This window comes from Haliotis cracherodii, unplaced genomic scaffold (assembly GCF_022045235.1).
Source record: "Haliotis cracherodii isolate W230 unplaced genomic scaffold, xgHalCrac1.p SCAF_11, whole genome shotgun sequence".
NCBI classification, from domain to species: domain Eukaryota; kingdom Metazoa; phylum Mollusca; class Gastropoda; order Lepetellida; family Haliotidae; genus Haliotis; species Haliotis cracherodii.
The window spans coordinates 11,182,642-11,248,035 of NW_027266266.1; the positions used below are offsets into that span (position 1 = coordinate 11,182,642).

General features: G+C 39.9%; 3 protein-coding genes across 4 annotated transcripts; 1 reads left to right on the forward strand and 2 right to left on the reverse strand.

The window, feature by feature from the left end:
* Window positions 1-15,349: 15,349 nt before the first annotated feature.
* LOC139454833 (uncharacterized) lies at window positions 15,350-18,437 on the reverse strand. The gene is made up of 3 exons (XM_071236454.1): window positions 18,413-18,437; window positions 16,867-16,869; window positions 15,350-15,807 (listed from the first exon to the last, which is right to left on the reverse strand). The coding sequence occupies exons 1-3, from the start codon at window positions 18,435-18,437 to the stop codon at window positions 15,350-15,352; spliced, it is 486 nt and encodes a 161-aa protein (XP_071092555.1).
* A 9,506-nt stretch (window positions 18,438-27,943) lies between these two features.
* LOC139454834 (beta-1,3-galactosyltransferase 5-like) lies at window positions 27,944-28,963 on the forward strand. Its single transcript, XM_071236455.1, has one exon. It carries the CDS (start codon window positions 27,944-27,946, stop codon window positions 28,961-28,963), a length of 1,020 nt encoding a protein of 339 aa, XP_071092556.1.
* Window positions 28,964-37,936: 8,973 nt separating this feature from the next.
* On the reverse strand, window positions 37,937-60,030 carry LOC139455379 (p53 apoptosis effector related to PMP-22-like). Of its 2 annotated transcripts, none has more exons than XM_071236939.1 (4): window positions 59,899-60,030; window positions 42,717-42,888; window positions 40,796-40,933; window positions 37,937-39,624 (listed from the first exon to the last, which is right to left on the reverse strand). In XM_071236939.1, exons 1-4 carry the CDS (start codon window positions 59,935-59,937, stop codon window positions 39,392-39,394), a joined length of 582 nt encoding a protein of 193 aa, XP_071093040.1. In that variant the 5' UTR covers window positions 59,938-60,030; the 3' UTR covers window positions 37,937-39,391. The 2 variants fall into 2 exon arrangements, with proteins under 2 accessions (XP_071093040.1, XP_071093039.1); XM_071236938.1 differs by lacking the exon at window positions 59,899-60,030 and adding an exon at window positions 47,923-48,005.
* Window positions 60,031-65,394: the final 5,364 nt, after the last annotated feature.

A 65,394-nucleotide genomic window follows, 5' to 3' on the forward strand; every position in this document is an offset into this window, starting at 1 on the left:
CTTTAGTCTGAGTAATCTATAGTCTATGTTTTGGAAGAACCTTTACTCTGTATGATCTGTGGATATTTCTCTGCATGAGAAATGAATACAGAAAACGAAAACGGATCCTGTTGTTTAAGTGTGGGATTATTATTCAAGTGTTGCCATTGCCTTCGATGTTCTATACGACGAGTAGTTCGGATGTTTCATACATGTAAGGTACTAAGATTATTGATTATTGATTATCGATCTTGAATTTGAAAAATATGTTGATAAACGTTAGTGAGTGATTTGGAACTTAAACGTCATTTTGAATTATATGTCTGTTCTAATACGGTCGTATCATCAGGGATACAGACAGCGGGATACTGTGCCTTACATGCGTCGCCAAGAAGAACAGAAAAGTGATAAAACTGTTTGCAGAGACTGTTGTACGACTCCGTCTATAACATAAGCATGTGTTTATGAATACCTACCAAATGGTGATGGCACCAGCTGTTCGCGAAAAGGGGGACTACTTTGTATAGGAGGAGACATGAGAGTTCAAAGTGATGTGAGTGACTGACTGTATTACAAACCATTGAGTGAATGCATGAGGAGAAAACCCTCACAGGTCCTGACCATCCTATATCGTGTAGCCAAGCATCAGATTGCAGGAACATAGATCCGAAATCCCCACGGGGCTGTTATTGATGACAAATCTGAATGGTAGTCGACGTTGTGTTACATGCCTACTTCAGCATCAGCATCTGATGACAATCAACAAGTGAGTGAGTGAGTTAGTGGGTGTGAATATGGTTTTATGCCGGCGATAACATCCTTACAGCAATATCAAGAATGAGAGACATAAACAACAGGTTTGTTTTGGGATAAGTAGTCGTAGTAGTAGTAGTTGTTTGTTTGTTGTTGAATGCCACACTCAGCAATATTCCTGCTTTATGACCGTGGTCTGTAAATAATCGCGTATGGACCAGACAATCCAGTTATTGACATCATGAGCATCGATATATGAACTTTGGACCGATGACACACGTCAGCGAGCCTGACTACCCGATTCTGTTAGTCACCTCCTACGACAAGCCTTTTATGGAAAGTATGGGTTGCTGAAGACCTATTCTACACCGGATCATAGTGGTAGTAGTAGTAGTAGTAGTAGTAGTAGTAGTAGTAGTAGTAGTAGTAAATAACTGTAGCAGTAGTAGGAATTGATTGGCTTAGACAATTGTGGTCATTTAGGGAATAGTAGTAGTAGTAGTAGTATAAGTAGTATAGTAGTAGTAGTAGTAGTAGTAGTAGTAGGAATTGATTGGATTTGTGTTTATGTGACGGCAATCTGATTGATAACTTCCCACACTGTCTGGTAAGATAACACAATCCGCAAGCCTGACAACCCGGTCCATTAATCACCTCTTACGACCAACATAGGCTGCTGAGGACCTGTTCCAACTAGGAATCCCACGGGACCGTTTATTGTTGTAATTATTTACATTATTGCAATCAACATAACCACACATCATTTCATACAATTCGGAATCATGTTTTCAACTCAACCAACATCAATCGCTTGCCAAAAACCCTTCCTCAAAACCTCATCTCAGGATCCTCGGTAAACGTCCCAAAAGTTCAACTACACCAAGTCAGAATCAGTCGTTCGGCCAGCAGCTTTCATAGAAGTTTGAATGCAGATTGAGACATCTGTGAACTGTGATTGGATGATATTGTGTAAGGTTTTTAGGATTTTGAAATATGTTCAATATTTTTCGCTGTCTTTTTTAACATGATGACTTTTGCTGAATGATGTGACCACAGATATTTTCGAGCAGGTGACATTTGGTGCGGAACTGGGGTTGGCATGTTTAGCTTCCTGTACACGGAAACGGAACAGACAAAGCTGGCCACAATTTGTGTTTGGATTGCAGCTGTTGGAGTAAACTGTTCATACATGTACATGTAATTGCTGTTGAATGCCTGATTATTTATAACGTTGCATAGAAATGATTTGGTTTTGTGAATCCTAACACTGATGTTCACCCTTAAACTCTGCACCACGTCATTTAACAGCAATATTTGGTAAATACTAGCACATTTACCATTCGCACAGCGCCTCATCAACCTAATCCTCTGGCGTGGCCCTTTTTCAAACAACGTATACTGTACACCTCAGTTAGTGTATATAAATAAATACCACTGCATTATTTATTAATGATATAAATCGTTTAGTACTCAGAGATATCTGAACAAGCTCCTCGCACCGCCATTTAGACAGCACTCAGCAGGGAAAAGGGGAACGTATCCTGTCTTAAATATTTGATTGACATTTGACCACAGGATGGACAGAGTCCAGATGACTTGACCAGACTGGCCCAGAATAACAATCAGTGCTGCAATACAGGAAATGAGACGAAAACGATTTGTTTGAATGCAGCACTAATTACTACAAATTTGGGGCAAGGTACGAAGATAATTTGAATGTACACTGTATGCAGAAACTGATATGTGTATGTATCTTTTATACGGCCATCGGTTTTTCTTGCGATGTAGTAGTGTGTTGATATGAGGCAGTAAACGCCTCTGCCTAAACATGCTCGTTGGCGCACATATTTTTCGAGTTAACTTTTCAGCTATATTTAATTTTCGTTAGTCTTAAATATACATTGGTACGTATTTAGAAGTTTTTATCCTAAATTTATTCAAAAGATACTTGTATTCAGCGTTTAGTGGAAACAATGTTTATAGTTTCAACGGGGACGCCTGCACTGGAGTAATCATGGCACGCATTGAACTACAAACGGTTGTTGAATTTGATGAAAGAATCTTGGAGTGGATTTTTAATCATCATAACATACCACTTCCAGTGTTCTAACGGCGGTCTGTAAATGATCGCGTCTGGACTGGACAATCCAGTAATTGACATCATGAGTATCGATCTAAGCAATTGGGATACGATGACACGCATCAACTAAACACCCGATCCCGTTAATCTCCTCTCAGGATAAACATGGGTTGCTGAAGACCTAATTCTAACCCGGATCTTCACAGGTCCTTTTATCAGCGGAAATGTTCGATCCTGGTCATTGTATGATACCGACTATATCATGAGCATATGTTTATGAAACACTATCAAATAGTGATGATACCAGGTGTTTGCGAAAAGATAAGCGTATCCTGCGTTGTCCCTTGCACCCGACACAAATACATACAAAGGCACCTGAAAAAATAGGCAAATGCATCGGACATCATTCAGACACCGATGCGTCAGATTTGGAATGAAAGCTTTACTGAGGCCTTGAATGGTGTATCCTTGATCAAACAAGCAAGAGTCGTATGACGCTCTTTCAAATCTTCGTCGATAGAGCATGCTTCATAGTACCTCAAAAGTTGTGAAATGTAGGCAGCAAAGCACCACTAGTATGGCGAGTGTGAAACAACAAACCGACTTTTAACTTCACTAACCTCTCCTCTTACAATGCGATACACATAGAATCTCGCACACAGGTTTATGATCGAATCCCAAGTCAATAGCATTATCGGAATGTATTACTTGACACATGCAGACGAATATCTCTTAATATCCGCCAATGCTACAGTAGTTAACCAACACTAACCAAACTACTACCAGACATATCCCTCAGTACATGCCATTATTCAGTTATGCTCTGCAGCTGATATCAGGTTAATGTCTGTATGATGATTTCCATGAATCATGAAACAACTTCATTATCTTGTACACTAACTAGATATTTGACACCACAAGAATCCAGCTTCTGGTTTGTGCAAACTGTATAGCCCTACCAGACGCCCATACCTATACCCAACTTAATAGACACACCCTCCCGCTTGTCTGCCATACAAACCCTGAAATAAATATTCAATACACCCACACCACCACCCGCATCACCATCAGCACCCACACCCACACCCACACCCACACCCACACCCACACCAACACCAACACCAACACCCACACCCACACCAACACCCAAACCCACACCCACACCCACACCCACACCCACAACCACACCCACACCCACACCCACACCCGCATCACCATCAGCATCCGCACCAACATCCGGAACTCGCATAGGCACCCGAAGCTGCATCCTCACCCGCACCAACACCCGCATCTGCACCCACACGCACGCGGGTAACCGCACTTGATTCATCACCGGCACAACATCCGAACCAACATCCACATCCGCATCAACTTCGGCACCCGCACCCCTTAAACCACACCCGCACCAACATGCCCACGCCCACGCCCACGCCCACGCCCACGCCCACGCCCACGCACACAGCACCCGCGCTTAAACCATGACCCGCAAACGCATCAACACCCGCCCTCGCCCACGCATCCACACCCACACCCACGCCTGCACCACCACCCGCACCACCACCTACAACACCACCACCCGCAACCCACTGGAGGCGAGTAACATGACTCCCCAGCCATGCGTTCTTCCAGCTCGTTGTGTCAGTCACCACTACAGTGGTCGAGGAGGAGATATTATGAAATCAGATCTCGTCAGATGGAGTCAGTGGAATGCGGATACATGACATGAGGTTAAGCAGATAGACTGACATGTTTTGTATCGTAGTGAACACTTCACCTGACACCCACAACAGGCACGCGCTGAGGAGCCAGTACGGCTGCAAGGTTGCCAAGCGCTGCTGACTGAAGGTGTTTTTTTCTGCCTGCTCACCAAGCGTGGAAATATACCGGAAGTCATGAAGGAGAATTTGACACGAATATCTCGTAAAACAAACACTTTTACACAATAATACACAAAGGAAATAATAAAATATGCAGTGTTTGTTTATAGTTTTATCAAATGCGACGCCTGTTATCTTGAACTGACAGGGGTAATGACGTCACATCAGTCATGATTAGTTCAAGAAGTGTATTAACAGCTGAACGATAACATTATGAGAAACACATTATGCATATGTAGTTATTACTAATATTACAATATCACCACTTCTATGTCAAGCTGCACTGACATGACTGTTGTTACGACAGCGGCTGCAACTATTGCTTCTGTTGAGTGAGTGAGTATTGTTTTACGCCTTTTTTTAGCAATATTCCAGCAATAAAACAGCGGGAGACACCAGAAATGGTCTCCACAAATTGTACCAATCTGGGGAATCGAACCGGGGTTTTGGCGTGATGAGCGAACGCTGTAACCACTAGGCTACCCCACAGACCCTTATTGCTGCTCTCCTATTACATTTACAACACTGACAGTAATTGCCGCTGCAGTAAACTATGTTAATCACGACCACGCTTATAACGAACTGACAGATATAATACACTGGTGTTGGTGCCCACCCTTTGCTGTATATATATTGCAATAATCCACCATACCCTTACAAGTATCACAGTAGCTATTTTCTCTGAGTTATACAAGTGCAATAATCATGAACGTGTATTTAAACCCCTCAAGTATTTCTGTTAATACTACGTAGCGTGGACTTTCTACAAATGGTGCAACTATTTTACTATTTGACACAGCTACAACTGCTACTACAAATACATCGCTGACAACTAATACTACACCTACTGGTGGGGTTCGATTATTCAAGTGGACACAGGAATATCCTGATATCTATTAATTTGACGACATTCAAATCATTCATTTGACGCCCTTTGTTACATCACACAACCTCCACATAACATCACCACATATCACACAATGACTACCAGTAATAGTTCTTCATTCTTCTGACAGCGCCTCACCAAATCCAACTCATTGTCTGTCTTGTCGAAACAACACATCTCAATGCAGGACGAAAACGCCAAAACCTACATTGGTATTTAGAAACATAATGAAACTATAAGACCAACACTCCCCAACAAGATACATGTACTTACAAGGAGCGTCAATATTCATTTGTACATGGTGAGGAGAACAAGTCAGTGCCTCCAGAGAACGATCTGAGCGTCATTCATCCTTGGGGAACAAAGTGATCATTAACTTTTATTCTTTCTAGGATCATTTATGATACAGAGATGGGCAGATGAGCATGATGCTAAATAAAGACGAATAACCTTTTTGCATGGTCCCGGCTGATTGTCTCACAAAGGTTGATAACATTATTGAATAGAATAACCATCAATATCCATACGGAGTGATTAACTTGACATACTTTGGGAGGAATATGTTTTCTTTTCATTGGAAGCTTCGTCTCTAAAGTGAGGTTATCATTGTTCTTTATTTACGTATTCTTTTTCAGTTAAGTTTTTGTTGTTTTTTTGTTGTTGTTGTTTAAGGCCGCATTCATCAATATTCCAGCTCTATGACGGCAGTCTGTAAATAATCGAGTCTGGAATAGATAATGCCGGACGCTTTTTAAGAGTATGTATTCAACATTTCCTGAGATGTGTATTTCTTAAATCTTTGTTATCTAATCTTACTTAATTTCAATTGACAACTGTTAGGGGGGCCAGCACCTCATTGCGATCCTCCTGACTGAGGATAAAACGGGTTCCCACTGTTTGACACAAAGGAAATAATAAAATATGCAGTGTTTGTTTATAGTTTTATCAAATGCAACGCATGTTATCTTGAACTGACAGGGGTAATGACGTCACATCAGTCATGATTAATTCAAGAAGTGTGTTAACAGCTGAACGATAACATTATGAGAAACAATTTATGCATATGTAGTTTTACTAATATTACAATATCACCACTGCTATATCAAGCTGCACTAACACGACTATTTTTACTACAGCGGCTGCAACTATTGCTTCTGTTGAGTGACTGAGTATAGTTTTCACCCTTTTTTAGCAATATTCCAGCAATAAAACAGCGGGAGACACCAGAAATGGTCTCCACAAATTGTAGCAATCTGGGAAATCGAACCGGGGTGTTGGCCTGATGAGCGAACGCTGTAACCACTAGGCTACCCCACAGACCCTTATTGCTGCTCTCCTATTACATTTACAACACTGACAGTAATTGCCGCTGCAGTAAACTATGTTAATCACGACCACGCTTATAACGAACTGACAGATATAATACACTGGTGTTTGTGCCCACCCTTTGCTGTATATATATTGCAATAATCCACCATACCCTTACAAGTATCACAGTAGCTATTTTCTCTGAGTCACGTCGTTATACAAGTGCAATAATCATGAACGTGTATTTAAACCCCTCAAGTATTTCTGTTAATACTACGTAGCGTGGACTTTCTACAAATGTTGCAACTATTTTACTATTTGACACAGCTACAACTGCTACTACAAATACATCGCTGACAACTAATACTACACCTACTGGTGGGGTTCGATTATTCAAGTGGACACAGGAATATACTGATATCTATTAATTTGACGACATTCAAATCATTCATTTGACGCCCTTTGTTACATCACACAACCTCCACATAACATCACCACATATCACACAATGACTACCAGTAATAGTTCTTCATTCTTCTGACAGCGCCTCGCGAAATCCAACTCATTGTCTGTCTTGTCGAAACAACACATCTCAATGCAGGACGAAAACGCCAAAACATACATTGGTATTTAGAAACATAATGAATCTATAAGACCAACACTCCCCAACAAACTTCTTACAAGGAGCGTCAATATTCATTTGTACATGATGAGGAGAACACGCCAGTGCCTCCAGAGAATGATCCTAGCGTCATTCATCCTTGGGGAACAAAGTGATCATTAACTTTTATTCTTTCTAGGATCATTTATGATACAGAGATGGGCAGATGAGCGTGTTGCTAAATAAAGACGAATAACCTTTTTGCATGGTCGCAGCTGCCTGTCTCACAAAGGTTGATAACATTATTGAATAGAATAACCATCAATATCCGTACGGAGTGATTAACTTGACATACTTTGGGAGGAATATGTTTTCTTTTCATTGGAAGCTTCGTCTTCGAAGTGAGGTTATTATTGTGCTTTATTTGCGTATTCGTTTTCAGTAAAGTTTTTGTTTGTTGTTGTTTTGTTTTTTTGTTTAAGGCCGCATTCATCAATATTCCAGCTCTATGACGGCGGTCTGTAAATAATCGAGTCTGGGCCAGATAAAGCCAGACGTTTTATAAAAGTATTTAACATTTCCTGAGATGTATATTTCTGAAATCTTTGTTATTTAATCTTACTTTCCAACTGAAAACTGCAAGGGAGTAAGAGCGACGTGAAAATGCAAAATTGAGAATGTATAAATTTGAGCACTTTTTAGAGACTGTCCATATATTAGGGGAGGGGAGTGGGGGGTTGGCAGGCCAAATGTTGCCTCACATGAAAGTCGGCCGAATATGCTGCATCCTAAGACCAAAATTACTTGCACATATATTACTTAAGGGATAAGTAAAGTCAACAAAGCAACTTTGCAGACTGTAATACATTAGAGCATGTTTAATGCTAGATGCTTTACGAAAATTAAATTTGAAAAGCTTAAATAGCGTAAAGCAGACGACAAAAAACGACAGGCGAAATCGTCCCTCAAGCGAAAAAATCCGCTACTGTGGGTATTCCCCTTCCTGGAGTTAAAACGCGCTGCGCAATTTCAACGATCATGAAGATCGGGCCGACACGCAGTCTGTCTGCTTCCGTCTTGGATTTATTTTTAAATTATGGCTTTTTACTGTCTGCTCATCCATTTGATTACCGTGTCCACACCTATCACCTTACGCACCTTAGTAACAACACTGGAGATGCCTTCAGTTGTTGGCTCAGGCAAGTCTTCAAATCTTCAGTTCTGACAGGCATTCATTGTGTTGAATAGGACTGAGGACAGATGTCAGTAATACAAAGCCAGTTCCCGATTGTTAACTGTCTTTAATTATTCACAATGTCAAGGTCAAAGGTAGTTTCAAACATTTGCACTGTTGTTAGTTTTGTAGGATAAACAGAAATAGCAGAAACGGTATATGTATGACGGTTAGGAATCACAAGACAGACAAACGTGGCAAACATATCAGCCAATGAAACTGTTGTTACCGATGCGCTGGTAGCTTTAGGCCACGCCCCCCAAAACGTCTGTTTTAGAGACCGATTACGGAGCGTGTGATTTCAGCACTTTCACGTGGACATTTAAATATTTTCCAAGAATATTATGGATTTTTCGCTCCCCAAAATTGACTAAATGTCTCAATGAAAATTGATATTCGCAACAAAATCGCAATCATATTTTTCACTTTACTTGCTCTTTAAAGCGCTTTTGGCCTACTTCGAAATGCTGACTGCCATTGTTTATCGTGCTATTGGAATCTATGGTGAAGCGAAGACTATAGGTCCTTCAGAGGTGTTCATATTCAGAACAGAAAGATATGACCGATTCAAGTATCCACATTCAGGACACCAGGTGTTCGCAAACGGGTCTCCTCTTCTAGGTGAAGATGACGGACAAAATAGGTGTTTAGAATAACACTCGTCTAAAAAAAGTAATTTTCTTAAAATTAATTTGAGGAAAACGACATTTTCAAAATTTGGCAAGTGATCATGTTTATCTGCAGATGTACCCTCAGGCTGTCTGGGATGAAGTAGTTCTCGAGTACCAGCAAAAACTTCCAAATCAACAACCCCTCAACAGGGCACGTTGGCCTGTGTATAGCGTGCAGGTCACGCGCGAACTTAAGCAGCTGTGAAGGCGGAGAGTAGCTGGATGGGTGACCGAGGACAAGTTTCACTCCTGACAATTTCTAGTGCTTCGACCCTGCATCACACTGAAACATAGGCAGCTTGGCTTGTATACTCACCAAGGAGCTAAGAATGACAAACTAATCCATTGACTATTATAGTAATAGTTTAGAGTATGCATTGGTCTGTGGAATACAGCTACAATACATTTTGTGAGTCAGTTTGGTTTTACGCCGCTTTTAGCAATATTCCAGCAATATCACGGCGGGGGACACCAGAAATGGGCTTCACACATTGTACCCATGTCGGGAATCGAACCCGGGTCTTCGGCGTGACGAGCGAACGCTTTAACCACCAGGCTACCCGACCGCTCCACAATAAATATAAGTATTGGCATCATTATTATAATAACAAGTTGATGTGATGGCGTTCCATTTTCAAAATCTCAATATGTCAATGAAAAGGAAAATATTACCAATTGTACAGAGAACTTTACGTACGTATTCGGTATTTTTAATGAAGTTGCATAATATTTATGCCCGTATTAAAAATAATTACCCTTTGTTGTAGTCACAGAATGGGATATATAGTATTATCATGTAGTTTGTTTGGGTTTTGGGGTTTTTTTTAGGGGGGACTGGTTTGAAGTGAAATGTTAACGTATTGATTGACAGACGAAACTTCATCAATGTCACACATAAAGATATGAATCAAAGTAAGGCAATTTGGGCCAAATAATCAATAACTTATTAATCAAATCTTGTTACTGGCGATACAGCAGAGGCATATTTGGCTCGGTTATCATCAATTTATTAACAGGCTAGTTACCTGCTTACACGGTGTGAGAATGTCCGTCAATACCCCCAGGGTTGCAGGGAGACAGTAGACGATCCCACGCCATCAAAGATAGAGCCAACATGGGGGTCACTCCTTGCCAGGAGCTGCCCTCTGTTAAGGAGGTTGTATGAGGGTCCAATCCAGGGGCCTTCTTTTCTAGCATATATACCGACCCAACTAACAAGCTGGATCAGGAAGGAGTTGGTTGTTGACTGAATTAAGCTCTAGTTGTAACACGCAATGTTTCTTTGCGGTTGCCACTTGGTCACTTCCGTTTATAGTTGACTTTCATTTCCGGTTCTGCGCAATGGTCGGAGCCTGCTGTTTTCTCTGACACTTTCTTTGTCTCTTGTCGAGATGAACGTTTTTGCTCGCTGTATCAATATGGACCACTGGTACTATCTAAAAAGAAGGAGTATTCTGTAAATACCCCGTAGTCCGTGCTCGCTGATAGAGTGGTGTGGTTCTGCTGACGTGACCGGTGTATAAACATGGGCGACTTTTAAAAAATCGCCCGTGAGAATATTTGCGGGCCGGCAACCGACTCCCGCGAGACTTTGATGTAGACGAGAGGAGGTTCAACGCACCATTTGCTCGTTTGCTTTCTCAAGAACAGAGAAGAGATCATTGATATTACTTCTAATAATCCAGACAAACCACATTCTACAATATTTCTTCCATAAAAGCAATCCAGAAAAGGAAATTATTGAATACATATTAAATACATTCGCGAGCTATCTAAATGTCACAGATGTACATTTCTTCATCTTGTTGACGATGCAATGTAAGATACAATTGCGTAATCCTTGATCAATACACTTGTTAATACTTTGCAGGGAAGGGAGTTCTGTTGTCCATTAAGACTGTCATTAAGCTAAAAGCGTTGCCTTTCTTGCCAGTAGACGTGCGTTCCACAGAAATAGTCTCAGTTAACTATATGTTTAATTTGAACAATTACGTGTTTCAGATAGTATTTAAGGATTAGGTTTCGCTAGTAAAATGAAGGATCGTTTCTCAGATACCGTTTCTCATGTAACTTACAAATCTCACACACACACACACACACACACACACACACACACACACACATGTGAGTGAGTTGGGTTTAACGCCGCTTTTAACAATATTCCAGTTATATCACGGCGTGTCAGCTTAATGTGGGAGGAAAGCCCGAAGTGATGCAGGTCTAAGACGTTTACCACTTCGGTGAAACCCACGAGCACGGGTATGGTGCTGACAAACCTAGAAACATAATTGGGGAGAACCGGGATTCGAACCCACAATCATAGGTTTCTGGCGTTCCCAAAGGACGCAACTCTGCACAGCGAATCGCGGCGCCTTAGACGACTGGGCAACCCGTGCCCCCACACACATGTAGATACATATATTCGTAATTTCGTCCATTAATAATAAATATGTAAGTTTTCCTTCCATATGTTAACACAGCTGTTTTTCTTGTCATAATTGTATTAGAATTGCCTTTCTTTTAACCGTTTTTCGAAAACCTGGAATTCACGTACATACAGCATTATTATTCAACGATTGTATGCAGGAAAATGTTATGTAATTACGTCCTCTAAAACAATTTATATCCCAAAGAAACGCCCGTATTTTTTCAACAAAGTCTCGTCTTTGAACGTCGCCTCACGCAGGTAGGAAATGGTTCTTACCGTCGCTGTACTCATCCAACAGAAGGCAGACCGTTTTCAGAGCATGGAAGCTTCAAAATGTCGGCAACTGCTAGCTGATTATGTTGTCAAATCTCGTTGTCCGATCTCGGCTGAGGAGACGTGTTTTTATTCACCTGTAGGCCCGCTACATTAACTTTAATCATCTCCTCAATGCAATTAGGAAGGTGAAAGTCGCGCTCAATACAAATGCGGATTTTCCCTCAGTGGCCTCCAATAAAGGAGCAATATTGAGGTGGTCAGCTATTAGATTAGCGCCGTCGAGTGGTCACGGAACGGGAAACATGAAGAAGATGCTGTTACTGATGCCGGCGTGAGATGGGATTGGGGAGATGAGAGGTTTATCGTCAGCCACTGTAACGTCAGAGGTTTGGCAGTACGGCAGTTCATTGGCGGCGTATAACGACATCAGCAGCCTACAGCCTTTCTGTGTTTAAGTACATGAGAATTTGCGCCTTGCATTGGCACTAGAATGGTATTGTTATTATTCCAGCTTAGTAAATGAATTCATAATTTGAAGTAATACAGTTATCTGAAGGCGTGAGAAGAATACGTGATTAAATATACCCCAGTAAATTTAACAGTAGAACAGTAGAAATAGAATGGGACTTCAAATAATGATTAGAAATAAAAATTTAAAAAACCAATGAAGAAATATAATGGGATTCCAAATTATCAATGGAAATCAATTCGATTGCTGTATACTATTGGTTTAGCAATATTGCAGCTGTATGACGGTGGTCTGTAAAGAATCCTGTCTGGACCAGACAATCCAGTGATTGACAACATGAGCATCGATCCACCCAATTGGGATACGATGACATGCATCAACCAAGTCAGCGAGCCTGACCACCAGACCCCGCCAGTCGCCTCTTACGACAAGCATAGTCACCTTTTACGACAAGCGTGGAATGAATAGATGCCTACTCGTGAAGACCTTGTGGGATGATTAGCACTGAGGACCTGGGTAGATGGCAATCATTAAGGCCTGGACAGATGACTGTCAATAAAGGACTGAATAGATGATTGGCATGATGGACCTGTATGGATGGCAAACATTGAGGCCTGGATAGATGACTAACATTGTGACTCATTTTCTTGTTTGATATCGTGTCATATAACAACTTGCGTCACTTTCCTGCTATACTGCGCAGTCATATGATACTGAACTGAAACACTGTAACGACTTTAATCCTAAACCCACTCACAGTGTATTAACGTGGCGTGTGCAATCCATTTTCGATACATACTCTTTACAAAGCTAACTTGGCTGCATTAGTCACATGTCGGTTTGACGTCAAAACACCACGAAACCTATAAGTTTGTTCAACTTCTTTCAATTATTTGGATGTCAATTCAATCGGAATGTGTTTTCTCATGTTCTCATTGGTACTATGTGTTTATGGAAGGCCTGTAGACAACGCGTAATGTTCTATTCATAGCCCTGAGGGTGCCCGCGGGCATTAGTCTTACCTGCAGGTGAAGTTACCAATATCAAGTTTTATATATGACGTGTAAGAATTATGACGTCATCAATCCGCCTTATCGTGGATTGGCTATCAAAAATTGGAGGATCCGTTCCACTAAGCGATGTTACCGATACGAGTACAATGATTCTCATTATTATACACTTCAGTGTGAAACACCGAGTTTTCCGAAGTAGAGAAAAGTGATATTTTCATTTTAGTGAATATAACACTTGATATTTCACCGCAGTGAACGTAACACATGGACGGAACAATTGTCATACAAGAGTTGCCTCCCCTCAAATTGTCTCCCTTTATCATACACGTTTAGCCCGTACACAAACTGTTGGCTTCCTTTTTACGTTAGGTCCACATTGACAAAATAATGACAGATAGTCATTTTTGGTTTTAATGTCGCTTCTTGCCATTTGTTATTCTCTTGAAAATGTTTCGTAATAAACTGTATATTTCTCATTTAACTCGTCAATCGAGACTGTTCGTTTCGCAAAGCGCCATTTTTGTTACTTTATCAGCATGTCTCGTCGATTTCAAGAATATTTTTTGTTTAGGTTGATTTTGTATATAATTATATCCAAATGTACGATAAAGAATTTCCGTGATCCTAAATTATTTTTTTTACTTTTGTTTATATTTTTTTAAGATTTTGCAAACACGGAACTACTTTTTATATCGCAATTACAAGGGGTTGTAAAACGTACCTGCGTGTTAGGTAGGGAGAATCTACGTTTCAAGGTCTTACATTTGTAATGAAAGAATATAATTTTCCGGTACAAACAACACAAAAAGTATATACTAAATAGGATACTTCATGTGTGGAGTGAAATATCATGTTTCTCTCATCGAGTGAAAATATCTCCTTTCCCCGGTCACTCGATGAGAGAAACATGATATTTCACTCGACACATGAAATATCCTCTATTTCTTTAACATAAAGCTATTGCATGAGGATCGCTTTATGGAAAGGGACCCAATACGTTACACCAATGTATATGGAGAATACCCTCAACCTGTGTTGTAAATACATGAATTTATGGAATGAAATTAAGGATCATATTAATTGTAGGAAAATCAGTGGTCATGACTTGTATGCTTGACAGCAATGTAATATCAAGGAGTGGGTGAGTGAGTGAGTTGGGTTTAACTCCAGTTTTATCAGTATGCCAGTTATATCACAGTGTGTCAGCTTCGTGTGGAAGGAAAGCCCGAGGTGATGCAGGTTTTAGGCGTTTCCCACTTCGATGAAACAAAAGAGCACGGGTATGATGCTGACAAACCTATAGAAACAATCGTGGCGAACCGGATTCGAACCCACATTCATAGGTTTCTGGCGCGCCCAAGGGACCCTACAATGCAAAGCGAATTGCGGCGCCTAAGATGACTGGGCTACCCATGCCCCAGTAATATCTATGATGTGACATGGGGAATGGACTCGAATCAGGTGTTGGCGACGAATATCACTTGTGAACGCAAATTGTCTGTACCAAAGCAGTTTACATACATGCCTACTGTAATACGGTTCCAAACTTTATTTAACTCTATTAATCAGCCTTTAATAAGTATGTAAATTTAATGATATTAATATAAATACTGTAAAAACGTCTCGGCCTGAGAGAAATAAAGCCCTGCCCTGCCCTGCCCTGCCCTGCCCTGTCCTTTTCTGCTCTGCTCTGCCCTGCTACCCTGTCCTTTTCTGCTCTGCTCTGCTCTTCTCTGCCCCGCAGTCCTGTCCTGTTTTGCTCTTCTCTGCCCTGCTACCCTGTCCTTTCCTTTTCTGCTCTGCTCTTCTCTGCCCCGCAGTCCTGTCCTGTTTTGCTCTGCTCTGCTCTGATGTCCTGTCCTGTTTTGTTCGGCTCTGCCCCGCTGTCCTGTTCTTTTGTGCTCTCCCCTGCCCCGCTGTCCTGTCCTGTTTTGCTCTTCTCTGCCCTTCTACCCTGTCCTTTCCTTTTCTGCTCTGCTCTTCTCTGCCCCGCAGTCCTGTCCTGTTTTGCTCTGCTCTGCTCTGATGTCCTGTCCTGTTTTGCTCTGCTCTGCTCTGCCCCGCTGTCCTGTCCTGTTTTGCTCTTCTCTGCCCTGCTACCCTGTCCTTTCCTTTTCTGCTCTGCCCCGCAGTCTTGTCCTGTTTTGCCCTGCTCTGCCCCGCTGTCCTGTCCTGTCCTGCTCTGCTCTGCTCTGCTCTGCTCTGCTCTGCTCTGCTCTGCTCTGCTCTGCTCTGAACCGGTGTGTGATTCTAGTTGTTAAGATGGTGGCAGGCAGACAGGATGAAGTAACGTTGTCTCTGTTGATGGTTGCGCGGCTTGAATCGTTTGATGTGGATGGCTTCAGAAAGTTTTCTGATGGTTTTGGTTTTTTTCGGCTGCTTTGACAGAATATAAGAAGTTGAAAGCGTCAACTTAGTCTTCATAACAGAATTTCCAATGAATGACAATAATAGATGTGTAGGGACATTTTCTAAAAAAAACATTGCAGATTCCGATGTTGTGTTTTTACTTTTATCGGCGGAATTTGTACTTTCGGGAGGACTTTGATGATGATGATGATGATGATAATTATTATTATTATTATAATAGGCTATTTATATTGCGCATATTTCCACACCACTCAGGGGCATGCTCAAAACGCTGTTATTACCACGGTCACTGGATCATTGTGCACTCAAGAATCATGACTCGCGGTAACACGTGATGAGATAATCATGACATATTTGATGAATGACTTTCTTTTAAAATTTTGTATCGTCACTTTGACGTCCAAAACAAAGACTTTTTGACTAAAGCATTCAACCTGTTGGCACGTCTGGAAGGTCAATCGGACACTAATTGGACGGCCTAATTAAATACAGGAGGTGTCTGAATTCCACACAGGATAACGATTGTCTAGACTGGAATTGGTCACCAGACCTTGGAGAACAACCATCGTCAATCGGAATACAACACTGTGTCCACACACGTGATACCCCAGAGTGACCGTGGATGTCCATAACGACTCCGACGTATAACGTGGAAGAATGGTCAGTTGGTTCAACGTGAATGGAAAGCCCAGAGTGATGCAGGTCTCAGACGTTAACCACTTTGGTGAAACCCAGTAGCACGGGTACGGTGCTGACAATCCTAGAAACATTTTCAGGACCAACCGGGGTTTCAAACATGACGATAATCAATCAACAGATAAAATACTTACATTTAGATTAAAACAAAAGATAAAATGAATACATGTCGATAAAAGCAATCGATAAAATAATACATGTAGATAAGATCAATAAAGTGCATACCTTCTGAAATATAAATCAATTGATATAACATATACAAATACATAAAATCAATATACAGTGCAAAATATACAGTTTATACAGGTTTTTTACATATATTATAAAAACGTGCAGGTTACGTTGGTTTGTTTGTTGTTTAACGCCGCACTCTGCAATATTCCAGCTATATGACGGCAGTCTGTAAATAATCGAGTCTGGACCACACAATACAGTGATTGACATCACGAGGATCGATCCACGCAATTGGAATACGATGCCATGCATCAACCAAGTCAGCGAGCCTGACCACCCAGTCCCGTTAGTCACCTCTTACCACAAGAATATACGCCTTTTACGGCAAGCAAGGGTTGCTGAAGACCTATTCTACCCCGGATCTTCACGGGTGCGTATACCATTGATTATGTCGCGTAGACAAATTAAAAACTATTAGATATGAAGATAGATATTTTGTACTTCGAACGTTTAAGTTTTGATTGAAAGGGCTATGAAAAGGTTTGGATTCGTTTCCCCGGCAACCTAGCGATGCTTGTCTTACAAAGAGACAAAATGAATCAGATTTCGTGAAATAGTTGGTAATCTGTCATCGTACCCCGACATTGTGGGTCGTTGCTCATGATATCAATCACTGGATTGTTTGGCCACGACTCAAGTATTCACAGACCGCCGTCATACAGCTGGAATATTGTTGAGTGCAACGTTAAACAACAACAAACAGACAAACAAAACAATGGTCTATGCTCCATTTCAGCCGCTAAATATGCCAGACCTATTTGATTTCTCGAACAGAATCTAGCTCGTCTAAGAACACACGCTTGATAAATGATTGCTATCCAGCGCTTATTCGACACGCTTATTAATAAGCGACAATTTCTCATTTCACGGATAGCGCGCAGGACCAGAGCCAAAGACCGTAGCCAACCAACACACCGTGTAGGTTAACCAGCCGTGGCAAAGCCATAAAACATTGCACACAGTGCCCTGCAACCAGTAAAGCATGTAATTATAACGTTTTATTTCATTAACGGTTGTTTCAAATGACGAAATCCCCCATGAAAAGATCAGTTTCTTTTTCAGACATGGCGGCAGATAAGACGACACGAGTTACTTCCCCTTCATCAATATGCGCACCAACAAAACAACTTGGTCGGAACAACTTTTGGAAAGTTGAGACTTCAAATATGTTATATATAGGGAACATTTGACGTTTTTGTCTTTGGACGTTAGCGTCATACGATAATGTTTCTATACTTATTATTAATAATCTATTTATGTCATGCCGAGCTCCAGCTTGGCTGCTCACGGGCGCTTACATTATTGTTACGCCGGTCGATTCTCAGCTCCCTTGGGAGTACACTACCCAAGCTGTCTGTGAGGCGCTAGTAGGTTAACAGTCACCCTACCGGGTACCCATTGACTGCTGGGTTACCAGAAGCATATTTTGAACATGGTCAGTTGCCCAAGGAGACACCACGTGTTCTACATGTGCTTCAGTGTGAAACAGGACCGAAGCCCCATGACTCTCTGGAGCGAAGCTGTCGAACGCAATCACCCATCCAACTACTCTCCGCAGCCATCGTCGCTTAACCTTACCTGTACACATAACCACGGGCCACTACTGAATCTGGGATTGCCATGCATCTGCCATAGCAAACTGCACACCTGGAAACTTGTGAAGCACTACTCTTACTTAATTTATACCTCCATGTATGTTTTGAAAATACCGACATAAGACATTGATCTCCTTTTGATAAAAGTTCGCGAACCAAATGGCACCTGATGAAAATGAGTGAGTGAATATGGTTTCACCACGGCGGGGGACACCTGAAACGGGCTTCACACATTGTACCCATGTCGGGAATCGAACCCGGGTCTTCGGCGTGACGAGCGAACGCTTTAACCACTGCGCTACCCGACCGCCCCTGATGACGAAGAACACTGTATGTTCCTCCAGAAAGTATGATGCGAAAAGAGAGTGGGTTGGGTTTAACCCCCCCCCCCCCCCCCCCCCTCCCACAACACACACACACACACACGCACACGGGTTGAACGTCATGCCAAACACGTTGAAATAAAGCAACAACAACAACAAAAAACCTCCCCCTTTTTCGCTCACTGTGGCAAACTTTTCCACGTTCTTTTTGTAACGGGTTTTTGTCATACAAACCAAAGACATTCCCGTGAAGAAACATATCGACCTGTACACGGAAAACTTCAATGTGAGACTTAAAGACTTAATATCGTGCATGTACTACTGAGCCGCCATGGATGGAGGATTGATCTCTTGTACGTCAATTCAGAAATATCGTTTCTGGGCACGAAACGAAACTATTTGAACACGGCTGGCATCCAGAAAAAGATCCACATTTATTATCAAAGCTTCAAACAAGAGAGGTGTTTTCTGTGTTTGTGATGAAGGCCTGCATAAAGAAATGGTTGTGTGATTTGTTTCCACTCCACATCCTTTAAAATCCGTATCTACAATATCAATTTGAAGACAACTTGAAAACAAAACAAATCGTTTCCATTTAAATTTAACTTTTAACAAATCAATGAATGGGCGAGATTTGTTCAAGGCCACTTTGAACAGTATTTCAGGTATATTTGAGTGAGTATGGTTTTACGCCGCTTTTAGCAATATTCCAGCAATATCACTGCAGGGGACATCAGAAATGGGCTTCCCACACTGTACCCATGTTGGGAATCGAACCCGGGTCTTCGGCGTGACGAGTGAACGCTTTATCCACAAGGCTACCCCACCGCCCTCAGGTATATTTGAAGTTATAATACAACGTCTCAAGCTCTAAGATTTCTAATACGTTTACCACGATCACAGGTTTGATGATCCAAGAAACCTAATGAGGATTATTCTGAGATTCGACGATACGCACAGCGGTTTCTGGCACGTCTAAGGGACGCAACTCTGTACAGCGCCTTACACAATTTGCCACATGTGCCCTTTATTAATCTAGAGTATCATAATTAATTAGCCGATGAGCAGATTTCCGTTCCTTAGCCACACCAGGATCCTTCGTTCGAATCCCAGATTCGACTAGATGACAACCTTTGGTTTGTCAGCACTACCCGTTCTCGTGGGTTTGATAAAAAAGACAAGTTGATGTGACCGTATCACTTTCATCCCCAATTAAGTCGAGACGCCGTGACATATACTACGCAAAAGAAGTTAGGGACCACCCGTGTCTTTCGTATTACTACAGTTAATCTGCTATGACATGACACATTAACTGTAATAACATGAAAGAATCATGACATGACATATAAGTGTAGTAATCATGGCATGACATATTAAATGTAGTAATCATGGCACGACATATTAACTGTAGTAATATGAAAGAATCATGGCACGACATATTAACTGTAGTAATCATGGCACGACATAATAACTGTAGTGATCATGGCATGGCATATAAACTGTAGTAATCATGGCATGACATATTAACTGTAGTAATCATGGCATGACATATTAATTGTAGTAATATGAGAGAGTCATGGCATGACATATAGCTGTAGCAATCATGGCATGACATATTAACTGTAGCAATCATGGCATGGCATATAAACTGTAGTGAGTGAGTGAGTTTGGTTTTACGCCGCTTTTAGCAATATCACGGCGGGGGACACCAGAAATGGGCTTCACACATTGTACCCAAGTCGGAATTCGAACCCGGGTCTTCGGCGTGACGAGCGAACGCTTTAACCACTAGGCTACCCGACCGCCCCTTATAAACTGTAGTGATCATGACATGACATATATTAACTGTAGTAATATCAAAGAATCATGGCATTGCATATAACTATAGTAAAAATGGCATGACATATGAACTGTAGTAATATCAAAGAATCGTGGCATGGCATATAATTGTAGTAATCATGGCATGACATATTAACTGTGATAATATGAAAGAATTGTGACATGACAGATCCGGTATAGTGATATGGTATAAATGGGGGTGTGGGGGTGTGGGGGTGGGGGTGGATGTGGGTCGGGGTGTTTGGTGGGGGCTTTACTTCTTTTGAGTATCATATCTATTACACTACTGGATCCGAACTCCCTCGTTGAGGGCCAAAGTAGCCTATTGAATGAAGTGTGCAGAGTTACGTTCCACAGTCGTGTCAGGATCCGCTATTCTTGGGTTCGAATCCCAGATGCGTTCTCCTCAGGAATCTTTGTGTTTCAGTACCGTATCTTGGTTTTCATTTAAATGAAAAGCGTCTGACCTGCATCGCCTTCCGTCCACATTAAGCTCACGTCGTGATTAACCTGAAATACTGTTTAAACCCCGTTCATTCGCTTGACATGTCACTGCGTGTAGCGGGACTATCACGAGAGGGAAAGAGCCAAGAACGGACAAAAAGGTGCCAATATTTGCCCTGAGCATGCAACAAGCTGCAAACAGACATCTGTTGGTCGCCTTGGCACACCACCACGTCACAACGTCCCTACTCAGTCTGCCTCTGTCGCTGTCCCTATCTCGCTCTGTCTGACAGACACGACAACCAGGTGTTGCCGAGACAGCGAACTCAATCTTTAGCCATGTTCCAACCATAGAACAAGAGGCACCATTAATGGAGATCACTTCTTGGACCTATGTGGAGAATAGAACCTATGCCACTATTAATGAAAGGTGACCGCACTACCTACTTGCCTATTGTCGATCGCAATGGTATGACAGGTATGGATGCATCTTATATATTAGTTTTTTTTAATATGGCAGAAAATGCAATTGCCTATCTGTTCATTTTTGAAAACTTATGTCAACAAATCTAAACACGTTGAAATCGACAGTATATCTTTCGACTTAAATATATAAATAATCAACTTTATTTTTTACTTGTGTTCATTTGAAACTTTATATGTGCAAAATATGAAGCTATTTTAGGCATTATTGATCATATCTATTTCCATAATATGAATTATGGAATTTAATATGTAAGATTGTAATATTTGTTCAAAGTAATCCACGGCATTGGAAAGGCTTCTGTAAAAGCCCCACACTCTGTGTATATATACATCAATAGGATTGGTAAAATTAACAAGCGTATATATGCAACTTAGTGCTATGTGTAACCGACCAGTTATCAGTTTTAAAAGTTAATTTCATTTCTGTCAGTAAGACATTGCTCGTTCGTCGGAGACAAACACCGTCTACAAGTTTCATCGCTTGCCTTGTCAGTGTCAGGCAAGCAGGCTAGACGTATGTAGATTTCAATAGTTAACGTGTCGGTGACGCTGTAATAGCTCGTGCTGCACGGGCGTGTCAATTTCACACTTGTCACATGAAAGGGTTCTTCCTCACCTTGCTTCATTGACAATTAGCGAACGGTAAACATATATTTGACTACGTGTTAATAAGAGCTATGCGTTAACTCGATCAAAAGTAAACATTAAGGCAATATAAAAATATGCATATATGTAAATATATATTTACACTACCTCCAAAGATGGACATTTATCTTATAAGCAAATATACGTTTGCAACTCAAAGCCATTTATATGGCCAATTTTGCATACCTTAGATAATATTCATGTATGGGTGTAAAACAAATAAGTACATGCGTCATTTTTGAATGGGCTTATCCACGGAGCACGTAGATATTAAATGATAAACTTAGTCAATTTCGATAGGTATAATCACGCATGTCACACTCATTTTAGAATTTCAACATTCCGTTTTGCTTGGTTTGTTTGTTTCCTAACGCCGAACTCAGCAATATTCCAGGTATATGACGGTGGTCTGTAAATAATCCAGTCTGGACCAAACAATCCAGTGATCGATATCATGAGTATCGATCGACGCAACTGGGATACGATGACATGCATCAACCAAGTCAGCGAGCTTGATCACCGGGGTAGATCCGGGATAGAATAGGTCTTCAGCAACTCAAGCTTTCCGTAAAAGGTGACTGACTATGCTTTTCAGTTTAACAAGCAGTGTCTAAGGGTAAAAAGACCTACTAACAGCTTCAGTAGCAGGGCCATTAGTGATGTCATTTGATTGTGACGTCATGGTAACCAATGACGTCACAATGGTCTGTAAAGCATTGTGATGCAATTTCATTGCAGCGATATCTACAGTATAGATATCGCTTGATCTCACCCAAGCGATATCTCCTGTGGGAGCCAGTTTTGGATGATAAATTTGCTTTTGCAATTTGAGACAACCTTTTCATTATAATTTCCATATAAAGTAACTTGTTACATGTACCAAAGGAGAAAAGAAGGGCTGATATGGTTCGTGGACACCGTAACTCACGCAATTTTACAATATATCACTTTGTCGAGCTGATAAACCAAAAGGAAAAGAGCTGTTCTTCCTTTCTGTTTAAAATGATTTAATAGATAAATTGTTATTCATAAATAACGACATGGCAGGAGTGAAAAAGTGCATATACTTTTTTATGTAATTGTGTTACAAGGAAACTATGGCCAGTATTTAAAGCAACACTTAACAGTTACAACATGAATGTCTTCTTGTTCAGTTTGAACATTACTTTCTATTCGTCATTAGTGTACATTTCACACGTACAATCAACCCTCATTACTCTTCAGTCTAAGGGGGGCACGGGTGGCCCAGTCGTCTAAGGCGCCGCGATTCGCTGTGCAGAGTTGAGTCCCTTGGACACGCCAGAAACCTATGATTGTGGGTTCGAATCCCGGTTCGCCCCGATTATGTTTCTAGGTTTGTCAGCACCATACCCGTGCTCATGGGTTTCACCGAAGTGGTAAACGTCTTAGACCTGCATCACTTCGGGCTTGCCTCCCACATTAAGCTGACACGTCGTGATATAACTGGAATACTGTTAAAAGCGGCGTTAAAACACAACTCACTCACTCACTCACTTAAGTCTAAGACTTTCTGGAACGTCGACATAATGTCAAGGACATTAATATCCAGTGGCGTAGCTACAACCTAGCACAAAATGCTTTGAAATCGTTATACAGTAAACTACGGTTATAACGAACTCAAAGGGACTACTAATGTTAGTTCGTTATAACCGTAGTTCGTTTTAAGCCTATATACAGCATAACTACAGGAAATAGTCGGGACCAAAAAGTAAGTTCGTTATATCCGTCAGTTCGTTATAAGCGTGTTCGTTTTAACCGTAGTTTACTGTATAAGAAATAAATAAAATGAAATATTTTTTTAAGAAAGTGCTTTAGTGTGTTCTTTCAGTCGCTTGTTATAGTTACATGATCTTTTGTTAAATTAAAGGGTGACCCGCCTACCAGTGTCAAAGTGGTCGTTGATAAGTTGGTTCGATGTTGTTATTTGCTTTTTACATTTCCTTTACCCGTTGGTGTTATCACTGATTTTTATTGGTCTATTCATATAATCTTCACACCTATTTTGCCTTTTACGCCAAATGGAATCTGTTTAAGTGGATAATCTAAAGTGGTTATTCTCATACATAGACTATATATATTTTTTGAGTGAGTGAGTTGGGTTTAACGCCGCTTTTAACACTATTCCAGTTATCTCACGGCGTGTCAGCTTAATGTGGGTGGAAAGCCCGAAGTGATGCAAGTCTCAGACGTTTACCACTTCGGTGAAACCCACGAGCACAGGTATGGTGCTGACAAACCTAGAAACATAATTGGGGCGAACCGGGATTCGAACCCACAATCATAGGTTTCTGGTGTGCCCAAGGGACGCGACTCTGCACAGAGAATCGTGGCGCCTTAGCCGACTGGGCCACCCGTGCCCCCTATATATATTTTATGAGGATATCTGGGTTTGATCACAATAATTATACTTAAAATGTGTTATGTACAGAATGTGGTGAGGATATTTTGATATATCTCTGTTTCTGATATGTTCCACAGGTTTGTGTTTGTGGTTAATAAGTGTTATGAGTGTTTAAGAAACAAAAAAGTACAGAAATATGATTACCTACATCATAATTTCCCCTAGCTACGCTCCTGATATCAAGGGGGCGGTCGGATAGCCTAGTGGTTAAGCGTTCGCTCGTCACGCCGAAGACCCGAGTTCGATTCCCGACATTGGTACAATGTGTGAAGCCCATTTCTGGTGCCCCCCGCCGTGATATTGCTGGAATATTGCTAAGAGCGGTGTAAAACCACACTCACTCACTCCTGATAGCAATAATTCGTTGATTCGAGTGTCTTGTGACGCAACAGTTCGGTACAACAAGGTTTCAACAAGAAAAGGACCTACATCGCGATCAACTTTCCAAAACTAAGTTATATTCAGTTTCAACAGGAACTATAGCTTCCTGTGTTCAAATTGTAGCACTCTGCTAACGTGGACAGCACATCCGTTGGGACTAAAGGCGACTAACGCAACGACCACGACAACAAACGTTTATCAAGCACACCTCATGTGTATGCTATGTACACGCCGAGTGTTTGGATACAGGCGGGATCTGAAGGTATTTACAGACTCCGTTGAATTTGAAACAAAACGTCTGATATTCTACAGCAAGTGCAACTCCCAAGTAGACGATATTTCCAATATCGGATTGGATCAACGAAAAGTTGTTTATGTTAATATTTATTATACGGGTATCCGGAGGTGTCTGTACTGACTGTACGAGTATACGGAGCTAAATGTAGTATACGGAGCTAAATGTAGTATACGGAGCTATATGCACTGACTGTATAGGAGTATACATGCGTATATACCTAACTGTACGGAGTCGTATACTGAATGTACGAGAATACGGAGCCTCCTGTACTGACTATACGGAGCTGCTTGTACTGACTGTGCGAGAATACGGAGCTACCTGTACTGACTATACGGAACTGCCTGTACTGACTGTACGAGAATACGGAGCCTCCTGTACTGACTGTGCGAGTATACGGAACTGCCTGTACTGACTGTACGAGAATACGGAGCTACCTGTACTGACCATACGGAACTGTCTGTACGAGAATACGGAGCCTCCTGTACTGACTATACTGATATGCCTGTACTGACTGTACGAGTATACTGAGCTACTTGTACTGACTATACGGAGCTGCCTGTACTGACTGTGCGAGTATACTGAGCTACTTGTACTGACTGTACGGGTATACTGAGCTACTTGTACTGACTGTACGGAGCTGCCTGTTCTGACTGTACGGGTATACTGAGCTACTTGTACTGACTGTACGAGTGTTCGGATCTGCCTGTACTGACTATACGGAGCTACCTGTACTGACTGTACGAGTATATGGAACTGCCTGTACTGACTAAACGAGTATACGGGAGTGTCTGTACTGACAATACGATTATACGGAAGTGTCTGTACTGACAATACGAGTATACGGTAGTGTTTTTACTGACAATACGAATATACGGAAGTGTCTGTACTGACTATACGAGTATACGGTAGTGTCTGTACTGACTATACGGGTATACGGAAGTGTCTGTACTGACTATACGAGTATACGGAAGTGTCTGTACTGACTATACGAGTATACGGAAGTGTCTGTACTGACTAAAAAAGTATAAGGAAGTGTCTTTACCGACTATACGAGTATATGGAAGTGTCTGTACTGACTAAAAAAGTATACGGAAGTGTCTGTTCTGACTTTACGAGTATACGGTAGTGTCTGTACTGACTATACGAGTATACGGTAGTGTCTGTACTGACTATACGAATATACGGAAGTGTCTGTTCTGACTATACGAGTATACGGTAGTGTCTGTACTGACTATATGGGTATACGGAAGTGTCTTTATTGACTATACGAATATACGGAAGTGTCTGTACTGACTATACTAGACTAACATCTAGTCTCTGAAATGAACATATCGTACAGAAAAAAACAGTTGTTAAATTATCTAAATAAAAAAATAATAAAAAGGAGCCCAAAGACTCTCTTCATTTTCCTGATACTGCAGTAATCTAGACTTGCAAAACATTATAGACTTGCATGGGCTGTATTTGATATATTTGTATCAGGGTCTGTAAGACAGACTGTGACTATACGAGTATATGGAACTGCCTGTACTGGCTGTATGAGTATATACAGAGCTGTGTGTATTGACTATGTGTACGTCAGTACGGAGATATCTGTAATTATCGTCAAGACGATAATATGGAGCTGTCTGTTTTGACTAATTGTACAATCACGTGGAGTCTCAGGGGACGGCGAGGGGGGATTTTACGAAGCTTTGTCTCATTGCTTCAGTGCATGTCGTCACATGTGGATCAAGTTTCCACGGCCTATCCCAATGTAATTTGCCAGCCCTTAGATATAGTTTAATAGCAAAATCACTCTCGTCTCCATTTAAGAGATGCAAGGTTTCACGATCATATGCCAACTTTCAGTCAAGGCATGAGCGTCAGGAACTGACATAAAGCTTCTCTTTATTTAGGTCTACCAGTTCTTGCCGATACTGAATTACTAAGTACCTTTGCCCTGCTTGTGATGTGACCTTCATCAAGCCTGAATATATGTATGGCCACAGCCTGAAACGTCAGTCGCCCCACAGTTATGGATATAAAGAGTGAGTGAGTGAGTGAGTGAGTGGGGGTGGGGCGGGGGGGTTGAGTGAGTGAGTGAGTGAGTGAGTGAGTGAGTTGAATTTAACGCCACTTTAAAGAGAAAACGTCAACTAATCAACACTGACAGAATCGATCATATCATTAATAATCACAAGATATTGCAACTATTGACACTCTAAGGCGTTATGACAGATATATACAGGTATAACTGAATGTATATGTATTGTGTTTCAGGGTCTATGGGATCCATCCATCACCTATCCAAGTGAAATGATGGCGCACCAATGGTGGACCATTTGTATCATTTTCATTAATTATCGTGAAAGTTGTTAATATATGGAAATCGTTGTCATGGACCTCAAACGGAATCTTTTCTGAAGTACCTGGACATCCAGAGAATGGTCGTCCCACGTCCCCATGACATGACATGACGCATGACATCTGCAGTGTTGTACAAACATGGAGTCCGAATACACAGAGTTTCATATGAATTTATGATGCATCTTCACTTCATCTCATATCCAATCCACCGCCACACATAAAGGAATGTACACAAATCTTTCAGCGTCTGTCTAAAACTTGAAACAATGCCCAAGTATCTACAGTGATGTTCAGATTTAACTACCATCACCTCCGACTACCCCGGTCCTGCATCTGCTTTGCCATCTTGCTTCTTATTGGGAGTATTATTTTGTGCATTACAATTATAAAGTCCCCTTGTAGGTTTGTAAACCTGACTCGATGCTGCTGTATTCAGAGTACCAGACAACCGTCTTCCCAATTCCTCTTCCCCAGGAACAACATCAGTGACAACACTAACTTCATCCTCAACTCCGACCACTGTAGACTTCGGGCACCTGTGTGGATTGTCATCGGGGTCATATCTCGTGCAAGTAACTTCCATCAACGACATGCCATCCGGCACACGTGGGGGTCAGTTGTCCGTCGAACGCCAACCAGAAACGTCTGTCTCATATTTCTGGTTGGTCTGTGTCATCCTTCCGTACAGGTGCTTCTAGAGGCGGAGCACAAGCAGTATGGCGACGTAGTCCAGGTGAACGCAGACGACATATACCAGAACCTGGTATGGAAGAGCGTTGCGTTGTTAAAATGGACGGCCGAGTTTTGTACAAGTTTCAGCTTCTTGTTGAAAATCGATGATGACGTTTTCGTAAATTTGGAACAGCTCTTCAATACACTTGACATGTTTGAGTCTGTACCTAGGTTTATCATGGGTCAGATAAACAGAGGTAGCCAGCCAAAAAGGAGATCAAAGTCAAAATATTACGTCTCAAGAAACGATTATCCCGACGATTTTTATCCAACATACGTCGCAGGTGCTGCCTACGTCATTTCCGGTTTACTGACACGTGACCTCCTGGAGGTGATTCCATCCTCTCCGCTAGTGCACGTGGAGGATATTTTCATCAATGGAATCTGCGCGCAGCGAGTGGGGGCTCTTCTTGTTGGTGACTGCGGTTTCTCCACTCGACATGTTAAACTGGAGCATATACTGTGGTACCCAGATCGACTCACATTTCACGGATATACCCCGAGTGGGATGAAAGAACTGTGGAGACAAACAAGACCAGTTGCTTCCAATTATCAGCAAAGACAGAGGTCATAAATTATTGTCAAGATTTTGTCTAGGATTGTTGCACTCATATAGCGACGTGTGTGTGGCTGCTTGTAGTAGTCTGGACTAATACCGAATTTATAGTACTAGACCATCAATGCCGAGCCCCAGGCAGGGTAACAACAAATACCATCTTTTAAGATCTGACAAGGCAGGGGAACGAACAACCAGCCTTCCGCTCTCCAGGCAGCTCTATCCACTACACCACCGATGGAGTATACACATGAAAGGAAAGACAACACTCCAACTTAAAGTATTGAAATATGGGTGGCTTTTTCTTCATAGATTCGAAATCTGCTTATTGTGGACTATAATCACGACTGGTTTGACCTGTGTGCTGTGCTGATTGCCACCTGGTGACTAAGCAATAAAATAAAATTAAACAAGTATTTGTCACAAAGTGACGAAATGTCCCCCCCCCCCCCCCTGTATATACACCATAGTACCAAATATGGAGACAATCCAGTGTTTAGTTCTTGAGATATCGCGGCAACACCGTTTTCCAACTCCAAGAGCAGATTTGCCTGCTGGGACCTTGAAAATGGGGTCAAGGTCACCAAAACCGACTGGTGTCTGCGGTGTCTGTATATACACCATAGTTCCAAATATGAAGACAATCCAGTGTTTAGTTCTTGAGATATAGTGGCGACAAACAGGTGGGACGTACGGACGTACGTACAGATGTATGGACGGATGTACGGACGTACAGACGTACCTACGGACAGTCGTGAATACTATATCCCCCGCTTCGCGCTTTCGCGCGGCGGGGGACAAAAACTAATTAAAGTGGTGCTGGCAAGACGACTGAATTTGGAGTATTGCTGCCCTTAAAGAAGAAAACTCAGAGCAATTAATAAAAAAGGTATTGCTTTATTTGTTATATAGATAAACAAGCTAAAAGAATAATGCCAAGTGAAGCCTAGATAGGTGGGTGCCTACATAGCAGCTACATTCATCTCAGCCTGAAGTTTACAGGACATCAGCAGCTACCCATGTGGTAACAAACCTGAACAGAAAGTTTCTCACTGTGCACCAAAATGTTAGATAAATATTCCTCTTGCTGGTCTTGATGCCATTACTTTCATAAATTTTCAAAAGTCCTACAGCGTCAATTCAAAGAGTTTAACTATCATGTACATGTAAAACAATCAACACATCCCATTAGCATATATAACTGTGAAGGTCTCTTCAAAATTATTATCACAATATGTTTTTTCTTTCAACTTTGAAAATTTTTTATCAGGTTTCTGATTCTTGCAAAGCGTAAAAAACATTTTGTTGACAGATACAATATGGCATTTAGAAATATACATAAAAAAATGTTTCAGAAAATGCTACGACCAGCTCAATTCCATTTGTTCTGATATGGAAGATATCAAGATGCAGGTGCTGGAAATTTCTTCGTTGATTTCCTCTTGAAATAAAAGATAACAAAACTACAAACCAAACTGTTCAAAATACTGTACAATAGCCTTTAAAATGATTATATTTCACTTGTGCAGAATTTAGGATAGGGTCATCCAGTAAACAAACAAATTAATTGTTCTCAGGACTAACGCTTCTAAATATATAATCAGGAATTCAAATGTTTCAGCTGATCACATCCAGTAAGACAATGTATAACAGGAGAGTGTACCATAATAAAGACATGACCTGATTGATGAAGATTAACTTGAGGTACTAGATAAGCCATAAATAGCAAACCAACACAATGAGGCGTATATGAACAAAATATAAAAATATGTTCTACAATCACAAGTCACAACCACATCTTCAAAGGGTCTATTGCAACCTAAAGGCAGGCCTTGTTCCTAGACGATCAGTGAACAGGTTCTCATGCTCTGTCTTCAACAAAAACACAGTTTCATGCTGTCCTATCCATTACATTGGAATAAGGTCACAACAAATAAAATAACTGTTCTTCGAATATCTTCAAAGCTTTTGGGACAAATTATCATTTACAGCCAGAAAGTAATCAGTGACAACAGAATATATTCCTCTAAATCAATAGTATCTGTAATAGATATTCAAACATATAGAAATATATTACCATCTGTAAGAAATGTTATTTTTGTGATAATACTTTCTTCGTAAAGTACAGATTCTAGTACTTTTGGGGGTTGAGAACCATTCAGTATTCGAACCAACACTCTCAGAGTGAGCAACCTAAACGCCAGCACACAAAGTCAGCAATCTAACCCACTCATCCACAAAAATGAAAGTCTGATGACTGGTGGTCTAGATCCCATACTTTGTGTACCCCTCTGAGTGTAAACCATGTGTTAAGAGAAAATAGCAAAATCCTTTCATCTTTGAATAAACAACAAAATTGTAATTTTCATAACAAAACTAATTAATTCAAAACATTTTTGAAGAACAAATAGAAGACTTGTAGTGGAAATACTAAAATATACATATGAAAAACAAATATCACCTAACAAACATTTGTTCTAGAACCATATTTCGCTCATAATTTAAACAAAAATAATGCCTAGCCATGAGTCCTAAAGTTTGATCTAGACCCACAACATGACTTCAGCCATTGTCTACAAGTCTATGAAGTTCCTACTGGACATTACCCAACATCTGAGAGCTGAGAAGGATTTCATCCATAGCGGTCACAACCTAATGACACCAAGCTGATTTTCCAGCTGCAAAATTGTATCAGAACTGTAAAACCTGAAGCAATGGGTTCCTACACAAACAATCAACCTTCCATGTTGAGAAAGAGTGCCTCCAGACCATTACATGAAGCGATCTTACGTATGTGATCATACCTCCCATACTTTAACACAGAATTGCGGTCATCGTAGCACTAAGATCGCTTTGTGGAACTGGTCCAGATTAGCATGATTAACACTGCCATTCTCCTTAACTAGATAATTAATCAACTAATTGATAATTAATTGACATGATCAAAACAAAGTGAAAACATCCACCAAAACCATTTGTATCAAGTAATTAGTACCGGGTAAATATGCTAATATATGTATGTGAATAAAATAATTGCTAAACATTAATCACACAAAATTAACACATTTGCCATATTTCAATCTTCAATATGTTTAACCTATGGTGATTATACCATGGAATGGTTTAGACCATCACGCTGGCCATCATATACAACAGGTACACAATCAGCCACGGGATACATACGGAGATCTATGAACATATATAATCTAGGAACATATTTCAGATACCTTGCAATATGTAAAACATCATAAAACAAGCATGAGTAACATAATGTGCATGCACGTGTAGTCTGTTCGGTTCTGGCAGTCAGTTAATCTCATCTTGAACTGCCAAAGAAGCTGAACAATCTATGAACACAGAGTTTGCTTGTGAGGTTGGACTTCTTTTTTCTTTCAATGCAACATTTTGGTACACGTTTGATGTGGGAATTTCACCTGTAGTCTGTCTCCAAGACCCCAAAAAATAAATTCAAAATAAATCCAACTCAAGTCTAGAATGATTTGGCAATGCTCTAGGCCTGGTATTAAGCATTGTTCTGGGCAACATCTGGATCTTAATTTTTGTTTTGTAGATATATATTTTCAAAACGAGATAACTTTACTTTGGGAACTAAATATTAGCCTTCTTCACCGGTACTGAAATGCTGCACTGAAAGAACAAAATAATGGATGTCCATTAGACAATACTGTCTTCAGTCAGATCATTCAATTCAGCTCATCATGAAGATTCGTTTTTTGGTCAATCAAGCAACTATGTCATTGGGGACATCATGAAGGAAATTCACACATAATATATCAGAATGTATGCTTCATGAGCTATGTATTATCCCAAGACCTTCCTGCATGAGCCTCACAGAGCAAAACATTGTGCTTCTACAAAAATGGTAAATTCTAGAGGCTAGCTCTGGCATGAGATTCACATTACAATCTACCTGGTAATGAGAAAATATAGACTCACATAAGCCATTTACATGAGTAAACGTGAACGCATGACAGCGCACTGATGGCACATTAAGTTACAACATGTATCACAAAAAAATAGGAGCAAAAACGAGCATGATCAGTTGGTACTACCATATTCACTGTAATAAGTGCCCGGATATCTTAAAAAATGGACAAAGGGTCTGCTAATCAAAACCAAACAAAAGTAAAAAATTCTTTTCAGAGGTTGAACGGTAATGAACAAATTAATTTCAAACTTCGACTCAACCTAAATGTTATTGATAATAGTTACAATGCAATTATATGCCCCTTCCATGCTATTGTTTTCTGTAATATACACAAAAGGGGGTCTCTGTAAGGTGATTGATCTAGAATTTGGTCAGGGGGAGGTTTTGGAGCAGGGTGCGTAATACAGTGACTATGGTACCTTGTATGCTAATACAGGCATGGGTCTGTGATAAAACAGCCAAATACACAATGCATGTGCAATGTTTTCTGATTAGGTTCATGATGAGTAGTTGTTTTTCATGATCAACAGAGTTTTGTTTTCTATACATCAGAAGTAAAAATATTAAACAAACGAACACAGATTTGCTGACAATCCCTGCTACAAATCAACTGAGACAGAGGAGGAAAAAAAGACAGTCAACCTTGGAAATTAACCAGCAATAAGATGACAAGATAACTGAACTTTACATCATTTGTTGTCTACACAAGTAATAGCAGCTTAGAATTAAATCTCAAGTTAATTGGACAGTTCCGGATGGGAAAAAATAAAGCTGATCTATTATATTGTTGATGATATTAAACTTATTATACATCCTGTTGTTTAGCATAAGAGTAGAATTAAATTCAAAATGGACCCATGAGAGTAAAAATATATTGAATATGAATGCTTTAACCACAAGGCTATCCCACCACCCCTCTGAATAAGTATTAACCAAATAGACCACACTTTATTTATTTTAGGTTTCACAGATTTATCCAGTTTTTCAACACAAGGTCAGTCACGCCGCTTTTAGCAAGATTCCAGAAATATCACGGCGGGGAACACCAGAAATGGGCTTCACACATTGTACCAATGTCGGGAATCGAACCCGGGTCTTCGGCTTGACGAGCGAATGCTTTAACCACTGGGCTACCCAACCGCCCTGCTGGGTTTTTGAATCACTGATAGTGATGTAGCCAAGGAATTGATGTACAACATTAGATTGTGTAAGCGGGTCTAAATTACTAGTGGGAGACATAATACAAATAAACCTTTTTATGTTTAATTTATTTCTTTTCCAGCTGCTTCAACTTTCAGAAAGTTTCTGAATGAATTACCACAGTGATAATGAAGGTGTCTGTCACTCTATATTGGCCTTAAATTTCCCGGGTTGACTGTCATCAGAAATGTTATCTAATAAATATCAAGCACCAAATACAGATCTACCAACACAACATTACAAGCAAAACATTTAGAAAAAGACAATCGCATGTTGTAAGTATTATGCAAAACATGTGACGAAGACACTGCAGTGGAATATTCACATATTGTATAACTTAGCAGAAAAATATAACATCAAGATTTCCTTAAAATACACTTAAAAAACTAATCATTGCAATGAGTATTTACATTTGCTACAGTGGAGTGAGAACTGGGTTGTGTTTTACCTTCCTTACAGCACTACAGAAGCTGATATACCGCCATCATAGTGAGTGAGTGGGTGAGTTTAACTCCGCTTTGAACAGTATTCGTGTCATATCACGGCTCATCAGCTAAATGTGAGAGGAAAGCCCGAAGTGATGCAGGTCTATGATGTTTACCACTTTAAAAAACAAAATCAGGGTGAACAAGGATTCAAACCCACAATCATAGGTTCCTGGAATGGCTAAGGGAGGCTACTCTGCACAGATCATTACAGCGTCAAAATATTATGTCTATTGTTTTCTGGAATATTTTTTTAACCAAATTTCAGCCCCCTCTTCAGCATAAAGAATGGCAGGTCCCGTCCCTGGCTTCAAGGCCACTAAAACCATGACACAAGAAACAAAAAATATTCAACAGTTCAGCAGTTCTACAGGAATGTGCGAAGACACTAAATGGTTAATTCATCAAAATCATTTCAGTGACAAATAACACTACCCTGGTTAGTCAAGCAGTCATATCATTTTCATAATCATCAATTCAGAAAATCTAATATTATAAGGCAATAAAAAGACAGCTGTGTGATGATATGGTTTAACACTGTTTTTCAACACCATTTGATATCATGGCTTGTGAGCTTCATGAGGGAGAACCTTTTAAAGAAATTCAGATCATAGAGGTTCAACATGTTGACTACCACCACGGTTATGGTGTCCACACACCAAGGATCAGAAACAGGAAATCGGGATTCAAACTCACAACCATCAACATCAGCAAAATGATGTACTTGATAGAGAAAAACATGGAACAACATAGCTGTATGAAACAATGACAAAACAATTTAATTAAAATCAGGTCTTTTTTCCCGATACGATAATTCTCGGAATGAAGATCTGAGGACCCTACATAGGTGAGCTTACTGATCAGCCAATCAGCATCAAGGTTTCTAAATTCTGAATATCAGTGTGTGTAGCATTCACACCAGTATATCCTATTTCTGTATCTTGATACAGTCAAAACAACCTTTCGTGAGTATACACAATGAGTGAGTGAGTGAGTGAGTATGGTTTTACGCCGTTTTTAGCAATATTCCAGCAATATCACGGCGGGGGACACCAGAAATGGGCTTCACACATTGTACCCATGTCGGGAATCGAACCCGGGTCTTCGGCGTGACGAGCGAACGCTTTAACCACTAGGCTACCCGACCGCCCGTATACACAATGAAGTGAGTGAGTATGGTTTTACGTCGCTTTTAGCAATATTCCAGCATTATCATATCACTAGAAATGGGCTTCTCACATTGTACCTATGTCGGGAATGGAACCCGAGTCTTCGGCATGACGAGCGAATTCTTTAACCCCTAGGCTACCCGACCGCCCCTATACACAATGAAGGCCACCACCTTATACTATTGTGGATATTATATACACCCTGCTGTTTGTGAGTTCCATGGCCTCTACACCCAAGAGGGAGAGCCACAGAAAGCATGAGTGTGTCCTGCTTGGGTTTTCTGTTGTTAAAATACAAATTTCCAAATCGGTGGAGTAAAGAAATGAAGCCACATCAGTCAAGAGATCTGACTGACCATTGCTGACTAATGAGTGAGTTTAGAAATCTGACTGACTATAGTGCATGAGTTTAGAAATCTGATTGCCTAGTAAGTGAGTGAGTGAGTGAGTATGGTTTTACGCTGCTTTTAGCAGGATTCCAGTAATATTACAACAGGGAACAGCAGAAATGGCTTCACACATTGGACCCATGTGGGGAATCGAACCTGGGTTTTCCGCATAATGAGAAAATGCTTTAACCGCTAGGCTACCCACCACTCATCTGATTGACAAAAGAACCCATGCATCCTTCACTTACAGATGATACAGACGCAGCTGTCAAATGTTTGCTTTGAGTTCAGAGGTGTCCTCAGATCTTAAGGAGGCTAAAAGAAATAATAGTCTGGTTCTCAGGCACCGTCCGCATCATCATAAAGTCTGCCGCATGTTTAGTTTTTAATGCCATTTTTAAAAAAAAAAAAAATCCAAATACTTAAAAACAATGCAATCCAATATAGCGCCCAGTTATTTCCCTTTACATGTGCTCTGGTTCATGCAGATCTCGTGTTATGGTCGTGGCGGCAATAGGAGTTTCATACTTGTTTACGTAGGGAGGCCCTTTCTCAGGTTGATGGAACACAACTGTTTATTTGCTTACATACTAGTTTGAACAAGCAAAAAAAAAAACAACCGCCCACCTGCAATATATTTTAAAAGTCATTGATTGAGAACCAACTGTTATTTTTTTAAGCCTGAAGGTCAGTATCGTATCAGCATAAATGATATGATTTTAATGAGATTGTCACAAAAATAAGGAAATAACAAGAAATAGGCATTATTGCATTTCAGACAATTATCCACCAAACCTATACCAGCTATATGTACAACAGAACACAGTTTGTAATACTCAGGAGCAAATTAATCAAACGATCAACAGATCAAATCTACAGATCAAACAAAACGAACAGCCATATATTCACACTACCTTCAACTGACTTCAAACATCTATTCAGGGGACATAACTCTTGTTCCCCTCATCACATGGCTGTACTTGCATATTGTAGCTTATGGTAATAGGAAGGCACCAGCACCATGCTCTGTGAGTGGACTATATACATGGACATATATATACATATGGACGTAAGAGTGGACGTGTTAGTATGGACATCATCAGTGTTATTACTGGGGACAGACTTTTCATTCTCGTGAGTATGGAATTGAAACTTTTTAAACTTAACATCTAATTAAAAAAATATCTGGTCAGTTACAACAAATAATTATTCTCATTTCACCTGAATTTAGCAACAGAATAACAAATATACACCTCATGTACCTATAGTCTGGATGGTAATTTAAGGTACCGACGTTTACTACAGTATCTGAAAAACTACTGGACCTTCTCCAGTCAAAGTTGGTATGAGATTATTAAACAGTCATACATAACTGGATACTACATTTAAAGACAATCGGTGCATGAATAAAAAATCTGCCTTTTTAACTATCACTATATTTCATCAACAACCAGACCTGTTCGTCATGGGTGGAACGAGCATTCATTGTAACAGCCATCTGCATAATAATACCCCTGCGTCACAGCGCCATATGACACAGTTGAACCAATCAACTCAACTCAAAAGGGTGCACGGGAATCACGCACGTTGAGACGCCCAACGCTAACACCATATTCGTGCATGAGTGATTCCCGCACAGGTCTGGTTGTTGATAAAATATAGTGATAGCTAAATAGACAGATTTTTTATTCATGCACCGATTGTCTTTAAATGAAATATCCAGTTATGTATGACTGTTTAATAATTTCATACCAACTTTGACCGGAGTAGGTCCGATAGTTTTTCAGATATTGTAGTAAACGTCGGTACCTTAAATTACCTTCCGGACTATAAGGGCTGGGACCAGTCAAAATTTACTAACCTAAATTACATCACAATTTAAAAAGCAATCCTCAATTTCAGGTCTAAAACAATCCTTGCATGATTCAGTTATATGTCAATGTTTGTGACAATCATTAAGAACAGCTCCAGCTGCTACACCAAATTCCACAATCCTTACAATCCCGTGGTCCCCAATCTGCCTACATGGAGAACACAACAGCCGTCCCCTAGCAGCACCAAGTACAGGATCCCCCTGTAACCATGGCAACATAAATACAAATATATACAGAACAAGAGTTACAGATAGCACTATGATGGACATATACATACACTGAACCAACAAAATAAGGGATCAGGAACATATTTGGGGATATTTTTTGTAGTGGAGACTGAACACAAAGTTTCATCAAAATGTCAACAACAAAAATCATGATCCCTAACACTTTTTGTTCAGTGTAGGTCTTCAAAAAATGTGTCATTACCTCGTCATAAAAAATCCATAAAAAAAAGATGAAGGATGATAATACAGGCTTGATCAACGTGAATCAATGGACCACAAGCACTTGGTATGGTAAAAATCCTGTGCTTTCATATCCTGTTACGTTCTGAATTGACACAGAAATCCTATCAGTCTAAGAAATCATTACAGAACAAAGTCTGAACATTAGTCATATTAAGTTGGTCAACATCATGTCCATAAAGGTGAATGATTATGTATACAACGATATCCACTACATCAAATAGCAAAGAAAAAGGCCAACAATGACAGAGATTCTAACAATAGAGGCAATGCATAGGGATTCATCAAATTTCATTGTGACTTAAGGTTTTGAGATAAAGTTTCAAAAGTTTTAATCATAGGATTTTAAGTAACTTATTTATATTGATAAAGACAGAAAATGAAAATTTTTTTGGTTTGTGGAATAACATAACCACTGTTTCTCATTTTTAATTAGTTTTTACATTTCAAATTTTGAGAATTTGTGATCCAAATTTAAAAAAAGACTGGGGTAAGCTTGGTGCCTGTGTTGATGAAGACCTGGAATCGGTAACAGATTAGTGATGCATGTGGCAGTTAGCATCTCTAGTGCAAGATTATAGGTTGGCATAGTTGAAAACATATTCTGTGTCTCATACAAGTGTTGCATTTAATTCACGCTCATGCTAATTTCAAGATTTACAGTATTCCAGCAACATGATGCCATAGGTCACCAGGAACCGATTCACATTGTAACCCATGTGAAGAATCGAACCCAGGCCTTGTGACATCAAACACTTGAACCACTCAGCTATCCCACCTCCCAAACATGATAAAGAGAAAGAACATGGTCTATATTGCCCCACCATTCTACACAGTCACACGCCTCTTCCAGCTCATGGGATGTGTGTCCGTTAATGAGATGGGGATCAATGAGATGGCTTGCTGCCCGTGTCTAGTAGCTGTTGTTGTAGTAGGCCGGCATGGAGGTCTTCTCTCGGCTCACTTCCTGGTCCTCCTGCTTGATGAAGAAGAAGATGGAGGCCCCGAGGAGGAAGAAGAGCCCACCAAGAGTCACGCCATATGTCCAGTCAATGTCATATCGTTCCAGGTCACTACGATGAGCTTCCGATATGTCTTCAGAGAACTTCACCGGGAAGATGATCACCGATATCAGGATGAACAAAGCTGTAACCATAGCAATGGTATATTACCATACGCTCCTTGACTCCATTCCATTATTACTTTTGTTCAATATTTGAGTGGATCATCATGTTAATTCTTTGAACAGTCACCAAAGATACAGATATTCAGTTACCATGGTTATATATATATAAATAACCACAGTACCATACTATGCTCATAATGGTCATAAATCATGGTTCAGTAACCATAGCAACATCCTGTCTTGGCAATTGGTTCTTTAAACACTTGCAGACAATTCACCAGAAAACTGCTACTTCTTGTCTATTTGCTGTTATATAAGTTTATAGAATATTCCAGCTATACGACTGGTCTGTAAATAATCCAGTCTGTGCCAGACAATCCAATGATTGACGTCATGAGCATTGATCTAAGCAACTGGGATATGATGACATGCATAAACCAAGTTAGCGAGCCTGGGCACCCAATCCTGTTCATCGCCCTTTGAGACAAGTATGGGTTGCTGGAGATCACTTTTAACCCAATCAGGACAATAATGAGTAAATGAAGAGCAATTCTAACCCTGATTTTCAAGGGGGACAAGTAAGGGTTACGGAAGACCAATTCTAACCCAGATCTTCAAGGGAGGCAAGTATGGGTTACTGAAGACCAATTCTAACCTGTATCGTCAAAGGGGAGTGGTATGGGTTACTGAAGACCAATTCTAACCCAGATTTTCAAGAGAGGCAAGTATAGGTTACTGAAGACCAATTCTAACCCGTATCATCAAAGGGGACAAGTATGGGTTACTGAAGACCAATTCTAACCCAGATCTTCAAGGGAGGCAAGTATGGGTTACTGAAGACCAATTCTAACCCAGATATTCAAGTGGAGCAAGTATGGGTTACTGAAGACCAATTCTAACCTGTATCGTCAAAGGGGACAAGTATGGGTTACTGAAGACCAATTCTAACCCAGAACTTCAAGGTTAAAGTATTTGTTACTTAAGACCAATTCTAACCCGTATCATCAAAGGGGACAAGTATGGGTTACTGAAGACCAATTCTAACCCAGATCTTCAAGGGAGGCAAGTATGGGTTACTGAAGACCAATTCTAACCCAGATCTTCAACGGGGGCAAGTATGAGTTACTGAAGACCAATTCTAACCCAGATATTCAAGGGGGACAAGTATGGGTTACTGATCACTCTCATTACCTCCAACAGCTGTCAACACTCCAGCAATGATGTACAGCACTCTTTTGTGTGTACACAGACCAAAAATGCCCAGGCCTAACGCTCCAACTGCTCCAAACACGGACAGAAGAGTCAAGGCTGCACAGGCCGACATCCAATCTGAAGCAGAAATCAGAGTTTTCATCAGGTGATACTGTTAAGTCATTCAAAATCTTTTTCATATTTCATTTGGGGCGGTCGTGTAGTCTAGTGTTCAAATCATTCGCTCATCACGCCAAAGATCTGGGTTCCCATCCCGACATGGGTACAATGTGTGAAGCCCATTTCTGGTGTCCCCTGCCATGATATTTCTGGAATATTGCTAAAAGCGGCGTAAACCCAAACCCACTCACTCACATTTCATTTTAATTTTGCCTAGTATAAAGTTGTTTTATGTCCTTTGACTACCAGGAAAATATCATTAGAAGAAAATTTGATCTCACCAAAAATCCAGTGATTAACATCATGAGCATTGATCTACGCAGTCAGGATAAGATGACATGCATCAACCAAGTCAGCAAGCCTGACCACCCGATCCCGTTAGTCACCTCTTACGACAAGCATAGTCACCTTTGACGGCAAGCATGGGTCGCTGAAGACCTATTCTACCCCGGAATCTTCACGAGTCCTCTTATGACAAGCACGGGTTGCCGAAGTTCTAACCCGGCTCTTCACAGGAACAATCCTCGTCCAAAGAGTAAAGGAGCATTGTACATCTTACTTACTTACTTACTTACTTTGGAGATTTAACGTGCGCTTTCCGACTGATGCGTATTTCGCACACGGGCCCGGCCAGGCCATTTAATGTGTTTCCGAAAGGGGCGAGGGTGGTCTGTGCAACCCAAGAGGGGGCTTTTGGGGTTGCTTATATAGAATTTGGGAATTTTGAGATTTGGAATAGATGCTGATGGGGTTGGGGAGGAGAACTAAGGGAGCTGGGTATGGTGGATGATTGTTTGTTTATGTGATTTTGATTTGGTAGGTTATTATGGTTTTAGATGCGTTTTATTAGTTCCGTTTTTATTAAGAATACGCCTAAGGCCTTGAAGTTTTCTAGTTTATTTTGTGGGTTTAGTATTGCTTCTAGAGTGAGAGCCTTGTTTAGATTGAGGGTGGTTTGTAATGCGGTTCGATGTGTTAGGTAGTGTGTGCAGTGGATGAGTGCGTGTTCTGGGGTTTCTGGTTGTTTGCAGTGTGGGCAGTTACCTGTAGTGTGTTTTTTAAATTTTTTTAGGTGGTTATTTAGGTTGGTGTGTCCTGTTTGGAGTTTAGTGATTACTCTGTCGATTTTTTTTGATGGATGGAGAATTTTTGGTTTGGTTAGTGGTTTGCTGAGCACTCTTTTGATTTTGCTATTTGAGTTTAGATATAGGTTATGCCATTTTTTTGTGATTTTTTGTTTGTTTACACTTTTAATTTCTGATTTTGAGATGGGTAAGTTTAAGCTTATTTCTGGGATTTTAAGGGATAGTTTAGCTGCTTTATCGGCGTTTTCATTACCGTATATTCCTACGTGGGCGGGTATCCACAAGAAGGTTATTTGTTTGCCTGCTTTTGTTAGGTCGTTGGAGCTTTTAAGTATTTGATTTATTAATTTAGGTCGGTTTTTGGTATTTTTGTTTTGGAGGGCTTGTAGTCCACTTAGGGAGTCAGTAAGTATTAGGATTTTTTGGTTGTTTTTGGATTCTTGATTGTGGAGGGCTGAGGCCATGCCCATTAGTTCGGCCGTGAATATTGATTGGTTATTTGGGAGTCGGAAGGATTGTGTGGTTTTAGTTGGTTGTGTGGTATGGACTCCGAAACCCGTGTGTTTGGAGGTCGGATCTGAGGATCCTCATTGTACATCATTCCCAGCTTGACTTTGTAGACAATATTGCAGGCATAAACATAACAAATATCTCACCTTTCTTGACACAAGCCGTGAGGGATGAGGTGACATCATAGCACTCCTCCCACAGGCCCCAGGACCGCCAGCCATCCTTGACAGACACGAACTTGACATCCACCCAATCAGCTGCAGCCACACCAATGATGAGCAGCAGTAACGCGATCCCCGTGAAGATCACAGCTATCAACTGTCAGGGAACAAGAGGCGTCAATCAGTTGATGGCAACACTAGATCAGCTTATTAGCAGATGGGCACAAGCAGGTGATTATCTGCACCTGACACCACAAAGATGCATTACGTCTATTGTTTTGGTGAGTCGTCATGGCCCACAGGCCTGATCAGGTTAATAGCCAAGCATGGTCGCCTTTTACAGGAAGCATGGGTTGCTGAATCCCCGAATCATCACGGGTCAAACTACAGTCAATATTATCCTGATACATTTACGATTATCCTGATACAGTTAAGATCATCCTGATACAGTAAAGATCATTCTGATACATTTACGATTATCCTGATACAGTTAAGATCTTCCTGATACAGTTAAGACCATTCTGATACAGTTACGATTATCCTGATACAGTTAAGATTATCCTGATACAGTTAAGATTATCCTGATACAGTTAAGATCATCCTGATACAGTTTAGATTATCCTGATACAGTTAAGATTATCCTGATACAGTTACGATTATCCTGATACAGTTAAGATCACCCTGATACAGTTAAGATCATCCTGATACAGTAAAGATCATTCTGATACATTTACGATTATCCTGATACAGTTAAGATCTTCCTGATACAGTTAAGACCATTCTGATACAGTTACGATTATCCTGATACAGTTAAGATTATCCTGATACAGTTAAGATTATCCTGATACAGTTAAGATCATCCTGATACAGTTTAGATTATCCTGATACAGTTAAGATTATCCTGATACAGTTAAGATTATCCTGATACAGTTACGATTATCCTGATACAGTTAAGATCACCCTGATACAGTTAAGATCATCCTGATACAGTTAAGATTATCCTGATACAGTTAAGATCACCCTGATATACTTAATTCCTGATACAGTTAAGATCATCCTGATACAGTTAAGATTATCCTGATACAGTTACGATTATCCTGATACAGTTAAGATCACCCTGATACAGTTAAGATCATCCTGATACAGTTAAGATCACCCTGATATACTTAATTCCTGATACAGTTAAGATCATCCTGATACAGTTAAGACCATACTGATCCAGTTAAGATCACCCTGATACAGTTAAGATCATCCTGATACAGTTAAGATCATCCTGATACAGTTAAGATCATCCTGATACAGTTAAGATTATCCTGATAAATAAGAAGTTTGGCATGTTTGGTATAACACTGGTTTGAACAATATTTCATGTCATGGCATGTCTGCTTCACCAATGACACAACAGAGCTCCTTGAGGTGAGGTGAAACTTGGTTGAATGTAGCATTCAAGCTTACTGTACTTACATAGCAAATATGTGTTTGTGCTACAAATGTACTGGTGCAGATTCATGCCACTTTTATAGTGCTAGCCTGCTGAGATACCATGCCACAGTTAAATATTAACATGAATATCCCAGAAACATTATACTGACTCCAAGCTGACCAGCTGATTTTATCCCCTTCATAAATGTCGAGCGAAACAGCTTAATAAGTAGCACCATATGTTAACATCTTCTGGTATGACACAATAAAGGCAACAACCATCTGCTCTCACAGAGGCAGTCATTTCATCATGATGAATATCCTGAACCTCTATCCCATAGTTAATTCACATTAGCCATGAAATGCAAGCATTTAGCTCTGTCACCATGGTCAAAAGAGCAATACAATAACTACATTCAGATACATTAGATACATGTATCTCCAACTTACAAATTTCAAACAAACTATTTTCCTTATCATGTGCCTTACCATCTGTTATCAGGGCCTCGTTTAGGAAAATGACCATATGCTAACAGGTATGTATGGTGCCGCCTTGTGTTCTATCACTGAACAACTCACTGAGCTACCCATGCTTGTCAAAAGGGGCGACTAACTTGATCGGGTGGTCAGGCTTGCTGACTTGGTTGATGCATGTCATCATATCTCAATTGCATGGATTGATGCTCATGATGTCAGTCACTGGATTGTCCGGTCCAGACTCGATTATTTACAGACCGCGGTCATATAGCTGGAATATTGCTGAGTGCGACGTTAAACAACATACAAACAAACATCTCTCACTGAAGATAAAAAAATTCAAGGAGTGAGTGAGTTAGAGTGAGTTAGAATTTAGAGTCACATCAGCAATATTTCAGCCATATCGTGACTATTAAGGGTTAAACATATAAATACAAAGGGACTTACATAAAAACCTGCCAACAAGGGACAGTAAAATAACTAAATTTATCACAGAAATTTATTTAAAACTAGTATGTAATATAAAATCAATAGCACCATACATAACATTACATTATAAAAACGGGCCAGAGATCGCCAGCAACTGAAGGTAGATCACCATACTAGGGACCATGGGGACTTACAGTACCTTTGCTATCTGCATGGACCCTAGCAGGATTTACATCATCCCTTCAAACTTCATAAGGAAAGTCAAAAACATGGACTAACTTGGAGGGTCAGACCACCAATAGAACGGAAAGGGGAGTCATTTCATTGTACCTTTCTGCACCGATTAACCAAAAGAATTTGTTTCCAAGCCAGTGCAAACTACAAAACAAAAAGGCATGGCTCGATTGAGCGAGTCCTAGGATACTCTGCCTTTACACATAACAGTGTTCAATCCCAGGTCTCCCAGTGTAGGCAACTGCTGTTGATATTCCTTCCATAACTGGCTCATTATGTCACAGTGTTTGTGAAATGTTTCACATAATTGCTGAATGTCTATGAGTAATACCATCAGGAATGCAAGGAGCCTAACATCCCAGAGTTTGTTTAACAGTGTACAACACAGTAAATGAGACACTGTCTAAACACTGCCATAACCCTCATATCAACACTGCGCTCACAATGTGTTCACAATGAGTAATACATACCTTTCGATTAAAACCAGTCTACTGATATCTGCACTGGATATTTAAACCCAGTACACCAGTAGGTAATAATATAGATACCTTGAGCAACCTAAGCTCGTCGTAAGAAGAAACTAAACAGTGAGTGAGTGAGTTGAGATTTAAAGTCACATCAGCAATATTTTAGCCATATAGTGACTAAATCAAGTTATACAGTAATAATACATTCATATAGATATTAAAATCTGTCGACAAAGGACAGTAAAAGCACTAGACTATCACAGATATAGATTTAAAACTAGCATGTTACCATGAAAATGTGACTATTCTGAACAATACATTGTAAAAATGGGCTAGAGATCACCTGCAACCAAAGTTAGGACACCATACTAGGGACCATGGGGACTTACCCCAGCAGGATTTACACCATCCCTCTGGCTACTGGTGATTGTTAGACATTTGAAGCCAAAGTATTTAAACAACAAGCATTCTACGATTAAAATCCAAGAAAATGAAACATCCTTTGAAGGAAGGGGGACTTCCGCACCCTCTCAGGGGGACAATTATTTTACGATACTTCAACCCCCTTTGAAGGTACAGCCACAAACAATCACAGTTATCGAATCATTCTACCAAATTAAAATCAGAAACTAAACAGGCTGAATGGATCGGGTGGTCAGGTATGTTTGTTAATGTTTAACGCCACACTCACCAATATTCCAGCTATGCAACGGCAGTCTGTAAATAATTGAGTCCGGACCAGACAAACTTGTGACTGACATCATGAGCATCAATCCACACAATTGGGATAAAATGATATACATCAACGAAGTCAGCAAGCCTGACAACCCGATCCCGCTTGTCGCCTCTCATGACAAGCATAAGCACCTATTTCTGCAAACATCGGTTGCTGAAGACCTATTTTAACCTGGGTCTTCACAGGTGGGGTTGATGACATGGTTGATGCATGTTATTATATCCCAACTGCTTGGATCGAAGCTCATGACGTCAACTTGATTGTCTGGTCCAGACTTGATTACTTACAGACCACTGTAATGATGGTAACATAGTTAGAATCCGGTTGACATCATGAGCAACTGTGCTTCAATGACACATAATAAACCAAGTCACCGGGCCTGACCACCCAATCCATTCAGACGCCTCTTACAACAAGCATAGTTTGCAGGGGACCTATTCTAACCCTAAAAACCTATGGAGGGAGTGCCAACTAGACCACACAAATCAGGGGCTGATGAAGGGGTAGAGAAAAAAGGGGAAACACTATTTATTAACCATTCTTAACTAAATTTTACCAAACCACATCAACATATCATGGTAGACAATAAATTCACATACAAAACGCTATCACTATAAGGACTGGGGGGGGGGGGGGGGGGGGGGGGGGGATGAGGGAGGAGGAGGAGGCTCTCAATCTTCCACTGCAAATGCATGGTGCATTATATCATCAAAAGTGTCAGCCATTATATTCAACAAACGAAATTGTAAGTATTAATCATTTCAGTCCATAAAAAAATCAGTTTGAATTCAAACTATGAATATTAAATGTGACAAGGAGAAATAAATACATAAGAAACATAACCAAACTTATAACTCTCGAGGTACTTCTTGACTCATGGACTGTGCAAGGATTTACCTAGGTTATATACTATTGGGGTCCAGAGGACTCAAAAACTGTAATTGTTGGGGTTAAAAAATAGGGGGACCAAGCAAGAAAAGGAGGAGGGTCACAGATAAATGTTACAATGGCCTACACTTCTCTATAAGGCAGTCAGTTAAAAATAGATATGGAGTTCCCCAACTGCAACAATTCTACAAGTTAGCTTGCACCAGAAGATTGTGAAGCATCCAACAATATGTTGTATTTTTTATAGGATTACCTCATAAGCAGAGAAGATAATTATAAGTGTTACCACATTATGAAATAGCATTCTTTACTAAAAATAAATACAAATTTTCTGCATCCCAGTGGAATAATTGCCTTCCATATTTTTTTGGCATCCATTTTCAATTTTAATGCGTATAAGATGAAGGATTTTGCGGCCGGTATTCAGGCTACCAGTATCTACCGACATCCTTTGACCAGGTCAGGAAAGGTCAAACCATTGCATATTACTATCCCTGTCAGCCATAATAAACTCATATCACATCCAACTATCCCTCACCTTATATCCACATGTTTGTATCTGATGCATGTAAGTCATCATGGCAGCAGCAGCAGCAACAGCATCCCACTTCTACACACTGCGAGATGGAGGGATGTACTCTGTTGTGACACTGCCAAAACATTCCCCCCATCGGCATCAATTCATGTGTTAACCCTCCCACTCACAACTGTTTGGCATATTTACCCTTTAGCTGCTGCTGATCATCTAGACATTATCTCGACCTTTGTAAACGGTTCTCTCCGACTTTGTTTATCAAGTCAAATATAAGACATTTCTTATGCTTAATCATTTGGGGACCACCAGGTAAGTCTTCTTTGAACTGACGTGTCGAGAGGAAAAACTCACAGTTCTAGTGAGACATCACACAGATAAATGATGAAAAAGATCAAATGACTGTCATGAACAATATATGAACAATATTTTTTGTTTAGGCCTAAAATATTTATCAAGGGGCTTACAAGTCCAACGGACAAAACAAAACTGAAATTAGAAGGTAAGAAATGACTCTTGACAACTGGTTTCTGTCCTGCTTTTTTACAGTTAGCATGATTAGGTGAAGAGAAAAAGTCATAAGATTTTATCACAACTATTTGTAAGAAATGGTGAACAATATGTAGAAACATCTTTATTCTACCAAAAATAATCAATTATCTTCATGATCTTTTGGTGTCTTGTCATGCTAAGACTTATTTGTTTTTCATTCATCAGTAACATACTGTACTTATCTGGAATTCTTTTCCGACTTAGTAACCTACATGATGGGAGTCTGTAAATGCTGGAGTCATCGAGCCTGACCACCCAATCCATGGGTTTCCCTTTTGCTAGAGACCAATTCTTACAAAAATAGTGTGCCCTTAACCTGCACCATGACCGCCTCCGTGGTTGGGTGGATGTAGCATCTGCCCAGAAAGCGTAAGGTAGGTAGTTCAATCCCTGGCCGCGTCATACCAAAAGACATTGAAAGATGGTGCTTGTTGTTACCCTGCCTGGCGCTCTGCATTAAGGGGCTAAAACAAGGACTGGTCGGCTCGGAGTCAGTATACTGTGTCTGAGAGGGGTACTTATGTTAAACTGTTGCATGTGGGCTGGCACAAACTGGCATCAGTCGGGACTTAGAGTAGAAGCACACACACACCAAGGCACACAGATGCACGTCACTATATAAGGGCAATAATTTTGAATGTGACCTTAAACACCATTTGACCTCACCACTCCTGCACTGTAGTGTAACATAGTGTAACATAGTGTAACATTGCCTTTATAAGTGCTAGACATTCCTTCCTTGTAAAGCCGTTTACTGAAGTATTATAATGATTATATGCATGTTCTACAATAAATTGAGCTGATTACATGCAAACAAAGGCCATCATTTATAATTTATACCACTGACATTTCTCAACACAAATATTGCATGTATAGAGGGCTCCATTAACTGTCAGCTGCCGAATCTCTTCCAGCATCATCCTTCAACATGCAGGAACGAGATAATGAGTGTCTGTGTGACTCACTCTATCTTTGGAGCAATCAGTGGGGTAAAAAAGATCTTGTTTCTTTGTTGTTTAACTCCACACACAGAAATATTCCAGCAATATGATGGTGGTCTGTTAATAATCAAGTCTGGACCAGACAATCCAGTGATTGACATCATAAGCATCAATCGACGAGTAATTTCATGTGAAAAAGAGTCATGTTTAAACTTTATTAGAATCAGGTCTTTGAAAGGCATTTTGAAGTGATACACATACTTAGGAAGAGAATATATGGGTGTCAACTTCTATATTATGAGGAACACAATGTTTTATTAGAATCGTTGTCGATTATCATCTCTGAGACACTAATGCGGGATTTGCTTCAACATTTTCGTCAGGCAGAGACATACTTAGGTGAAAAATGTGGTCAAAGCTCCACAAAATCATAATATTATCATGTAAAACTGATTTCTGAAGAAGTGTCAGCATACATGCAATTAGTTCCCAGTGTGCACCCGCTCTCTAAGATACATAAAAAAATGACTTGAGTGTGTTTTAAAAAACAACCAATAAGAAACCTTGTATCACTGGGTATGGGATATTTTAACACTATGAGAATTGAAAGCATGGCTTTGATTGGTCTTGCTGTAGAATGCTGTAGAATGCTTCATGTCACCTCCTCACAACACGGCATCATGACAGATATAGGATTAACATGATCATGATGATTAAAACTTTACCAATTTTTGTACTGTAACAGAAAAACTCAAATATCCCAGCATGCACCTTTGGGTATCCCCCTAAATGGGATGCCAAGACATGGTAAGTGTCCCCCAAGACATTTCTTATGCTTAATCATTTGGGGACCACCAGGTAAGTCTTCTTTGAACTGACGTGTCGAGAGGAAACACTCACAGTTCTAGTGAGACATCACACAGATAAAAGATGAAAAAGATCAAATGACTGTCATGAACAATATATGAACAATATTTTTTGTTTAGGCCTAAAATATTTATCAAGGGGCTTACAAGTCCAACGGACAAAACAAAACTGAAATTAGAAGGTAAGAAATGACTCTTGACTATTGGTTTCTGTCAAGCTTTTTTACAGTTAGCATGATTAGGTGAAGAGAAAAAGTCATAAGTATGCTGGAGGGGTGTTGACACTCAGGGGCCTAACCATAATTTCGGCTGGTCAGCAACCAGAGGGCCAACATGTAAGTTGTCCCCCTTTTTAGACCAGGATGTTGTCTTAACAATCAATAAATAAACTGCCCCTGTGCTTTAAGGGTTAACAATAAGCTGGAATTCTAAACAGCTGGAATGCCTTGGAAGACACATGTATTTGATATCAGCTGTTTCTTGCCAGTGTTGAGGGATAAATGCTGAGCTAAGTTGAGCTTCCACAAGTAAACACAATTATTGACAGAGTGATTTCTTCAATAGCTAAGAGATTGAGGAGGATTTTCCCACTTTGAAGTTTGGGGCATGACCAAAACAACTGGTTCAGAACTCAATGACCTCGACCTTCATGCACTGAAGAACTTAGTCTTTCCCTCAACTTGCATCTGTCTAGACAATTAACATGATTAAGCTGCAATGAAGTGCATGACGCCATGATGGAAAGCTGATATATTATAACTTACGTATTATGCTGTTGACATGGTTGGTAATCATTAATTATGATGGTAAATCTGCCACTTGATATTACGGTACTATGTTGAACACTTGCACTGTTATTTTGAACGTGAGTAAGCCAAAACAATTGAGTATTATATTTCTGGTCCTGGGCACTGTGTGTGTTATGTGTGTGTTTTGTGTGTGTTTTGTGTGTGTTTTGTATGTGTTGTGTGTTATGTGTGTGTGTTATGTGTGTGTGTTGTGTGTGTTGAGTTGTGTGTGTTTAGGAACGCTGAGAAAAGTACATTCTATAATACCGGTGATGATGTAATTCCGCCCATATGAAGATTATTAATTTCATGCAAATCAAAACTGTTTAGAATTGGTAGGGTTCCAACAATTAATGAAGCACACGCTTGGCTAATTTGCATTTTAAATACTTTTACTCCAAATAGTGCATAGCACAACCGTGGTGATTAAATTAATTAGCATCAAGCACTTCAACGAGTAAATATGTTACGTCTGCACTGAACCATGGAAATAATTGATTTCGACAACAGATCCTGGGATGGCTAAGGGATGCAACTCTGTACAACAAAAGGTGGCATGCTAGACCACCCTTCCCTAATGGCTGACGGATGTAAACAGGACTTGTGAGAAACTGATCTGATATGTCTGTACCCGCAAGCAAGTTATTCAACATATGGCTGACAAACCAAATCACATAGCTCAGGTAGGTCACTCTGTACCACATCAGAGTTTCTGAAACATTTACTGAAAAAATCATTAAAATATGTTTGTGATTTAAGTAAGGAAAGGTGAAATGGGGCTTAACATCACATTCAAGATTACTTCACTCATACAGCATGAATAGTGATATGCAGAGTTACTAATAAGCTGCTTAATTGCGTTAAATACCGCCCCAAAAATATTCAAAACCCAATTACTTTCAATAAACTTGCATACAGAAACGCATGCATTAAACAGCACGCTTAAATACCCAATGAAGCTTTTTCAGCTGAGCTAATTTCCAATTACGAGCTAATTCATTTTACGAGTCAAGCCTATATTTAGAACCTTTATATACATCTAAAACATTATTTCTCTTCTTTTTAAATTTCAAAAAGTTTATTCATTTTGGGAAAAAAACAATAGAGTGATGAATAGATGAGTGAAGAAATATTGGTTACCCAATGGCAAATGTAATAACCCAATTAAAATTGAAAACTTTGACTAAAAACTCAATTGCTCAAAAAGTTATCTGGAGCTCTGGACATGTAAGCATATATATGTGTGTGGCTGTTTGTACTGGTCTGGACAAATGCCGTTTTTCGTGCTAGCTTACTGAGATACCATACTGCAATTTAACATGGATACCCTACTCAGACACATTACACTGACTCTGAGGCAACCAGTCTATCATCTATTATTATTTTTTTTTCTGCATCATGGTGCCAGGGGATTAAACCACCGACCTTCCGCTCTCCTGTCTCCACGATGTAAGAGTGTCCGCTAGACTATAACAACGCCTAGATTCCACCCCTGCCATTGCAAGCTTACTTTGCTGTGCTAAAATATGAGAGGACACGTATCAATTGTCCAATCACAAAAGGTTTTACAAAATCAACATCCGGGTTCCGAAAATGTGGTCTTTGCAATGGCTGTCGATTTTTCCACTGCAGTGATTCCAAATAATAAGCGAAGACAAATATTTTCAACGTTTTCAAGAGTTTTCAACCACCTAGACCAAGTACTTTTATATATTATATACTTTAGTGTGAAAGACTCTAGTGTGTGTTTTTGGATGTTGAGAAAAGTGATATTTTCACTGCAGTGAACATAACACTTTGACAGAGCTATTTTGATACAAGATTTACCCCCCCCTCCCCCTTAAATTGTCTCCCTTTATCGTAAGTGTCTAGCCCGTACACAAACTGTTTATATCCTTTTAATGTTAGTTCAATATTGACAAGGCAAAGTTGTGAAGTTAATATCACTTCCTGCTGTTTGTTGTTCTCTCGAAAAATTGCTCATTTAACTCGTCAATCAAGACTGTTCATTTCGCAAAGCACCATTTTCGTTACTTGACCAGCATGTATTCTTTCGCTTCCAATGGCGGCCTCCTAGTTTTCAAGAATATTTTTTACAAAGTTGTTGTATATCATAATATCTAAATGTAAAGAAATTCTGTGACCCTAAATATTTTTTTAAACTTTTGTTTATATATCACCGATATATATTGTTTAAGATTTGGCAAACACTAAGCTACTTTTTAAGTCACAAACACAAGGAGTGGTGAACCGTCCCTGTGTGTTGGAAGGGAGAATTTACGTTTCAAGGTTTTACGTTTTTAATGAAATAATTTAACTTTCCAGCATTCGTCACCACTCGCCCCTTTCCGTAACCTGCAAGAAGACTCGTCCCCCTGTCGATGAATGTTATGTGCTAAAATACGACAAACCAATCAGAATGCGCGTATGATTTCGAGTTCTTTGTCAAATAATCCCTTAGAAATAATTTTTGATTTTACATATGTCTTGCATCTAAAAATATACCCAAGACACAGTTAAATGTGTTCAATCATACTGTATATATCCGCACGTCCCCATGTCCTTTAGATTGCATCAGAAATATCTATAATATATGGGGAAATATATGTGAACCATTACGCAACGAGTTGACAATTGTTTAAGGTATGCCCGTTTGCGCTAAGACGGAACCTAGTCACAAAAATGGCCATGAGAGGGGCACGAGTCGCTATTCAGCTTGTCCCGGAATAACACGAGTTGGTCACGAATGACTTTCCGGGAGACATCTGCACAGAAAGTATATGATGAATAGGATATTCCATACGTCTCGCGAAGCATCATGTTTCTCTCATCTTGTGATGGGTGAAAACGTGATATTTCATTCATGGCTACGCCACTCATGAAAATATCAAACATCACTCAATGACAGAAACATGATATTTCAATCAACACATGAAATATCCTTGATATATCTGCGTGCAAACTTTACAACAGAGTGGTCTTTGTGAGCACATTCGAAATAAGAACAGCTATCTGATTGGATATCACATATTTATGATATTTGGGACACAAGGGAACTTTATTATTTCCTTCAGTTTCACCTTCCAGATTAGATCTGCTAATAATGAATGAAACACAAACCCATAGGTCACAGCATCACAGAAGTACAACTGTGAAACAATACTGAAAGACAAGTGATTCTTTCTTTGTTAGAATAAAGATTCTTATAAATATTATTTGCCATTTCTTTTCATTTCATCTAACCATGCTAACTGTAAAACAGAGTCTGCCAAAACATTTTGCCAAAATTCTTTTCTTTTTTTCTTTTCAGGTCTTTTTGTTGGTTGTTCTCATAAACCAACCACAAAATAATTTATGGCCGTACAATAAAAGAGACCAGATGTAAGGGTGATGTAAATTGTATTATAATGATGAGACTAGGGCTGGGACAGGGGGCATGGGTACTCGGGTCGGGTGGGTCCTGAGTAGGACCCGGTTACCCACAGGACTACCCGGACCCATGGTCTAGTAGATAGAGTGTCTACCCGGACCCATAACAAAAACAATAAAATTCCATGGTTACACAAGTACAAGTTGTAAATGTTCGCATTTTTTTCTGACTATGCACACATTCCTTCTGACTTTTATATGTTTGAGTCAAGACAAAGCTTCAGTCAACTTCAGTGTATGCACGATCAGATCGTTTAAAACCATATTTAGACACTTTTTGCCAGGGCTCCGGTAAAACAATCCCCAATAAAACATTTTGTACCTACTCTTGAGACCTAAAGTGGGTACCCGGGTAGGGTCTTGTAATAAGGAGTTGGGTACCCAGGTAGTAAATTTGGACATATATGTACAATAGGGGTATATATCAAACCATCTGAACCAGTTCCCAGCAAGCATCTGTACTTTAATTAGGCTACAGTCCTGGGCAGACAGATCTAGGGCACAGGAGAGAGGTAAAAGATACTGCTTGGCACTGCTGTACCGAAGATGCACATATGTTCCTCAGGCAGTATAACTCCCTGATGTACAGTTGCACATGGTGTAAATCCCATGTTATTTGGAAGGAAGAGCCTTTATTGATATGGCGAGGCTGCCAAGGTGATGCCGAGAAATGATTCTGATGGATGGTAACAATCACAGCTGATGCACAGCAGCTGTCTAAGGGAGATCATTCCTTCCACAATGTTCCTATCTCCTCTGTCCATCAGCTGGATTTGATGTTGTATAGTTCCAGTCTAGTTTTTTCATCATATTCTGGTTTTGAAATAATGGAGAAATCATGGGAATCTTGATTCCAGAAGTAGAATCAACAGATGCAAGTGATTTCTCTGACTTAATCCGGTTATGGTTGTTGTATAATGTCTTGATAATTTTGAAGGGCGGTCGGGTAGCCTAGTGGTTAAAGCGTTCGCTCGTCACACCGCAGACCTAGGTTCAATTTCTCGACATGGGTACAATGTGTGAGGTCCATTTCTGGTGTCTCCCACTGTGATATTGCTGGAATATTGCAAAAAGCGGCGTAAAACCATACTCACTAATAATCTTGAATAATGACCTAGTCAGTTTTACTTGTCTTAAATGCACATTCAGAATGGCCTGTGAATTCCTGGTTCAAAGTCAACAGCAACAACAATAGCGTGATGTCATCATAATGGTTTAATATACTACAAAAAAAAAGTTGAGGATTACAGATTCTTTCATATTACTGTAACCTTAGGCGTCGGGTACTGTAGGTGTCATGCAATGACAGATAAACTATAGTAATATGAAAGAATCACGAGATCTTTTACTTTTTTTTCGTAGAATACGTAGGAATGTTACTATAAATGTATGAAGCATACTGTTTCTTTATCCTATAACTTAAATGTGAATCACTGTATGCTATTGTTATAAAGTTTTAACAGCAGATTTGATAGAGTGTATTGTGTTTTATGCTGCTTTTAGCAATATTCCAGCAATGGGCGTCACAGATTGTACCCAAGAGGGTAATCAAACCCAAGCCTTTGGCATGACGAGCGAACGCTTTAACCACAAGGCTACTCCACTGTCCCAGCAGATTTGAATTGAGTGAGATGGGGGAAAAAAGTGCTATGTACCATACTTCAGTTGCATCCCATTATCAACCATCGCCATGGTCACTGTCATCAATACAGGCCTAGTTTTTCCATGTGTTAACAGGACACAAAAATGACATCCAATACGCATAAAAATTAAGAATGGATTCAAAAATTATTCAAGATGAGTCCCAGTGTATGGAAGTTGGAATTACTGATGAAAGAAATTAAACCAAAACATACACAAGATGTATCTGATATTTCTGTTCTGGTAAGAAGAACAAGAAATGTTCATACAGGCCATGTCAGATGTTTTCATTCAATCAGTTTTAACTTAAACAAGGAAATCCCAATCTAGGAAATACAAGAAGGCAAGGGAGTTACCGTATTCAACGTAATAAGCGCCCACGACGATATTTACCAATATATTAGCAAGTGAACAATGCCAATTAGCACACCTTCTGATTGATCAATGTACACAAGACTTATTTATTAGTGAATGATACGCACCCTTAATTATGGGCAATTAAATTCTCGAAAATATATCTATCGTGCATAATACGCACAGATTCTTTCTTTATATCATTTCAGGCTGTCATTTATTAATAATCTTGCCACTCTGTTTTTTATCTCACCAAAATTATATTCTAATATGAGCCCCCTATTTCTAATTTTGAGAGCACCCTGGGCGCTTATTATGTTGAATACGGTAACTGACTATATAGGTCCAATTTCTGCCATGCATGTAATGCAGGGCAACATCTTTTGGTATGGCACTGCTATGGGATTAAACAATTGCAATGCAATAATCTAAAACCAAGCAATACACCCTCATCTTCTCCATCATGACTATTGATATCTACAAGGCTATAAGATTAGTGATTACCATTATCATGAATTGGGAAGGTTCCTAATTCTAGTTTGGGAATTGTGCTGACATTATGCTGCAGTCCTGGGGCCGAATATCGACGTCTGGGCAGAAATAGATATACGCCCCTGCAATCACCATACATAATACATCGCAAGAACACATTACAAATTTTCACAAATCAATACATTGTTAGAAAAAGAGACAAAATGTAATGTTAATGAAACTTTACCATTTGTTGACAAACAGGAAGCAGTGTAGTGTGGCCAGTGCATCTGTGCCAATCACACTAATTGATTCTTGTTCTTACCCTTACCATTGGCTAACTATCTAAAAAATTCATAATCATTTTATGCAACATTTTTTTTATTTCTTGGTTTATTTATGCACTGCTCTTGTCCAAATGTTGAAAAAGAAATACAAAATACCCGGTTTTTTTATTTTGCCTTACTTTACTTTAAAAAATGCACAACAAGTTCAAAAAAAAAAAAAATTGTTTCCTGTAAAGTGTAAAGTAAAGGGAAGTCACTCTAATATTTCTCACCGGGATCGGATACTATCAAAGCATGTCAACGCAAAGCACAGTGGTGACCAGATTAATCATCGCCCATGCTGCCAAAATGGTGGCGTATTTCATATACTTCAGCATGACATGAATATTGCTATATTGCCATTTGTGTACAAGCTGGGTGCCAGGGAAATAATAAAATGTCTCTTGAAAAATTGAGTTGTTCTACTTTTGTTACCCCAGAAATCTTTTTTAATACCTAATAAACTTTATAGAAAAAAAGTTTTTTAAAATATCGGAGAGGTTGTTTTTTTGTTTTTTTTAATTTGCCAACCTCACTTTTGAAATGAGTTTGAAACCATAAACCAAGAAATAAAAAAAATGTTGCCTAAGCCATGTCATCATGGTCAGTTGGCTTATGTTTTAGAATTTTGGAATTTCAATTATTATTGTATCAGGAATAGGAAACAGCAAATTCCATAATCTGGATAAGATTTTTTTTAATAATGGTCATTATTCAAATTTATGGGAAAATCCATTTTTGAGCCATTGAGCATGTTGAATAATTACTCACAAGTTATCATTCACATTGGATATTGATAGTTTCCTTCGGGGTTTTCAATATGTCCTTACTGAATATGGTCCAGTCTTGGGTATTTTTACACCAAGGGTTATATATTGTGTGTATTTTATGCAGCTCTGAGGTCAAAAAAGCTGTATCCACCCATGCTACACACAAATCAACTGAAAATAATGCTGAGGGACAAATTTGGGCTAATTGCCTCATAAGTGTTTGGCACAGACTGGTATACCACAGTAACTGGTTATTGGTCAGTAAATAAAAACTCCATACCCTCATAAAAGTAGAGAACTTATACATCGCATCAAAACACGGGGCTGTGTATTCATGGGCAGATGACCACGGAGTAAACAGACAGACAATAATGTATTTGCGTCTCACCCATAAGGTACATTGTACAATATACATATAAATCAAAACATGCTTAAAACTTACGGCCAGTCGTAAAACAACTTATGATCATAAAACCAACTTGTATACTAAAATGAATATACATACAATATATACATCATGAATATAAAATAGATCTGCACTTCAATAAAATATCATAGCAGGTTTTGGCCACGTAAAAGGTGAGATCGGAGCTGGATAGAAGTAGTGTAAGTTGCTCACAGTAGGAATAGCCTTTGAAACACGGATCAGTAAAAGTACATCGTTTAAGAAGATCTGTTCTCACATCATTATAAAGTGGGCATAAAAGTAAGATGTGTATCTCGTCCTCCACACAGTCTCTACAGTTAAAACAAAATTGCTCTTCTGCTGGGATATGAGAATAGTGGCCAGTTTCTACCTTTAATGGGGCTACCCCGCATCTAAATTTAGCGAGCACACTTATGTGGCAACGACTCAGTGGTTTCTTAACTTAATCTTCCGTATCGTAATGGTGTTTGAAACGCGTGTAGGTTCTCAGTTTATTTCAACGCTGATCACGGTGTCAGATTAACAAGACTGATTAAAGAGTGATTTCTGTAATTTGTTGCAAATTAGGTGTGACAGAGTTGGAGTGCGAGACTGATGGATTAACGCATCTAAAAAGCGCTGATTTAATCGGTTCCCATCATTAGTGTCGGACAAAGCCGATTGTCAGATTTTTGAGTGTCGGATTAACAAGTCTTAACTGTATATAGGGGGTATATATTTTTTATTTACTGACCAATAACGAGTTCCTGTGTGGTATACACTGAAATGTTTACATGTATCGCCACCTCTTCATCTATAATGCATATCTCGCATAAATACTGTTGTATTTAACATGATCAACAATGTTACAAAATCACCTGTTATTTCTAATATCAAATGTGACAAAGTATCTTAAATGATTCTATAACATTATTGTAATCACTCAAAAACAGATCCAAGTGCAGTGATGCGTGACGGCACCAGACAGTCAAGACAGACAACCCTTCTTGGTTCTCGGCTCTCGAAAACAGGTGACAGGTGATTTCCACCTACATCAAGTACACATCTTAGTTTTTGTGGCATTTTTTCTGACGATTTTTCGCTACTGTGTGACAATATATATATGTATGCGTATGTCAACATTGAATGCTAAATACACCTTCCCAAAGCTGTTTCTCACCTGTCAAGTTTTGCAACACACAAAACCATAAACAAACATATATAACAGCTTGGGATCTAAACATCCTCACTAAATCTATCCCTAGATATCTAGAGGGTGCATTGTCAGAAAACGTCTTGGTATATTATAACAGGGACCACAATCATGCAGACATTCTCAGAATAATTCTATTTATTCTGATTCGTGATTTGAATTCACCTGTCGCACCTGTAGCGTCCCGTACCTTGATTGCCATAATGCCGTCTAATTAGTTCTTACCTTGATAGGACGGTACTTGACAACTTCTACTTCCACCATGTCTTTGTTGATTACGTGTTCAAACAAAGTAAGTCTTATGTCAACAGTGAAATAACTAGCGTTGGCAGACAGCCTGGCTTAAAGACAACACTATTTACCTGATGCTATCTGTATCACAACTAATAATATATGTGAGTGCATTTCGAAACTCTCTGTTTGCTTCGACGCGAGTAAATCAGTCAAATAAAGAAGATACATGTGTACAAATATTGGGGTATAATATAACACACATACGATTTGATTCCTTATGTTGACACATGTTTATCAATGTACGTAGATCTGGTGTTCACTTGATACGCGAATCGTCCCCAAATAGTGTCTGTTTAAAGTTGCTTGAGAATCGTGCGTGGAAAAGCTGTTTTCTCCATTTTGTTCGAACTATATGTTTGGTATTACTAAACTGTCAGACGACATATTACCTCAGTTGATCAGAATCCTCAGGTACATATACCCGAATTAGCCAGAATATGTTGAAAGGTTTTTAGGAAAATACTCCCTACCTGAGAGCTGACAAACTTCCGCATGTCAGAGGTCAGGCTTAACGCATACCGTTCTGTTGGCTCACTGAATTAATTCATTTGACATGGCGGGCGGTTGCATCTGAAAGTTACAGTTTTAAAATGTTGAAGTTGTATTGTTACATGTCATGTCTGAAAAGTAATTATAATTATCAATTCTCTGTTGGACCAGAAACTGTATGTGTAGATATTAAAATGATATAGTAATAAATTTAAGCGCACATGCACGAATCACTGAGATGACGAGTGGGCGGGTATGACCAGGAGCCACGGGTGTAACCGATTAGGTTGGCCTGGCTTTTAAGATTGTATGTTTTCAATGAATAGCCTCAAAAGAAAAAGCAGACATTGTCTTGTTATAAAACTATGTACCCCACCCATTTTTTCATCTTTTTAAGCGCGCTGTTGCGTATATATAATATCTATCAGATTTGAATTGTATACAAGAGAGAGAGAGAGAGAGAGAGAGAGAGAGAGAGAGAGAGAGAGAGAGAGAGAGAGAGAGAGAGAGAGAGAGAGAGAGAGCATTCCGATGCTAACATTTAAGAAAGGATCCACACTCTTGCAGTGGAATAGAATTTGCGATCTCTTGAATTTTAATTATTTTCGCGCGTCAAGCAGTATTCATTTTCAGCAAATTCTTTCTTGCTTAGTGTATATATATATTCCTTGTTTTTGAATGTTTGAGAGCCGGTGTACAAATATTCGATTCCTCCAGCTAAAACTATCAATATGTTTAAAAGCATCCATGATTTATTTTCATATTCAGTTTCTTTTTTATATATGGTCAACTTCGGAATAACAGGTCAAGTGCAAAACAGGTAAATGAATGGTTTGTTGGTTTGTTGTTTAACGCCGCATTCAGCAATATTCCAGCTATGTGACGGCGGTCTGTAAATAATCGAGTCTGGACCAGACAATCCAGTGATTAACATCAAGAGCATCGATCCACGCACTTTGGATCGATAACATTCATCAACCAAGTCAGCGAGCCTGCCCCCCGATACCGTTAGTCACCTTTTACGACAAGCATAGTCACCTTTTACGGCAAGCATGGGTTGCTAACCGGATCGGGTGGTCAGGCTCGCTGACTAGGTTGATGCATGTCATCGTATCCCAATTTGGTGAATCGATGCTCATGATGTGAATCACTGGATTGTCTGGTCCAGACTCGATTATTTACAGACCGCCGTCAGATAGCCTGAATAGTGCTGAGTGCGGCGTTAAACAACATGCAAATAAACAATACGTCGTCGAGCTGAGGGAACGGTCATTTCTATCGGGTGTCTTGAGTCCGATGTGTATGGTGCACTAATGTACGGGACTATACAGACCCTCCACTAATGCTTGTTATATTTTTGGATGACCATATCCATGTCCTTGTGGAGGATAAAGCTGGCCTAGTCGTCCGACGCGCCGCAATTCACTGTGCTGAGATGTGTCCCATGGGAATGAAAGAAACCACACGCTCCTTGGTTCGAGAGTTGGTCCGCCCCGATTATGTTTCTAGGTTTGTCAGCACCATACCCGTGCTCGTTGGTTTCGCCAGAGTGTCAATCACTGGATCGTCTGGTCCAGACTCGATTATTTACAGACCGCCGTCATAGAGCTGGAATATTGCTGAGTGCGGCGTTAAACAACAAACAAACCATCCAAGCAACCCACAAAAATGATTTAAATCCTACTGGCCCTTAGGAGGGGGCACGGGTGACCCAGTCATCTAAGGTGCTGCGATTCGCTGTGAAGAGTTGTGTCCCTTTGGCGCGCCAGAAACCTATGATTGTGGGTTCGAATCCCGGTTCGCCCAGATTTTGTTTCTAGGTTTGTCAGCACCATGCCCATACTCATGGGTTTCACTGAAGTGGTAAACGTCTGAGACCTGCATCACTTCGGACTTCCCTCCCACATATTAAGCTGACACTCCGTGATTTAACTCGAATACTGTAAGCGGCGTTAAACCACTCACTCACTCACTCCCTGTCCATGTGTATCTTCCTCATGACACCCCCCCCCCCAAAAAAAAATAATAAATAATAAAAATAATAATAATAATAATAATAATAATAAATAAATAAATAAATAAATAAATAAATAAATAAATAAAATAAAGTAAAATAATATATATATATACTTTTGGGTGAACCTTCCCTGATCAGACTTTTGGGTGAACCTTCCCTGATTGCCTCAGACACCCCACCCCACCCCACAAACTACCCCAGGGTAATAGACGCTTGCAGGCACGTGAAGCAAAATGCTGACTGTCACGAAAAGTTAGATTACATAACGCTACTTCATATGCACTTATACTGATTGCACGGTGACAGTATATTCCTGTCATTCATTGCTATATAGAGCCCGAGGGTTATGACCATTGGTTTAGCGGCAGCGAGAACTTGATTTTAATGAGATTGTCATGAGGTGAGGTGAGGTGAAATTGGGTTTAACGTCGCGTCCAAGATTATTGCACTTATATAGCGATGTGCATGCACGTGTGTGGCTGCTTGTTCTAGACCGGACTGATGCCGATTTATAGTGCTAGCCCACTGAGATATACCATGCCGCAGTTAAACATGAATACCCCACTCAGACACAGTATACTGACTCCGAGCCGAACAGTCCTTGCTTTAACCCATTAATGCCGAGCGCCAGACAGGGTACCAACAAGTACCATCTTTCAACGTCTCTTGGTATGACGCGGCCGGGGATCGAACCCCGGACCTTCCGCTCTCCAGGCGGACGCTCTTCCACTAGACCACGGAGGCGGTCGAGATTGTTATGAAGTGCTTCCGGGACTGTAACAGCCTACAACGCATACACAAAAATAGAAAGGACATATGCCTAGTCATGTCATTAATTAATACCTTAATATGTTTGTCTCAAGGTGTGACCTTATACAGCCGGGGCCAGCTTTGCTAGGTTATAAACCAAACGTACTATTCATCTTGAAGTGTGTTACTGATTTTAGTCTGTTGAGTGTTGCTTGTTTGTTTGTTGTTTATCGTCGGACTCAGCAATATTACAGCTATATGACGGTAAATGTAAATTCGATGTGTCTGTACATAAACGAATCTGGACCAGACAATCCAGTGATTGACATCATGAGCATCGATCCACGCAACTGGGATACGATGACATGCATCAACCAGGTCAGCTAGCCTGACCACCCGATCTCGTAAATCGCCTCTTACGACAAGCATAGTCGCTTTTTACAGCAAGTATGGGTTGCAGAAGACCTATTCTACCCCGGATCTTCACGGGTCCTGTTGAGTGTAGTTCCCCCTCCCCCAACGAGTGTCGTTTCATTGAGGCAGACTGAAACAAAACGATAATTGTTGATTTGAAATAAGTTCTTTAAGACTTCCTTTTAATATTTGCTTCATATGTGTATTAAACAGTAAATGTTTAATATCTAAACGGTACCGAGTAAGGCGACTAAATGGAAATTGTTTAGATATTAAACGTAAACGATTTGTTTCTAAACAAAATTCGTTTAGTTACCTAAACGATCTAAACACCCATTTGTTATAGTGTACCCATTTTGTATTTTCAGATAGTGTTTCCTCACTATATACATATTATCATAATAAAATCCAGTATCACAGGCGCGGCTTGGTAGCATAGTTGTTCAAGTGTTCGATCGTCACGCCAAAGGACCGGGTTTGATTCCCACATGGGTACAAAGCGTGAAGCCCTCTGATGTTGCTGGAAATTGCTAAAATCGCAGTAAATGAATATTAACTCTTGGCAATGACGGAGATGTTCTAACTATAGTGTACCGACTTAAAATAAATATAATTATATCACGTATATACATATATACTTTATGTATATGTGTTTGAGAGTGTGCTGCATACGGACCCAGTCCATAGAATGTTGCATATGCAAATAGGCTAGTGATTCGACCCACGCAGCGTTGTTATCATGAGATTAAATATCACCCAAGGTAAACTATGATATAATAACTACAGATTTATAAAGCCCTGGTATCCAGTTCGAAGAACTGCTCAAAAGCGCTTCATTTGAGTCTACACAAAGAAGAGACATTACACCCCCAGGAAAACACGAAGCCTCAATACTCCAAGAAAGATTTGGTGAAAAGATAGGTTTTGAGTCTTGATCGGAACAAAGTAGGACTGTCAATGTTCCTGATATCCAATGGCAGCCTATTCCATACCTCAGGGGCAACTTTGGCGAAACTCCGACCTCCAAAAGTCGCCGTTCTAACACTAGGCACAGAGAGTAGGGACTGGCAGCTTGATCTGAGAGATCTCCCAGGCACATACTCTTCAAGAAGCTCGCTGATTTAAGTTGGTTTTTGATTGTGTCTCGCATTGAACACAATCAGCATTACTATATACTGGATTCTCTCATTGATTTTTAACTATACCCATAATATAGCAATATTTATAAGCATGACGAACTCCTGCCATCTTCCCGAGACAAGGGAGTTACAGTCAGTGTCTCCCTTGCCTAGGGAAGATGAACTTCGTTATTTCTTTTGCAAGATATAATCATCTGTTCTTACGTTTACAATATCATTATAATTTTGGATTAAACAAAATCTGCAGGACAATTTGGATGACAATCCTTCAACGCCCTTAAGCAGAATTTCCCTGAAGCTCCGTGACACCGGCAGGTCACGAGGCCAACAAAGACCGACACAAAGACCCCGGAATACTATGACGTATAAGGAAAACATAAACGAAAATAATTTTAGTGACAGTTATTCTTTCATTTTCTTAATTTAAAGTGCATCCACATTTTTCAAAACGCTGTATCCACGCTTGATAAAAGTGTGAATTAGACAGGTTAGAATTGGTCTTCAGGAACCCATGGTTGTCGTAAGAGGCGACTAACGGGATCGGGTGATCAGACTCGCTGACATGTTTTATTCTGTTCCAACTGGTAGCAAAATTGAAGCATGGGGAATAGGTCGATC

Bases quoted from the DNA above. Each gene is read 5' to 3' on its own strand.
- LOC139454834 (XM_071236455.1), top strand. From the start codon at position 27,944: ATGTTCAGATTTAACTACCATCACCTCCGACTACCCCGGTCCTGCATC.
- LOC139455379 (XM_071236938.1), bottom strand. From the start codon at position 47,964: ATGATGACTTACATGCATCAGATACAAACATGTGGATATAAG. The intron at 42,889-47,922 runs GTGAGGGATAGT...GTTCCCTGACAG, and splicing joins TACAAACATGTGGATATAAG to TTGATAGCTGTGATCTTCAC. The intron at 39,625-40,795 runs GTAATGAGAGTG...CTATGGTTACAG, and splicing joins AGTGTTGACAGCTGTTGGAG to CTTTGTTCATCCTGATATCG.
- LOC139454833 (XM_071236454.1), bottom strand. From the start codon at position 18,437: ATGGCTGCGGAGAGTAGTTGGATGG.